Source organism: Lontra canadensis, unplaced genomic scaffold (genome assembly GCF_010015895.1).
Source record: "Lontra canadensis isolate GAN:19392208 unplaced genomic scaffold, GSC_riverotter_1.0 scaffold130, whole genome shotgun sequence".
NCBI classification, from domain to species: domain Eukaryota; kingdom Metazoa; phylum Chordata; class Mammalia; order Carnivora; family Mustelidae; genus Lontra; species Lontra canadensis.
In genome coordinates, this window is record NW_022631124.1 from 2703782 (window position 1) to 2770887 (window position 67106).

A 67106-nucleotide genomic window follows, 5' to 3' on the forward strand; every position below is an offset into this window, starting at 1 on the left:
TCTATGCTTCTATTGTGGAGAGAAATTAATGACCATTGCAGGTTTCCAAATGGTAAGTCAATACACCCCAACAGGTGTATTCATTGAAAAGAAACGAACAGATAAGGCAGCTGTGATCTGTTACTGGTTCTTTCCCCATGGACACCACAAGTCTGTAATAGCCTTAGCCAGAGTACATGTTCCCATAACTGTTGCCAAAACTTGTCCTCCAGAATGAGTCTATGAAGTGAATGCCTCTGTAGCATTACTCCAAGGCTGAACAAATTCCAATGATTATTTGACTGCAGAAGAGTTTCTGAGATGCTCTTGCTCTGGCTGCTCTTGCTCCTGTCCCCTAACAACCATTTTCCAAGAGCAGCCAGTGTGTTCCCTGTCTGGTGTAAATCTCAGCCCTGATTTTAAGCAAGGGACTCAAACCCTTCAACGGAACCATCTTAATTTAGAATTAAACCCACACTCACTTTCGGTCCAAAAGTCTGCTTTATCTAATCCCCATCTACATTTCTGAGCTAGCCCCTGGTCAGTACACTGGAGACTCTGGCCCTCTATTGGCTCAGGAGCAGTTAAGCCCTGAGTCTTGGTACTTGCAGTTCTGTCGACCTGGTATTCTCGGGTCAAGGCTATTTGCCAGCCTGGCCTCCTTCAAACCTGAATTCCACCATCTCCGAGAGCACTTCCATGAATCTCAGCTTCTTAGCCATGACCCCATTGCTCTCCCTCTCTAGCTTTCCTTATTTCTTCATAGCACAACATCTGCTACAATCTTATCACTTTGTTATCTGTCTCCCTGTACCAGGTGTGAAGCTTCATCCCACCACAACAACACTCAGGAGATGCCTGGGACATGGAAGGTACTCAGTGGAATAAAACCATTTTTCCACTTACAGTGGAATAAAATCCTAAGCAATGTAGCTATCCCTTTGTGAAATAAAAACAAGCAGATTTTTTTAAATGTGCAAGATAACCACTCAGTGTGTTCACAAGGACATTTTATGATGATGGAATTATGTGAGGCTCCCAGGTAGTTCAATTAAACAAGCAAAACAAAATAAAAATTCTTAGTTTGCAATTATCAATAAATAGAATTCTAAACAAAGAAAGTTGATTGCATTTTTAACCTTTAACTTATATTCTATCAGAGCCTTATGTACACTATAAGCCAGGGATGGCAAGCAGTTTTCATCTTTTAGCCAAATATTATCAACTGGAAGTGACTCTCTGGAAAAATTTTTAAGGAGGATTCTGAGGACACATCTGGGTTCATTGGACCCCAATCAATTATCAAAGTACACTTAGGTACTGTAGGGAAAGTGACACTGTGCACTAGTAATTCCAAATCTGCAATTCCAAAATAGTTTGCCAGCACCAGAAAATAGGTAGCCATAAAGCCGAAACAGTTTGAAATCAAAGGTCTGTCTGTGTCGTCAGTAAGATCTGCAGGAGATAATCACCCAGGCTTTCATTGGTTACTTCCTTCACCTCCTCTTTCCACTGTCAAGTGCTTATACGTAGCCTGATCCTTGACCTTCCTGAAGCAGGCCCTATATCAAGGGAACGAAGGGACAGGACCAATGTAAATCCTTCTCCACCGGCCCTCCTAATCTGTGGCACACGTCTGAGGCTTCAGGGACAAAATATTCTGGAGGAAAAGCCTAAAGGAAATAGAGTCATCAAGTGTCAACAAACAGAAAGAAAAGATCAAGGTCTCCCAAACCCACTCACCTGGAATCTTGTAAGTACTGCCTGAAAGTCCTTATATGGAATTACTAGATTTGTTCTCCTTCTAAGAGAAAAGAGAGAAAGGTCAGAAAGATGGGAGAAAAGTAGATCATTTTCTCCAGCTCATAAAGGAAAAACATGTTTTTCAAAGATCTAAAGGGGAAAAAAATACTTTTCTGCCCCCAGTCCCAAATTTCCCAAGGCCTCTGTCCATTGGTCCTATGGTGGCTTTATTAAATTAAAGTATAACTCTTTCCTCAGAGTTAAGTTAAATCCCCCCTGTGCACACTATTATCAGGTCCTTCCCCTCCCTGCAGGTGGGAAACATTGCCGGTCCACCTCCCTGGAGGAAAGTTCCCAATCTGTGTCTGTCAAATAATTTCAGCCGCCCTAAAACAGGGGTCAGACCAACCAAGGACAGTTGGATCCCAGGTTCTCTGCCAAGGGTGTCACTTGAGCCTGTTCACTGAAAGTTGTTTCGAAAAAATCAAAGGGCAAAGTGACAGCAGATTCAGAAGGCCAGGTAAAGCCTGCAGGGCTGACCACAGGCCTTCTTTCCTTTTCTGTGGCTGCAGAAAAAATTCCCTCCCCCAATTTACCATCTTCAGAAAAGATTCCAGCTAGGAAACCATAGACAATTTGCTCTGACCTTCTGGAATCACTGAAGTTCTGGCAAAGTTCCTTATCACGGGAGTGGGAGAGCAATGAGCAGAAGGAGGGTACCAGGTATCTTGGAGGCTCAGCCCAGGTAGTTGTGACATTCCAAAGCCACAGGAGAAACTTGAGTCTGAGGCTGAGGAGACCAAGGGAGTGTATAATCTACATCTTGCATAACCAGGCTCAAAGTTTCTGTAACAGCTCACACTTTAACTCAGTTGACCTATTACTAAAGCCTCCCACACCCACCCCAAGATGCCAGACTTGTGTGGTAGAGCAATCCCTGTGTGGCCATCATGATCAAGTCAGAAAACTGCCCTGTCACCTTCCAGAGCTGAATCCCTCCCCTCAAGTGTGCACTGCTAGTGTCCTGGAGGGACCTGCCCCTCAATAGCCTCCCAGTAACAGAAGGCTATTCTATAGGACAGTGTGGGTTCCTGGGCACTTCACCTTGTCTTGGAGCTCAACAAAGTTGTATGGAAATGTAATAAATAGATAGATGGGGAAGCAAGATATATCCCTGACCCAAAGGTACACATTCATATTCTACCAGGATGGGGGACCAGAATGAGGGGTCTATGGTGGGCACCCATGGGCTAAGTGTTCCGGGCAAGTCCTGTCTCACACATGCCTCCACTGGCTTAGCTGTGATTGAGGTTGTACCTGAAACTCCCCTGGGACCAGGATGAAACTTCCATCTCCACAGGGTACAGGAGAGCTGGCCACATGCCAATTCCATTTCCCCCCAAGGAAATCCACAGGCTAGGGCTTTGTCTATAAGTAATAGCAAGGATGACATATATTTGGGGTCAGGATTATGCAGAAGCAAGCTGTGATTCAAGAAGAAAAATATGTATCTTCCAATTTGGTGGGTGAATAAACAAGTTCAAATCCATTTAATGACAAAACAAAAATCAGGCTCCCACCCTGTGCCAGTCATCAGACCAGCACTAGAGGCACCAAGATGAATAGAACATTTTTCCAGTGACCAGGAAGCTGAAATGAGTTTGTTAACAGAGTTTCAGGGCAAAGTTTGCTTAAGTATCACTGTTTTCCTATGTCGTGGAAAATTTTCACCAAACTTAACATGTTTAGATGATCTTTTAATTTAAGAAATAATTTTGTTTTTAAATGAATGTTATTTACTTTTTGACTCAATGTAAGAAGCTTAAAAAGTTTAAACATGTACTCAGGGAGGTCTTTCTGCCAGTTTACAGAATAATGGTTTTTTTACTTAAACCAAAAATAATAGATTAAGGAACGTCCTGTTCCAATGACAGACAAGATTACTTGAAAATCCTGCCAATGCAAACACCAACAAATTCTGTTACATACAACAGACATTCTATTAAATGTGGAACTGAGCGCAGAGGAAGAACAGGACATTTTAAAGTACCTGGGGAAAAAGTTTGGTATAGCAGGACACTGGCTCTGGGTGTGGTGGGTAAAATGCCCATCTCCATCTTAAATCTTAGGAAGGTCAGGAATGGAGACCTCAGGGAACCTGAAATACAGCTCTTTTGTGAACTTGGATTCTTCAAAGTGCTCTGGAGAAAATCAGCCTCTGTACCAGGAGATAGTGAGGAAACTTAACTACTGTCATTCTGGGTTGTGGATGAAAAAGAAGTGTCCCCTTGGAATTTGTAAGCATGGGTCTGTGCTACATATCAAATTATACAGCACACTTGGCCCAATAACTTAATATAAAGATAAATCACAGATTAGTAATACTCCTGGGCCACCTAACAGGGGCACATCCAAAACCTGGACCAGACCGCAGAAGACTCTGACACGTGTCCCCACAGAAAATGAACTCACAGCCCAAAATTAAAAACTCATTAGAAAGGACCAGCAGAAAGGACAAACAGCATATGAACACTTCTTAGAACTTTAATATAGAAATATAAAAATAGAAAGCCATCAATACTTTAACATATAGATAAGACATAGCCAAAGGGAGAATTGTATGTTTAGAGAAGTAAATACCCAGAACAAGCCTATAGTGGCAGAACATCTTTTTAAAAAGCTAGACAAAATATTTTTCAAATATGTATTTTAAAGTGTATTGTTGAACCAGCAAAACTTTAGGGAAAATCCATAACCACGAAAGCTCCCCAGGAAGATAAAAGTAGGTTGGGGGGAAGGTGTCCGAAGTTGAGCTCTGATGCTGACACCAATAGGAGTGGGGAGCTAGGAAAGAAAGCCCAGCGTCACACAAGGTGGGGAGTCTGAGAAGAGGCAGAACTCCTGGAAGAGCCCACCCTGAAAAGAGGTGCAGCAAGAGAACTCCCTGGTCTTGTCTTGGGGATTGGGAAGGAGGAGGAGAAATCTCCCTGCTCATGAAAAACCACCTGCTGGCTATCACCTGTATTAGAAGCCCGTGCTCCTACGATCTAGGTGTCAGAAAAACAAATGAGACTTGTTTTTCTCTTATATTTTTCTGTATAAATTTTAAAACTACATAGGAATTTTTAAAATAGTTCAAAGAATACCTACAAACATTCACCCAGATTCAGCAACTAATAAGATTTTTCTGCAGCCGTTCCCCTCCATCTGCCCTCTACCTATATGTATGGGTACACACGCCCATATATACAAATAAATGTACACTATTTTAAGGAAACATCAGATGTAAGTTGAAGTCACTCTGACACTGCACCCCCTACATACTTCAGCTGATATTTCCTAAAAGTAAGGACATTCTCCTCTCTTATCATAACACTACCAAACATACAGTCTGGACAAATTTCCCCAACTGTCCCAATAATGTCCTTTAATGCTGGGGTTTTGTTGTTGTTGTTTTTTTGTGTTTTTTTTTTTTCCTATTCAGAATTCAGTTAAGTTCCTTGCATTGCATTTTGATATGTCTCTTTTGTCTCTTATAGTCTGGAAGAGTGCCCCTGGCCCTAACCATTTTGGTTTCTTTTGTTGTCTATTTCCCTAAGGGGGATGCCTTTGAAAAATTTGAGCCAATTGTCTCATAGAACATCTCTCATTGTGGTTGTATCCAATTGTTTCTTCATGATTAGATGAAGAATGAAAATAAATGAAGAATGAAAATAATGAAAAACACTGTTACCGGAAAATGCCCCAAGTCATGCTTCTGATATCTCACTGCATCACAGCTGGCAATAATACAGGTCATCCTGCTATCAGGGATGCTAATTTACACTTGGGCAAGGTGATCATTAGAAGGCACATTTCCGCCTCTGTAATCTGCTGTGAGTGGATATTTTGAAACTCTGTGGATATCGCACTTCTCTCAACATTGTATCCAAGGGTGTTTAGCATCTACTGGTGCCATCTTTATACCTATCATTCCTTTTACATTTATTAGCTGCATTCTTCCATGAAGAAGATCAGCTGAAATCCTTAAAAAGCAGCAACACACCCTAGCAGAGCAAGGAAAAATGTTTTCTGGAGGAGCCTACCTTCAAAACAGAGCGAAAGAATCCCACATATAAAGGGTTACTGATGGTGAATTGCGCTGAGAAGCCTGAGCAAGTGTGTTGAGCTCTGACTTGCTGAATAAGGAGGCACACACCACCCACGTAGGGGCAACAGGTATCTTCCTTGACATCTGAGCTCCCACTTCGAGGAAGTGAAAACTCTGGAGTCATTTTGATTTAAGATGCGGTTTCAGTACACCCACACAAAGGAAGTAAAGCCGCAGGATTCATTATTTAGAGATCCCAGAAGGGAGGTGTTGCAATGAGCTGGGGGAAGGGCATTCTTCTGGTCCCAAGTTACAAGCAAGTAGTAGATCAAGAGCAGGGTAGCAAGCACCTCTTACTTACAAGGATGGAGGTCAGTGACTTTTTGTGGGCTTAACTGTAAGTAGTTATTTTAGAAATGTCCTGGGGGGAAATGAAGCAGGAACTTATGGTGGGCACCCTAAACCCAGGTCCTCATCTGAATTGCAGACCCTGGGTGTGAACAGGGTTGTGACACTGTAAAATGCCTACGCACTACTCAAAATAGCTGTTTGCTCATCACAATTGACCCTGAGATGCCCAGGCATTAGTCTTTAGGGAAAATCATGGGCACTATCCAGGCAGCAGAGATATTAAAAGCTGCTAACAGGGACTGGTCACGCAGCATATGAAACATATGAGCAAAGCATAAATGCCAATCAATAATATCATTAAACAAACCACAGTTTGAAATCCTGACAAACCAGTCCCTTCATTTATTGAGTCCAGCCAAGAAAATACATCAAAGCCCTTGGATAACACGAAGGTAGGTGTTTGATAACTAGGATGAGATTGCAGAACACTTGCACCTGTTGGGTCATCTGAATTTGTCCAGAATCACTCACATGTATGCAGCAGGTGGTGGCCTTTACAGCACACACATGTCCTTGCTGGACCTGTTAAGTAATCTAAAGCTAAATGGTTATCTAAAACCATCTGCACTAAGAAATCACGAAGGAATGCACTGACAAGCAAGTCTATTAGAGGGATTATTAACAGGGAGATTATGGCGCCCAAAGTGGTGACTGTGGGGAAGGGTCCCATTGGGGTTAAGAAGGTAACCCTGCAGATTTGTTCCTGAAATAGAGGTGCCGTGGTGGTGGTGTCACTTGTAACAAGGGAGGGGTCCTCTCAACAGTAAATAAATTCACTAAGTCCTAGTAGGACACATAATGTGGACCAATCTAACAGATGTGCTGAGAGCAAACAACTGAGTGAAGTGTTTAAAGGGGCCCCACAAGGTTGTAAGACTGGACACATAATTTGGCTTTCCAAAGCTTCAAGTCACAGCAGAAATCAGCCTGCCTCACAGTCCAGCAACAAGCAGGTGGGCCTAGGGTAAACACGGCAACTGCAGGCAAGTGATTATGTGGTTTCAGCAACTTTCTAGCGTTGCCCGCTGGGGTTTATTATTACTTTTAATTATTTATTTTCAGAGAGAGAGAGCATGCACAAGCAGGGAGAGGAGGAAAGGGAGAGAGAATCTCAAGTAGACTCCATTCTGAGCTAAACCACCCAGATGCCCCATGATTGGCATTTTAAATAGGTAAGAGGACTCAAAAGTATTGGGAAACTTGTAAAGAATGTCCTCCCATAAGATGAAGGCAACAGATTCCCTTCTGATAATAATCAGGCAGCATAGCCAGGCGAGTCCAATTGGTGTAAGGAGAATGGTGGTCAGGTGACCAAGACTTTAAAGTGTCACTGCAGCAGGGAAGTCCATTTAGGAGTCCATGTACTGCCCTGCAACTTAAGGAGCAAGTATTTTAAAAGACCACCAAGGCATTCAGTAATGCCAGAGGTCTGTGGTGGAACGGGAGGTAAAAATTCCATTGGATGTCCCACAGGAGAGCCCCGGGCCATGTTATATGGGCAAAAAGATGAGATCCTTGATCTGAATGAATGGTGTCAGGAAGGCTAAATGGGGGCAGGACATATTTAGAAAAGCAAGATTAACTGCTCTGCAGAGATGTTCCTTGTGGGTATAGGAAGCAGTAGGCTGGTAAAAGCATCCATACACGTAATAATGAAGCTGGTGGTGCCACTTACAGAAGCAGTGGTCCAATGAAATCAAATTACCAGTGGCTGAACTCCCTGAACAGAAGCATGGCCAGACAGTTTCTAGTGTTTGGTTTAGGAGTATAATTTGCAATTCAAAACAATGCATTTTGCAAGCACTGTCATAAGTATAGTGCCCCGCAGTGAGCCCAGACCAGTGTGGCAACAGCCCCCACATGACCTGCAGAGACATGAGAGCAATACAGAGCATGGAAGTGGTGACTATGAGAGTCCAGAATGGTGGAGCTGAGGAGCCCCGGACTGGTGGGCCGGGGTGGGGGTCATAAGCTGTAGTTTTGTGGTGAAGGGTGGAGCCTGCAGAGTTGTTGGGCAAGTCAGAAGTTGAGAGCCCCCCACAGCCAGTGACCTGGACTAAAGGAAAGGTATGTGCCTTGTGGTTAAGTACAGCCTCTGGTGTGGTCATTTGCATGTGCTGAAATGTGGATAACCTTCATTGTGACTGGTTTCTGGACAATCTCCCTCCAAATTAAGACACCCCAAATAGGATGGCCTTGAATGTGAAAATCATCCAGCTGCCATTAGCTTAACCAAACTGGAGACCATTAAGAGCCGCCCATGAGTCAGAAAAACCCTAGAGAAGAGGCCTGTCATGGGCAAACCACTCTGCATAACCCTTTGTATCACTACAAACCCAGCAAACCATCTTTGATAACTGTTGTGCTGCGGGCAGGATGGCACACTGCTGCTCCCCCGCTGAAAAGGGAATTCATCAAATGAAAGGCAGGGCTAGAGAAATCACAGTCCTGTGATTTCACAGCCCTGTGATTTCACAATTTCATCAGCTGGGCTCACCTGGTTCACCTATTTCCACAATAGACTGGAGCCAGGGAAACAAAGCAAAGGAAACTGTGAAGGAGAGACCAAGAGAGATGAAGACAGAATCAGCAGGTCAGACACAAAGCCAGTTAGTTCCACGAGGTAAGAGCAAAGAGAGTGGGAGAAAGACAATATATGAAGAGCTGAAAATGTTCCAAAATCTATGAAATTTACAAATCCTTGATATCAGAAATTACAAGCTCCAGGAAAGATAAATAAGAATAAATATAAGCGTAGATATTGTTCCACCAGACAATATCTTTATCTGAGAACACCAGATAAAACACTATTTTACAAAGTAGGGAAGAAAGACATGTTAGAAAAAATATACATATTTAAGACAGTGGATTTCATGGTAGCAGAAAGAAACCAGAAAACAATAAAATGAGTAAGATTGAAATTAAAATATATATACCTGGAAAATACTACTAAAGAGTAGCTACTATTGTGGCCATTGGTATCAGACACAGAAAACTTTAAGAAAAAAGCAATATCAGAGATAAAGGTGGCATTTCATAATAATAAAAAGAAAAATTGATTCAGAAGGTTAAACGTTTGAACTAGTGTGCACTCATTAGCAGATTCAAAGTATAAAGAGTAAAAACTGAGAGAAATACAAGAAGAAATTAGCAAATTTTATACTCTTAGTGGCTGTTCTAGTCCATAAATGTTGAATCAGACAAAGAAGAGTAAAGCCCTATTAAAGCCATCCTGCCATACTCATAACCTATTAATTTTGTTTTTAAATAACACCACAAATGCTGCAGAAAATATGTGCAGTGGGCCAAGGTGTGCCTGAAACAGACTACATTCCTCTGAAGGATCAAGTTTACTTGAACATTCTGGGTGGAGAGGAATTATTTTTATATGCTTCCCCACCCAAGATTGAGTTCTGGCTCAAGATAGCATTGTAGAAAGATCATGAACCCACCTCCTCTCATGAACTCAATGAGTCCACTGCTACAAATGGAACAATTTCCTCTATAAAAACCTAAAGTCTAAATAAATAAATAAATAAAATAAAAAAATAAAAAACCTAAAATCTGGCTGAGTGACCATGACACATCAGGCAAATGAGAAGACCACATCGAAGTGGGAGACAGGCTGGGACACAATCTGACCATAAAACCTATCTTTGGCACCATAACCCATAACTGGAAGGGAACTCAAAACCCAGAGCTTCTCCCTGAGGAGAAAACTGTTCACACACTACATTGGGCCACCCAACTTTTAAGGCATACACCTGGGCGATGGGTCTCCAAAACATCTAACTTTGCAAACCAAGGAAGCTCGTGTCCCAAGACCCACAAGACTATATAGCAAACTGAGAAACAGCTCTTAAGTGGCTCATGTGCTCAGACTCCTGACCCTGGGTCCCAGCACAGAGACAGCAGATCAGGCCCAGACCTAAAGTGAAGGAGGCTCACCTGCTTATAACAGTAACAAACAGCAAGCGATAGCGAGGATATGGAGGAAAGAGAGCCTGCAACTGCTGATGGGAAGGCGATTTGGTGCAGCCATTGTGGAAAACAGTGTGGAAATTTCTCAAAATATTAAAAATTGATCTAGCATATGATCCAGCAATTCCGTTTTCCGTATTTAATGAAGAAAATGAAAACACTAATTCGAAAAAATATATGCATCCCCATGTTCACTTCAGCATTATTTACAATACCCAAGATATGGAAACAACTTAAACCTCAATGAATAAACAGATAAGGGATTTATCATATATATCTGTGTGTATATACATATGCATATGTATATACATATAGTGTGTATGTACACACACACACAATGGAATAATTTTCAGCCATAAAATAAGAATGAGGGGCATCTGGCTGGCTCAGTCTATAAAGCATGTGACTCTTTATCTCAGGTTGTGAGTTCTAGCCCCACACTGGGTGTAGAGATTACAAAAAAAAAAAAAAAAAGAATGAAATCTTGCCATTTGTAACAACATGGATGGACTTCAAGGGCATTATGCTAACTGAAATAAATTTGACAGAGAAAGAAAAATACTATATGTTTTCTCTTATATGTGGAATATAGAAAAAAATGTATTTTTAAAACTAGGCTCATAGATACAGAGAACAGACTGGTGGTTGTCACAGGTGACAAGAAGGTGTTAGAGAAATGGATGAACTATTCTGGTTACATAAAATAAAATTTTTAAAAATCCCCCCCCACACAAATATCTTCAAAAAGATAAGGTATAAGCATGATAGAAGAGGTATGTAAGATAGAAAAAAACCCAGGGGCACCTGGGTGGCTCAGAGGGTTAAGCCTCCACCTTTGGCTCAGGTCATGGTCTCAGGGTCCTGGCATCAAGCCCTGCTCAGCAGAGAGCCTGCTTCCCTCTCTCTCTCTGCCTGCCTCTCTGCCTACTTGTGATCTCTCTCTCTCTATCAAATAAATAAATAAAATCTTAAAAAAAAGAAAAAGAAAAAAGACCCAATTAAACTCCTAGAAATTAAAAAAAGAAGCAATGTCAAATATGAACAACACTCTGAATAGGATAAACAACAGACTGGACACTGTTGAAGAAAAAATTAGTAAACTTGGAGAGGTAACAATAGAAATTATTCAAAATGAAGCAGGTACAAAAAGCAAAATCCTCCTGTAAAGGGAGTGGTCACTATTTTGTTTGACTTTCAGCTAAGGAATATGTATAACTAGATATACAGTTACGCCAGAGGCAACTTAGAGTTACAAACTGAGCCGCCCCCTCCCCCATTCTACAGAGAGGAAAGCAAAACTCAGAATTCAGATTAAAACCAGAGTCTTGCACCCTACAGCAGATCACAGAGTATCAGGGGCATACGGGTAAATGTTTTCCACTTACAAAGGCTTATTCAATCTAGTTAATAAAATTCCCTAAATATTTTCAATTGCATTTACTCTCTTTAAGGACCGCAGTTGTCTGAGAATAACAAAAAGAGGAAGAAATTCTAATTACTTCACTAAACTTCACAAATCTTGTAAAATTAAGTTTATGAATTGATTCTTAAATTCTCTTAAACATTTGTAAGCTAAGTAAAATTATCTTAACTTTCAACCTAAAATCCTGAGTCTATATATTAAAATACTCAATAATACATTGACTTCTAATTACAAGCTCGTCTGTTGGATATTTCAATATGTTAACATTGCTCCTACATAAAAAGTACTTATTAAATGTGCCAAGATTACTCTTAAAACTAGTAATGCTGTAGTTGGCTTTAGTGTGCTACATTTCTATAATAAAGAAACGGAAACAAAGCTATCTGTGAAGGGAACCAATATGGCATGCCATGCCAGTGGGCGTTGCTTCCCCAAGCAAATTGGGGTCACCTCCTCAGCTAGCATATGTTGTTCTTCAGCCAGAGATCTGGGCAGAGTGACACCTGGAGCTATTGATGCACAGAGAGATTTTCATGTACTCCAGATCGGCCCCACTGAAATCTTTTGATGGCCATCATGTGGAAAGGGAACCCTAATGTGAGTTTATTTCTGCCCCACCTGCTCTGTGACTTGTGCCAGCTCTAGAGCTGTCTAGATCAGATGTGGATTTCACCAACCCACCCACAGCCTGCTTCGATGTTGATCTGTAGACGGCCAGCCTAAGTGCTGATTACATTTTGACCTTCTCCTACTGCTCAAACTTGACAAGGGCCTGTGAGCTTATCGGTCTTCTGACCGGGTATCTTCCTGTCACTCAGGCCTCAGGCCATCTCTAACAAGCCCATCAAAACCCATCTGGTCTAGCACATTTCCCAATGTGCTTTCCTCTGAAATATGTTCGTGTCTTTACCATCCTGTTACACTGAAACGAAGCTATTGAAAATGCTGCTGGCTCCCCCTCTTTTGAGTTCTTGCACCTAAATTAATATTAATAAGCATAGTCATGAATGCCCATGATACCTCTCCTTTTTCAGAGAATATTTTTCTTGATAGGAATGACTGTTTTGAGCTTTAACACAACCATTCTTTTTTTTTAAGCATCTGTTAAGATGTCCCTGGATGAAATGAAAGAGCTCCAGCTGGTGGGAAAATACATACAACCAGAAACCAGGGAAGTGGATGGAGTCCTTATGACCAAGATAATGAGTGATAACTGGGACAAAATCTGGAATTTCCAAGCAAAACCTGATGATCTCCTCATTGCATCCTATGTAAAGTCAGGTAGGTTTGGGAAACTGGCAGTGGGGAAGTCAGCTATAGAGGACTAGGAATGCCTGGAGGGGCCCCCCTATTTTAAAAATGCAGGTTTTCCCCAGGGCTGGCCCCCAGGAGAAATGAAACCAGACTTGCTTCTGAGCACCAATCCCCCAGGATCCAAGGTCCTCCTGTTTACTTGGATAGAATCTCAGATCCTGAAGGACCAAATTAATCACATGATTATTTTAAAACAGAGTCTGAGAAATTATACAGAAGTTCTCACAGTCATCTTGCCAACCCAGCCACTCCTTGTTCCCATCAGCTAAGCAATCTGGGAAGTGACACATTCCTTGCCCGTAAGAAGCATCTCTTAGTGGGATGACACCAATGTGAGAATGAAGGCTTTCACCCCAATATGAAATGTTCTAATAGCTTTGGGTCCAACACCCATGCAAGTACAGTGGGAAGGATCTGGGAATGGGGAGGTGACACTTAACCAGGATCTTATAAAATGAAGAGGAGGCTATGACAAAAGTGAGGGACTGCAAAGGCAAGGGGTTGCAAGGCTTATGCAGGAACATAAGGAACATCTGTTCCTTCTCTGGAGGAACAGAGAACATCTTAACCGGGAAGGCCAATAAAATGACAGTCCCCCTGCACTGCCTGCATTTGTAACATCAAGCCATGCAACCAAGTGAGGTGATGAACTTGAAGCTGTAACCAGTTTGAGAAGATCTCTCAGTGGCCATTTAACTCCACAAGAGGAACTCTCAGTATACATAACCAGAAAGATTTCAGAAAAGAGTCCATTCACCATAGTTCTTCAAAACCTCCTCAGACTGTTTCTGTTCTCTGTGGCTGGGAAGTCCCTCCTTAGCCTCACTCTGTTCTCATGACTCACATTACTTAAAACTAGGGCAGGGGCTTCCTGTCAGCAGGGCTCAATTCCTCAAGAATCTCTGTTTCTGTCTGGTTTGCACTGGACACTTATGCCCAGAACCGAACTTGAATTTGCATTATACCTCAGAGCCAGAGCTTTTTTTCAGCTCACCCTTGAAATTATGCAGTCAATCCCAAGGCCCTCTGGACAGTCCCCACATCTCCAGTCATTCCCTCACCTCCCGCACTACCTCTTACCCTCTGTGAGCCCACTTACACTACCCATTTTGGAAATGTGACTGTCTATCCTGGTTCCTGAGACCCCCCCAATGCCCGCACCGCCCCACCCCCCACCCCAGAAGCCTGGAATGTCCTGACTTCTTAATGAAGATGAACATTCCAGTCATGCTTTGACTCTTCACTCCAAAGCTACCATCTGAGCTGAGCCTCACTGACCCTCTTCACAGCAAGTTGGCCTCCTCCTCCAAACTCCTGCAACCCTTTGCACATCCTTTTTGGCTCTTACTGTATACTGTTCATCTTCTAGTTATCTGTGTATTTATCTGTGTATCTGTGTAGTCATATGTATACGTGAACAGCAGGTTTGGCTAAGAGTCAGAGAGACACAAAATAGTTTCGGTGGAAAAAGGACAATGGATATCCAGTGGGCAGTGAGCACAGTCTAGCTCTTTGCTGACCTGTATGCCTAGTTGCACTCCTCTTCTGTGTCCATTAGGATTCAATTTGGCTACAAGTGTCAGAAAACCCAAAAGGAAAAGCAGTCTGGAGATTAGTAGTCAGGGCTGAAATGGTGCCTGTATTGATATCCAAGACGCTGGGTCTTTCTAACTTTCTGCACACATTCCAAAAAGCAGCAAGAAGGTAGGAAGGGAGGAATAAGATCATGTTCCTTCCCTTGGGGGAAAAAAAAAAAAAAACTTCCCAAAATGGCATGGCCACATCATGCAAGAAAGACTGGGAAAATATTGCCTTTGAGGCAAGTAGCTGTACGCCCAGCTAAAAATTAAGGATCTATTAATTTGAGAAAGAAGGGAAGACTGGATATAAGCTAGGCAAGAGGTAATCTCTGTCCTAACTTACCTCTTCCAAAAAGATCATAAACTTGTTAGGACACAGACAGCAGTTAATTCATCTTTGTATCTCCCTACATTCATTTGATTCGAGACTCACTCATTCAGACTACATTTACTACGTGCAAAGCCCTATGCGAGGCATTAGGGATTAAAGAGGAAGTGATAAGTGAGGTGATTTCACTTAACATTCAGCATATGTGAATTTTACTGAATACATAAATAATCAAGGAAATGAATTAAATTGTTCAGTGAGTGGATGGAATTGACAATAACTGATGCTCTAGGCACAACCTGGACACAAGAAATTGTGGACATGATCCAAAATGATGGAGATGTGCAGAAGTGCCAGAGGGCCAACACCTTTGACCGTCATCCTTTCATTGAGTGGACTTTACCTCCGCCCCTCAACTCAGGTAAGTTTGCCCAAATAAAACCCATGAGGCTGTAATGAAGACCCACAACCACTGTGCTAGGTCAATTTGCAACTGAAAAGAGAATTGTTTCTACAATCAGTCTTCTGAAAAATATTTCCAAAGGACACTGGGAAAGCGGTAAAGGTCTATGTACTCACTTCAACTTGGAAATAAGACTTTTAAACCTCTCTTATAAAACAAATGATTGGATAGCATGAGATAGCAGATTCCCTACTGATGATGGGGAATTCCAGAGTGATGATGAATGTGTAACATAGAGAAGGCAGGGTGAGCACTCCTAGCATCCGGTGATTATGAACCATATTCCTCAAATGTCCATCAACAGATGAATGAATAAAGAAGATATGTGTATATATATATATATACATATATATATATATACACACACATATATGTATATGTGTGTATGTACACACACGCACGCATACACACACACACAATGGAATACTATGCAGCCATCAAAAGAAATGAAATCTTGCCATTTGCAACGATGTGGATAGAACTAGAGGCTATTATGCTGAGCGAAATAAGTCAATCAGAGAAAGACAACTATCATGTGATCTCCCTGATATGAGGAATTTGAGAGGCAGGGCAGGGGGATTATGGGGGTGGGGAGGGAAAAAATGAAACGGGATGGGATCAGGAGGGAGACAAACCATGAGAGACTCTTAATCTCACTAAACAAACTGAGGGTTGCTGGGCGGGTGGGAGGGATAGAGAGAGGGTGGTTGGGTTAAGGACATTGGAGGGTATGTGCTATGGTGAGTGCTATGAAATGTATAAGCCCGATGATTCACAGACCTGTACACCTGAAGCAAATAATACATTATATGTTAATAAATAATTAAAAGAAGAAGAACCACATCCCTCCGTCATTGCGCTCCCTTCCCATAGAGGATTGTCTTCAAATATATTTCATCTATAACCTGTCTACCACAGAATCAAACTAAATTATATATATCATTATCGTCAATAATTATCATTCACACCAAAGATACTAAGAAACATAAAATGCAGCACCCTTAAAGAACTTGAAGCCAATTAAGAATAGAGGACATGTTTTTATAAAGTAAATAGTGGCAAACAGTAGCTTTTGTAATAGGAGACAACCTCGTGGTGAAAGTCCCAGACTTTGGAATGAAACAATTCAGTTTCAAATATTTTATCTAGGTAGCATTACACTTGATCTAGCCAAAAGGCCGAGAAGCAATTGAGCACATTATTAACTCTCAAAATCTCAAGTTTTATTCATTTGTAAAGTAACACCTATTGAAAACCCATTATTGATTGGGTCATCTATTTCTAGCACCTTTAGTTGAAAAAAATTATCGTTTTCCCATTGAATAACTTTGGCTCCTTTTCTAAAATCAATGAATTACATATGTATGGGTATATTCTGGACTTTCTATTCTGTTCCTTTCCATTGTGTGTCTGTCTTTATGCCAACACCACACCTTTGGATTACTGTAGGTTTGTAAGTTTTGAAATTATGTAGTATAAATGCTTCATTTTTTTTTCTTTTTCAAATTTGTTTTATCTATTTTAGGATCTTTGTAAGCTCTAGGATCAAGCTGTAAGTTTCCACAGGAAAAAAAAAAAAATCTTCTGCTATTTGGCTGGGATTGCACTGAATCGATTGATCTATTTGGGGAGGACTATTACCCTAACAAAATCAGGTTTTCTGATCTCTGAATGTGGTTTATCTCTTCAACTACTTAGGCCTTCTTTAGTTTCCCTCACCAGTGATTTATATCTTCCATTACTTATGTCTGGCACAGTGTCAATTAAAATTAACTATAAATATTTTTATTTTATACTATTATAAATCATATTTTTATATTTTAATTTTTAATTATTTGTGGCTGGTATACTGAAATATGATTGATACTTGTATATGACCTTGAGCCCTGTAGCCTAACTTATTGATTCTAGTAAGATTTTTGTACATTCTCTTGGGTTTTCTACATGAACCATCATATATTCTGTGAATAAAGAAAATTTTACTTCTTCCTTTCTAGTCTGGATATTTGTTATTTCTTTTTCTTGCTGTATTGTACCTCCTGGGACCTCCAAAGCAATGTTGAACAGAAATCATGAGAGCAGACATCCTAGTCTTGTTCCTGGTCCTAAGGGAAAAGTATTCAGCATCAAATATGATGCTAGCTGCAGTTTTGTTTTTGTTTTTTGGGTTTTTTGTTTTGCTTTGCTTTGTTTTTGGTAGATGCTCATTCCCTTCTAATCCTTATTTTCTCGGAGTTTTTAATCATAAATCAATGTTGAATTTTGTCAATGTTATTTGAGCTGGGGATTTCATCCATTCATTTTCAGTCATTTTCTGTTTATGGCTATATATTTTTCTCTAACTGCTATTTTAAATGTTCTTGGTTTTGATATGTAGTGTTTTCTTAACATTTCATTTCACCACATTTTTCAGAATTTCTGTAATTTTACACCAGGGATATTTAGTGAATGTTTTAAATTTCCAGATGGGATTTATTTTATTTTATTTATTTATTTGTCAGAGGGAGAGAGCACAACCAGGGGGAGCAGCAGGCAGAGGGAGAAGCAGGCTCCTTGCTGAGCAAGAAGCCTACTCTGGGGCTCAATCTCAGGACCCTGGGAGCAACACCTGAGCCGAAAGCAGATGTTTAACTGACTGAGCCATACAGGCATCCCTTTTTTATTTTTTTTTTTTGACTTTGTGTTTAACTTCTAGTTTTATTTTACTTATGATGAAAGAGTATTGTTTGTATATTCCACGTTTTTGAAAACTACTCTTATTTATGACATATTATCAACTTTTATGAATTTTTCATGTGCTCTTGAATATATTCTCTATTATCTAAAGAATATATCCTCTATTATCTAAAAGATCTAATACATTCTTTATTTTGTTTAAATCTTTTATCTTTTTTCTTTTTGTCCACTTGTATTATCCTGAGAATTAATTTTTAGTGTGTTTCTATTCTCCTTATATCTACTGTGGTTTCTGTTCTATAAAAGTAGTTATTCTGTTATTTGGCACATACATATTCATGATTTTTGTATTTTATTGAAATAATGGAGTCTTTAACAATATAAAGTTTCTTCTTTATCTTATATAATACTTTGGGATCTGAATCCTACTTTGTCTGATAGCATCATGATCTATACTTTTTTATAGTTTCCAATTGCATTTTATATCACTATCCACCACCTTACTTTTACTCCTTCTGTGTTTTAGGTGTGTCTTCTATGCTGCATATGGTTGGGATTTCCCTTATGAGCCAGTTTGCACAATTTTTTAAAATTCATTTAAGTCATCTCTATACCCAATGTGGAGCTCAGACTCACAAACCTGAGATCAAGAGTAACATGCTCTTCCTACTGAGCCATCCAGGTGCCCCTTGAACAATTTTAGCAGTTGACTTAATCCCACTCACATTTATTGATATGATTGTTATGTTTGGTTACAATTATATCAAATTGAAACTAAACTAACATGAGTTTACTCCTTAGTAATTCACAGATAGAAATTATACCAGGTGGAGTTGTCACACAAAGAAAACTTTATTTGCAGCAAGTAAGGAGATCGTGGGGAATAATTTCCAAAGCCATGACTCTTGCAACAAGAGTAAATGGGTTTATTTTATTTAGGGTTAGGATGAATGTTTAGAAAGAGAGTTTTGTCATTTATGTAAAGCAGGAGGCAAAAGGGAAAAAGGGGACCCCTCCTACATTGTTGGTGGGAATGCAAGCTGGTACAGCCACTCTGGAAAACAGTATGGAGGGTCCCAAAAAAGTTAAAAATAGAGCTACCCTACAATCCAGCAATTGCACTACTGGATATTTACCCTAAAGATACGAATTTAGTGATCTGAAGGGGCACATGCACCAAAATGTTTATAGCAGCAATGTCCACAATAGCCAAACTATGGAAAGAGCCTAGATGTCCATCAACAGATGAATGGATAAAAAAGAAGTGGGGGATATATATATAATGGAATAAATAGTATGCAGCCATAAAAAAATGAAATCTTGCCATTTGCAATGACGTGGATGGAACTAGAGGATATTACACTAAGCAAAATAAGTCAATCGGAGAAAGACAATTATCATATGATCTCTCAGATATGAAGAATTTGAGAGGCTGGGTGGGGGGTTGTGGGGGGAAGGGAGGGGAAAAAAGAAACAGGATGGGACCAGGGAGGGAGACAAGCCATAAGAGATTCTTAATCTCAGGAAACAAACTGAGGGATGCTGGAGGAGAGGTGGGGTGGAAGGGATGGGGTAGCCGCATGATGGAAATTGGGATGGTATGTGTTATGGTGAGGAAAAAAAGGGGGGTAGGTGTTGGGTCACACATGTGCCTTAAGGAAGCATGCTTATACATACATTGCATATTATGTTAATGTGGCCTGTGCTTCTCCTTGGATTGAGGTTTTAATATTATGATAAAATAAAAGTAACTTGTTGGTCAACCCATGAGTCACTGCATGATCCACCTGCACAGATGTGAGTTGGGGTTTAGCTCACACTGGTCAGGGTGTTTTGGGACAGCTGGAGCTCACCAACAGGATAATCATTACTGCTTGAGGGGTAGTTTTGTTTTCCATCACAGGATGCTATGCCCACTAGGTCTTTTGTATGAGTCAAGAGATAAGCTGAAAAGATGAGTTTAAAGAAAAATGTGGGATAGTTTGGTGGGTACAAGTGGGCATGGTCACGTCCTTGAGTCTAGCTGGTGAAAATATTATCATGTGCAGTAAGTAATATTTACTGTGTTTCTTTCCCTATTTAGCATTTCCTTTTTGTTTATCTTTTTTAACAAAAAAAAAGTGTGGGTGTTTTGGGTTTTCTTAAGTTTTTTAATTCCAATATAGTTCACATACAGTGTTATATTAGTTTCAGGTATATAATATAGTGATTCAACAATTCTGTGTGTTACTCTGTACTCATTATGGTGTCATCTTAATCCCCTTTACCTATTTAACCCAGCCTGTCATCCACCTCCCCTCTGGTAAACACAAGTTTATTCTGTATAGTTAAGTCTGTTTCTCAATTTGTCTCTCTCTCTCTCTTTTTATTTTTCCTTTGTTCATTTGCTTTTTTTCTTAAGTTCCACATATTAGTGAGAGGGTATGGTGCTCGTCTTTCTCTGACTAACTGACTTCACTTAGCATAATACTCTTTAGCTCCATCCATGTCATTACAAATGGCAAGATTTCTTTCTTTTCTGTGGCCAAGTAATGTTCCATTGTATATATATATACCACAAGTTCTTTATCCATTCATCTATTGGTAGATACTTGGGCTGCTTCCATACTTTGGCTTTGTAAATAATGCTTCAAAAAATATAGGAGTGCATCTATCCTTTCAAATTAGTGTTCTTGTGTTCTTTGGGTAAACAGTAGTATGATTACAGGATTGCAGGGCAGTTCTTTTCTTAATATTTTGAGCAACCTCCATACTGTTTCCCACAGTGGCTGTAACAGTTTGCATTCCCACCAGCAGTGCAAGAGGGTTCCTTTCTCCCCACAACCCTGCCAATTCCTGTTGTTTCTTATGCTGCTGATTTTAGCCATTCTTACGGGTATGAGGTGATATTTCATTATAGTTTTGATTTGCATTTCCCTGATGATCAGTGATATTGACCATCTTTTCATGTGTCTGTTGGCCATCTGTATGTCTTCTTTGGAGAAATATCTGTTCATGTCTTCTGCCAATTTTAATCAGATTTTTTTTTGAAGTGTTCAGTTTCATATCTTCTTTATATGTTTTGCATGCTAACCTTTTGTTGGAAACATCATTTGTAAATATCTTCTCCCATACTGTAGGATGTCTTTTAGTTTTGCTGTTGTTTCCTAGGCTGTGCAGAAGCTTTTTATTTTTATACAGTCCTGATAGTTTATATTTGCTTTTTTTCCCCCTTGCCTCAGGAGACATATCTAGAAAAATGTTGATATGGCTGATGTCAGAGAGATTACTGCCTGTGCTCTCTTCTAGGATTTTTATGGTTTTAGGTCTCACATATGGGTTCCTAATCCATTTTGAATTTATTTTTGTGTGCGGTATAAGAAGTGGTCCAGTTTCATTCTTTTGCATATAGCTATCCAGTTTTCCCATCACCATTTCTTGAAAAGACAGTCCTTTTCCCATTAGATATTTTTTCCTGCTTTGTTGAAGATTAATTGATCATATAATTGTGGGTTTGTTTCTGGGCTTTCCATGTTGTTCCATTGATTTATGTGTCTATTTTTGTGCCAGTACCATACTGTTTTGATCACTACAGCTTTGTAGCATAACATGAAATCTAGAATTGTGATACCTCCAAGTTTGTTTTTCTTTTTCAAAATTGCTTTGGCTATTCTGGGTCTTTTGCGGTTCCATACAAATTTTAGGATTATTTGTTTTATTTCTGAGAAAAATGCAGTTGATATTTTGATAGAGCTTACATTAAATCTGTAGATTTGGGGGGATAGTATGGACACTTTAACAATATTTGTTCTTCTAATCCATGAGCCTGGAATAACTGTCTTTTGTGTGTGTGCTGTCTTAAATTTCTTTCATCAATTTTTTACAGTTTTAAAAGTACAGATCTTTCACTCCTTGGTTAAGTTTATTCCTAGGTATTTTACTATTTTTGGTGCAACTGCAAATCAGATTGCTTTCTTAAGTTCTCTTTCTATTGCTTCATTATTAGTGTATAGAAATGTAACAGATTTCTGTTTGTTGATTTTGCATCCTGTGACACTACCAAATTCATTTATCAGTTCAAGTAGTTTCTTGGTGGAATCTTTACGGTTTTCTGTACACGATATCATGTCATCTCCAAATTGTGAAAGTTTTATTTCTTCCTTACCAATTTGAATGCCTTTGTGTGGACTTTTTTGTTTTTATTTTGAGCTTTTGTTTTGTTTTTAAGAAATTTTTAATTTTTTTCTTAGTGGTTGTTTGCCTGTGTATTATTTCACCTTTTGTAAGTATTTAATCCTCTTTTCTCTTTAACTTTTACTACTTGATCTGCCAGTTTCAAAGGAAATTTTTTTATTCTCCCTGATAATATACAACCATCATAAATCTTACCCTAAATTTTAAATTGCATTCTTTCTGCTTTGTTGGAAACTTCAAGGTTTACGTGTTCTTCCACTAATCCCTTCACCCTTTCAAATTTTACTTCTAGCATTAAATATTGGGAAATGCTCATCATCAAGCTTTGTAATAATGATTTCCTAGTAATCTCTTGGTAGAATCAAACTCACCCTGATAAACTGCTCAGGAACATACATATATATAGTATTCTGTGAGTTCTTGCATGTTTTAAGCTTTTTTTTTTAAATCTTGATACTTGAAACACAGCTTGCCTGGGTATCTTATCTTTTATTCCCACTTTCTTTCCTTAAGTTTCTTAAAAATGTTGCTCTGCTCTTTCCTTGCTTCGTATGCTATTTTTAGAGAAGCCTGATGCCAGTTTAATTCTCTTGACTATATGAATCATTTCCTCTTTTACCTGGAGGCACTAAAGATTTTTTTTTCTTTATCTTAAAGTACAATAATACATACTTTGGTATGTTTCAAAGTTGATCAACAGGAATCAACTTTTTCTGATAAGCATGGTAAAGAAGGTGTTGTGAGTCACCCCTGCTTGTGCCTCTCCCTCTCTCTTTTATTAATTTGGGAGAGAGGGAGAGAGAGCATGCATGCGTGCACACACACGTGAGTAGGGGGGCAGAAGGAGACAGCAGAAGCAGACTCCCAGCTGAGCATGGAGCCTGAGTTGGACCTTGATCCCAGGAACCCAGGATCATGACCTAAGCAAAAGGAGGGCACTTAACTGACTGAGCCACCTAGGTGTTCCAAATAAATAAAATCTTCTTAAAAAATTAAATTTAATTTTAAAAAGAAGGTATTGTGAGGAAGTGACATAATATGGCTAAAATGGTTTAGAATACATTGTTTGGCTTCCCATAAAGGTGAAATGATGTCTAGTGCTACCAGGCAGTCAGCAGCGGACTCAGTCATGGTTTTACAATTGTTTTAATGGAGGCAAATTTCTCCAGGTATTCTGTACCTGGAGTTCCATAAAGTGGAACTCTATGAGGTCCTCAGGTTCTATCAACTGGAGGTATTTTTGCAACTCGGCCTCTATGGTGACAGTCACCCCAGTCATTTCCTTCCTGGTGTGAGGGCGATCTAGAGGTAGGAATCCCAAGGTCAAGTGAGGTTGAGGGACATTGTCTCCCTCATCTTTTCCTTGGGGTAGCATTGCTGTTTGTAGGGCAGTCACTTCCAATGGTGGCAAGAGCTCTGGGGCTGGGGCAGTGTTGTCTGAAGCGTTGGTATGCTTGGGGTTGGTAGGGTCCAGGAAAGGGTGGTTTCCCCAGTAGAGATTCATGAAAAGTAGGAGTGGCTGCTGGTGTTAAATTCCAAGTATGTATATTAGAGGACTGGCTCTGGATAAGACTACTAGTGTGTGCTCTCCTACATGGTGGGCAGACCTCAGTGAGCTCCATCAGATTATCAGGGGTTGCAACTCGCAAAGGAGCACACAATCTGTGACAAAGTTTGCGAGGACCCCATCCACAATACATATAGGTTCTGGACACATTGACAGGCACATTGTAAGGACATTTTGTGGATGGCAGCTATACAATCCAGAGATAGTTCCATTAAAACTATGGTAGGATGGTTAGAGCACAAACCTGCCAGCCAGATGGGTCTGGTTAGGTTACACCAAATAAGGCCATTCAGCCTAGGATATAATTTGAGGTATGGTGTAATAATGGAATGATTCTTTTAAGCATCACTTCCATAGGCACCATATAATATAGAGGGAGATGAGCTCTGGGCCAGAATCCATAGCTGGTGGCATGCTAAAAGAAGCCCTTCTAATAGGACCTGCAGCCCCTGGTGCTCAGCCATCCTTTGGTGCAACCGTGTGCCTGGCTGATTTTTTTCCAGCACATTTCCTGAGATATGGCTAGTCTGGAGTGATCTACCAACAACCCTATTATCCAGGCTAGCCACAATAAAGGAGAACATTTGCATTTGACTAGCCTGTGGGGTGTCCTTCAAGACAAGCAATCTGGATACCGACCAAAGCAAGAGTACAGTTGGCTTGCAGCAAGAGCTCATATACCTCTTCCATCTGTGGCAGGGTAGGGATCTGGCCTGTGTCCACTGAGAGTGACCACTGGATTCTGGGACTCCTTTGTGGACTTCATTTCCTAATGAGATTGGCATCCACCAGGCAGAACACCTCTTTTCCTCTCTCTGAGATCCACAGTTCTACTAGTTAACCCTGAAGCTATAATTCCAATCTCCTACAAAACTTTTTACAAATTTGGTTTAATGAAATAGACTTTATAACCAGAATAATTAGCAAAGCCAGTGGCCTTAGCTTTGTGGCTGGTACTAGACCATGATCTGAGTCATGATCTCTAAGCAATTTGGTAAAGTTTGTCCCATTGGGCTATTAGAAGAGAGTCATATTGCACAATCCACCCTTGAACAGGTTGCTAGCATGCGTAAGGTGAGCACTGTCACTTCCCTGTGACCTGATGTGAGATGGGCTCATAGCCGCACAGCATCTCTGGAGAAATAGCTGTATGGGGGCTGGGTCTGATATTCTGGGAGGTGGCTCCACGCAAGGCTTTGGAACAAGAATGTAATTTGGAAAAGGAGTCTGCAACGTTATTATAATGTGCTTCTGGCATTTGTTGGCATGTGTGTACAGACATGAGTGACCGTAATTGGCTTATCACTCTCCAAATGGAGGCACACAGAGAGGCTTTTCCTGAATCATGAAAGTATCCTTTTGCCATTATCCTGACCAGACTGCAAACCCACTGGCTAACAGCCAAGAAGTCAGTAAAACATATGCCCTTGGGGGTCTCCCTTTTGTAGCCTGTTGTAGAGCCAGGCACACTGCCACCAAATATGCCATTTGGGCCAAGCCAGGAGAGCCTTCCTCAACTAGGGATATGCTGCTAGCAAGATAATTTGCTGCAGCCAGCCAACGGGCTGCACTGTGCAGAGAGGTGGCACTGCCGTTTATGAAGAACACTGTGTCCCTTTCCATGTCAGACAGTCAGTCCCTGGGAGTTTCTCAAACTGCAAGACAGGCCAACAGTGGGGGTGCCACGAGATGCACCGCCATTATCAGTGGGCAAGAAACTGAATTTGGGGAAGCCACATCCTTCTGTCATCTGGAAAGGCCCTTAACATCAGATTGTGCCCTTTTTTGAAGGTGCCATTTTCATTTTAACAGTGAGGCCTCAGGGGCCATGCTAAGCCTCCATGGGATCTAATTCCCCACCCAATGCCACATGGGGACTTGCTGCAAAACAGTGTGGGCTGTGAATGCCTCTGTCTCTAAAAGGGCCTAGAGGGCTGCCAAAATTTGTTGCTCATTTGGTATGTACTGCCATTGGGGGCAGATTTTTGGTCCAAACCCCTTGGGCAGCCACATAAAGCTGTGCTCAGTCCAGAGACTCCAGAACGCCTAATCTGATGTCTCCACTGATTCAAATCAGAAGTCTGAGCCCAGGGAGACTAAGAACAGAGCTTGCTGTATGCTTGCTGGACCAGTTACAAGACAGTTTGGTAAGGTTCTCCCAAATGGAAAGAAACTGGTTTGCATCTAACAACACAAATTTCAGTAAAATGGTAAGTATAGAACATGTTGCCCCCAAAAGGTGAAGATACATAATGTGTGTTATGCCTGCCATAATGTAATAAGAGGCTTAATTATAAGGAATTGGTGTTTTGTATGAGAGGGATTTCACACTCCTCAGCTGTCACTTGACGCCAAGAAACTTAAAGGAAGTGGCTGGTCCTTGGATTATATACAGGGTAACAGCCCATCCTCTCTGCTATAAATGTGTTACTAGGTGTAAGTCTTCTGGATAGCATCATCAAAGGGCTTCGGTGGGAGAATGCCACTTAAATAATACCAAAGATGGCAGTGGGTTGGTTTGAATGAATTTGAATCTTGTCTGCATAGGTTATATGCAATAGCAGGGGTGCTTAAATAACCCATGGCAGCTAACTAAAGGTTCAAGGTGCACTTGAAACCGGAAGCAAGTTGAAGTTCTCAGTCTTCCATTGTCAGGACCAAGTGAAACACATTGGCTAAACCTAGGAGAGCAAAGTAAGGACCCTAAGCTTTTTGGATGTCATCTATCATCCCTATAATATTGGGAATGGGAGTCTTAATGGCAGAAACTTGAACATTCAAGATTCATTAGTCAATCGTTAATCTCCATTCATTGGTGGGCAGTTTTCACACTGGCCAGATTAGGCTATCAAAGTGAGACGTGGTGGGCTGAATGACCCCAGTGTCAAGCATATCTCTAATGACAGACCAAAGGCCCTGTGTACCTTGCCTGAGTCAATACTGTGGTATATTTAGTGTTTATCCCAGTAGGGACAATTGAAAGGTTCTCCTTTAGCAGGCCCTATAAGAAATCCAGAATTTATCTTTATTCCACCAGGCATGTCATGAGGTAAGGGCATCCATACCTATAATAGAAAAAAAGAGCCAGGAAGGCCACCACAAGTGGCAACTGTTTTGAAAATATGGTGCCAATAGGCATATCCAACTTTATTTGTACTATCTTTGTGGTTTTACCTGTTCTGACTCTAGGCTGTAGGAGGATCTTTGGGGAATTTAGAAGGACTTCCTGGAATTACTATGACTTGGTCTCTGATGTTTAAGAGAGCCAAGGATATCTGGTTACTGCCTTTGTTCCTGTGGAATACCAGAGTCATGAATAGGCAGTTGTCCCCAAGCGATTACAAGCTCAACAGTTGTTCAGTTCTAGGATAATGCACTGGGAGGTTATTGGGCCTGCAGACCAGTGATGTTGTTTGGGGCAGAAAGAGCTTTGGGACCCCCTGCAAGGGTCTGGGCCATTGAAATCGGGTTCTGTTCCAAGATGATCACTAGTTTTTGAGAGGAACTTGTGCCAGAACTGTCCAAATATGAGATCACTGGGGACCCCAAGCTGGCAGTGCTGCCAAGATAAATCCCTGTGCTATTTAGGACCATTCCGAGTGTTGCTGCCTGTTGGGATTGGAATGGGGGCTACAGGAAGGTGGTGAGAAAGGTGTTGGCACCCGCAGGCTGGCCTTGAGGTTGTGGGCATGTCTATTTTGGGGGGAAGGCATGTTTTATGTGCTGTAAAAGTTCAGAAATTGGGAGATGGACTCCATCATGAGGAGCTGTCGTGTCTATTCCCAACATGGCTCCTGAATATCATGGGAGGTTCTCATAAAATGAAGTTCGGCCCCGTCATTCGGTGAGGGGAGGCAATCCTCCGTGGAAAAAGAACTCTCTGGATTCAGGGTCAACTGGGCTTCCTCATGATTGGAAATGAAATCCAGAATGGGTTGCTATATCCAAAGAAGTGATAGACCCACTAGACTGTATCAGTCATGTGGGGAAGAAGCTGGGCCTCCTCTAACTTCTTCCACTGGCTTTGAGCTTTTGTATTAACAACTATGGGGACAGAAGGGAAGACTCTCTGCCAAGCCATAAAAATCCAAGTAAGCAGAAGGTAGGATTGTCCCTCTATATCTTTAGGGCTTGTGTCTTTGGGTTTGGATTCTCCCTTGTGATTAGAAATCCCAGTTATGACACTGAGATCATCCACGGCTGCAAGCCTTTGCTTTAACTCCGGATGAATTAGTCCTGCAACAGTCCCTCATGGGTTGGAGGTTGGGTCACATGTGTCTCTCCAGAGTTTGACCTTCAGGCTTCCGGGGTTATTTATTTATTTATTTATTTAATAACTGCTAAACTTTTCCTTTTTGAGTTTTTTTAACTTTTTTTTTATTATTATGTTCAGCTAGCCATCATAGAGTAAGTACATCATTAGTTTTTGATGTAGCGTTCAATGATTCATTAGTTCCGTGTAACATCCAGTGCTCACTGAGGGTCTTTTAAAAGGTTAAGCATGTGGGGTTCTTGTAAATACTGGCTAGTTGACTCAAATCCATGGGCTGAATAGCTCAGAGCCAGTATTAAACACTCTCAACAGCCAGTCATCCCCTTTCCTTCCTCCTGCCTACAGTCTTTTAAAATATATTTAATCTTAAGGCATGTAAAGTTTCAAATTTCAGTTTCTAATTTTTTATTACTCCCCACAAATTTGACCCTGTGAATTGTTACTGTGGCAGCTGCTTCCCTCTCCAGGGTGTCCCAATCCACCCCATTGGGTTTGGGATTATCCTCCACTAGCCCAGTGGTGGCAGGATCATTAAGGCTCACCCCTAGAACCCAAGACTATATAGAACCAGCTCCTTGGCGTGTTGGTACACTTCGACACTGATCTGTGCCACATTTATGAGTGTTTTACATTTAGTGGGGAGCTTGCTAATTTCCTTGGACATTTTAGTTGGTGCAGGCAGCAGGTATTCAGGTCATTTGTATTAGCCATTAGATTTTGTGCCACTACACACCAGGAGTGGGACCCATGATACCCCACAGGGTCAGGGGACAAGCTGCCACAGCGGCAAGGTATCCAGTGACAGAAGGACCACAGGCCTCAGTCACTCTTGCCTTTTCGAGGGACTGTGACTTCCCCAGTGAGGGCATCCCTATCATCCAAGTTAAAACTCAGAATCCTAGTGCCTCCCGCAAGCAAAACCAGTCAGGTCAGGAGAGTCTCCCTCTCCTGGTAGGGGCAATGCACCTTTATCTTATCCCACACTTGGGCAAGATTTGCAACTCACATGTTCACCTCTGTTAACTAAGGGCAATAGAACCTTGCCAAAATCTTAGCCAGCTGTCCCTAACAGTCAGCCTCTAGATCTGTACTAAGAGTTGAGATCACACTCAAAGTCTAACACCCAGTGCGGGTACCCCCTGGGCATTATTAATAGATGGGAAACACATCTATAGCCTCTCAAATTAGTTCCAGTTAGCAATACTCTTGAGGTCTTGAGGTTTGAGAGAACTCTGGTTGGTTTGGGTTTTGTTTTTTTGGTTTTTTGGTTTTTTGGAGCTTCACTTTTGGGTTAGGAACTTGAGGCAGCCCTTTGAACAGAGAGCATGCAACAGCACAAGCAGTGCGACTAAATTCCAGCAGGCAATGGACTCCTCCCCAGTGGACTACTTACCTGAGAAAGCTAGTCAGTAAACCCTTTGCAGCTAAAATGCATTCTTCATTGTCAAAGGCAAACTAACTTAATCCATCCTACTTGTGAAGCCAACTGTGACTTTGTTATGTGAACATTTGTTAAGCCCACCAGGTGGGCTGGTGAGCCCCAGCTTAAGAAAAGAGCAAAGAGAAATGAAATAGGTTTACTGCTCCCACATCTTGGAAGAAGTACAGTGCATGCCTCTAGGGGCCAAACAGGAAGGTTGAGACAGAGTGCCGGCAGAGAGACAGGACATGAGGCACATGCCCTTATTAGTGTCCCTAGGTGGAAAATTTGGGGGTTTCTGGGCTAAGTCCATATTGGTTAATTCAAACCAAAAGGAGCAGTTTTTGGTAAGCTCTGCAGAGGTCTTTTCCAAGGAAGTGCTCCAAGGGAAGTGTTTGGGAGGCAGAGGAGACTGTTGATTCCAGGGCCATGGAGGTGTCTCTGCAGGCTATCGCACAGCTGGTGCTGGTGCATGAACTGCAGGAGGGACAGAGTCAGTTCAACGCCCCGGCAGGCTGCTTGACCACACAGAACAGATGACAACATTGTGGAGTAGTTTAGCTAAAATCTCAATAGAGGCAAATTAAAGTCTTCTTTTCCAGAAAGTTTGCTCAGATTGCAGATTTAAATACTAGTTCTATTTCACTGTTTTTATTTTCTTCTCAAGAACTGCAGTATATGTTCACATTAGAGCCACTGTGCCTGTCTTCCAGCTCAGACACCTTCTCTCTGACCCTTTTTTTTTTCCCTTTATTTCCTCACTGCCTGTTGCTTGGTTATCTCTTGCTTTTCTTCAACTCCTTTTTTATTAAATTTTCTTTCAAACCTATCCTTCATTGTCAACCTTATGATTTAATCTTCACTTCTTATGTTATTGTGTCTTCTTCTATTTCTCTCCTGAGTTCCATCAAGTCTTTTTTCATTTGTCACCTTTCCTCTTTTTTGGGGGAGGGGGGGTGGCTGGGGGTTCTATTTTGGTTCCTAATTTTTCTGAGTTAGTTGTTCATATTTCCAAATGTTTGTTTTGGATATTTAATTAAGTTTAGAATATCGTGTTACAATTTTGTTTAGGTTTACAGTTGAGTTTGGGGGTAGAATGTTTATCAGGTTAAAGCCTTGATTTGCCTTTTCTGGTTTTTATAGCAGTTTTGTACTCATGAGACCTGCTTTTTTCTGTTTGTATTCATTTCATAGCCATAGTTCCTAGTTTGAAAGCATCTTTTTCTGTCCAATCTGTTCTCTGTTGTGCCATTTTATTTATTGGTGGTTGCGGGGAGGGGTGGGGAATTAGTGGCTATGTCTTCTGTTTCTGCAGGATTTTTAATTTTTTTCCTCTTACTTTCTTCTTTCTTATCACCTCTGGGTCTCCAGGGTTGTCTCCCCTTCTCTATATATCTAATTCTCCACCAAAAGCTGTGCTTCTCCAACCAAGGCTGCCAGTTTGCCTCATTTGCAAGCCACTTCCCCTGAGTTTGGTGCTGCGTGTGGCCAAATCCCAGTCTGTATGTATTATTTCTATGAAATAAATTTTATTTATTTGAGAGAGAGAGAGAGCGCACAAGCAGGGGAGGCACAAGGGCAGAGGGAGAAGGAGAAGCAGACACCCCACTGAGCAAGGAGATCGACTTGGGGCTTGATTCCAGGACCCTGGGATCATGAGCTGAGCCAAAGGCAGACACTTAACTGATTGAGCCACCCATGTTTGCCTGTATTTGGTATTTTAACACTCAGCATTGGATATTCTGTTTCCAAGGAGGATTTTATCTGTGATTTACCTAGTTGTTCCTTGCCTCTCTGCCGCTTTCAACAAAGTTTCTTAGGCCTCCCCCTCTATGGCTTTCCACACCCACAGATGAATGGATTTCCAGTCCTAGCTGTCACATTTACTAACTTGGAGAAATTACTTGACCACTGTAAGGCTCAATTTTTCATCTGAAAATACATCCCAGCATTAGAGCACAGTGCTGGTGTTTGGCAGCTGTTGCAGTTCTTGGCCTGGAAACTAAAGGCTAAAAGAAAGCCTGAAGCTACTTACATGGAACTGCTGGCCTTGTAGAGCTGACCAATAACCCACCTCTCTTAAGGAAGCCAGCTCTTCTCCAGCTGCCTTAACCTACTTCCCATTGTAGTAATAGAAAACCCCAATGGACAAAATATCCAAGTGCTTGTTGGGGTCATAGTTGCACCAAACTCATACCTCCCAAAACATCTTCATCTTCCCACACAAGTATAACCAATACCCAGCAAATAAGGAGAGTGCTGTAGTCTCAATGGTTTCCAGTATCTCATTAGTGCTTTCCTCTACCTGTGGATGGTAAAGTTGTGATTAGGAGGTAAGCATTTAGACATGTAAAACCATAATTTTAGGCAGAGCCAGCTATTTCATAAACCTCATTTCAGATATTTGACAAAACAATAATATTGAATTTGTGGAGCTGATAAAAAGTGTTCGGCTAAATGGTGTGGCCTTCTTTCCCAGGTCTGGATCTGGCCAGCAAAATGCCTTCTCCTAGAACTTTGAAGACTCACCTGCCTGCTCAGTTGCTGCCACCTTCCTTCTGGAAAGAAAATTCAAAGGTAGGAAAAGCCAACTTTTCAAACCCAGTTTGAGTCAGTAAGGACAGAGAATATCTCCATCTAAATAGAAACAATCAAAGACATTGAAAGATAAATAACCAGTGGAGGTATAGGGCAGATGGTGGGATTACTCCCACATTCCTACATACTCCATGTTGGATCCAGCTTTCCTTCAAAATATTATTTCTGGGTACATACTAGGAAGTTTTCAGACAAAATCATTCTGGTTAGCTGCTGATTAAGCTAAAGCCAAAGAGAGCAAGAGGTGAAACAAAGCACATATTTCCTGAAGAAGGATATTATCTTAGTTCAAATCATCTATGAAGCAGAAGTCAAGTCCAAGGTAGACATAAAAGGGACTTATTTAGGGAAAACCTGTGGAGAGAAAGGTAGAGCAAGACAAAGGAAGATAGTACCACACTGGCCACTCTTAGAGAAAATCTCATGGAGCAAAGCTCCCAGGAACCGTTATACCACTGTGTCCTCCATTTTCAAAAATTTTCATTTATTTTGACACTTTCAAATTCAGGTTTGATGTGCAATGTACATCAAATATACTAGTGTTTCTTTTTAATCTGCTTCATCAGGGACTCTTAAAGTCAATGATATATGGAATATAAGTCAAATATTGACTTATAAATTTGCCATGAAAAGTGTAGCCATCCAGCAGAATCAAATGCTTATATCAACTAAACCAGCATGTCTTCTCCTTGTGAACAAGCTACTTTAGAAACCCAGATTGAAACCTTACCAAGGAAACCATAGGGGTCAAGTCTGTGAGCCAAAACACTCTCTCCTCCATGCAGTGTTACGATACACAGTGCAAGTGATTATTTTTTACTCTTTTTTTTTCTGGGATTCTCTGAATCACCAGCTCTTCATCCTGCCCATCTCCAATCAAGGTACAATACAATTGAATGGGATTTCATATATCGAAGTGTTATCCCATTCCTGATCTGCTTCCCTGGGATTACACCCAGGTCACCTTGACTTGTGAAAACTTTCTGCTTTATACCCACAGATAGATAATTTCACTCATATGTGACTGTTGCTGCTCAAGAAGCAATATTGTTTCCAAATGATAGTGCAGCCTCAATGTCAGAAGACAAAATAACATCTTGTTAGTCATCATACTAGCATCTTCTTTTTGTAAAATTAGGCCTTCTAAAAATGTAAAAATCTCAATGACACCACCTCCCTTTATCTTCTCAGAGTTGTGAATTATTTGAGTAGGAAGTTACCTTAGAGAGCTTAGCCCAAGATTTTCATTTTATGATACAGTGGTAAGCTAAATATCCATCCCCTAAAGATATCCATGTCCTAATCACCAGAAACTAATGTGACCTTATATGATATAATGGGCTTGCAGATGTGATTAAGTTTGGAATCTTGAGAAGGAAGGTTATATCCTGGGTTATCTAGGTGGACCTAAATATCATCACAAGGATCCTTATAAGAGGGACACAAGAAGATCAGAGAAAGAAGTTAGAGATGTGACAAGTGAAGCCAGGGATTGGGTCAAGAGCCAAGAAATGTAGGTTGCCTCCAGAAGCTAGCAACAGCAAGGGAAGGGATTCTCCCCTAATATCACCAAAGGGACCAGCCCTGCCAACAGCTTGACCTGAGCCTCCAGAACCATAAGAAAATAAATTTCTTATTGTTTTAAGCCACTATATCTTTGGGAATTTGTTACTGCAGCCAGAGGGGACTCACACAGATGGATCAGCAAAAAATGTATTGGACATTATGTCATACCCAGTCATCCAACTCCTACCACAAGCACAATGAATATGTTCCCTGTCTAGCCCACACTGCCCCTTTGCAATTACTCAGGCTTACAAAAAGGCAATAACCGACACAAGCATTAAGAAGTACATTTACAGGGGCACCTGGGTGGCTCAGTTGGTTAAGCATTGGCCTTCAGGCCAGGTCATGATCTCAGGGTCCTGGGACCAAGCTCCACATCCAGCTCCCTGCTCAGCAGGGAGTCTGTTTCTCCCTCTGCCTCTTCCTTCCCCTGCTTCTACTCTCTCTCTCTCTCTCTCAAATAAATAAAAGAATAAAAGAAAAAGAAAGAAAGACATTTAAATTATGGCAAGATGGTACAGCTGTGTCACTTTTGGGTTCCCTACATGCTCTCATAAATATCAGAGAAAATTGAGCAGTAGGAAAAGAGGCAGAGAAACAGACCTGGTCCATGTTCCTATACAGCAGCAGTCTATGGAAAGGCAGTAGGGAAAGCAAGAGCTTGGGACAATTGCCTAAAAGGGAAATGTCCGTGGGTGAGTGGTTCTGTTGGACACAGAAATTCTGCTCAGTAAGTGAGACATGTGGAAATGCTTGAGAAACCATTAATGTGCAGCACCATCCCACCTCTGCTGAGAATGCACACAGCAACAAAGGTGGGCAGGGAACAGCAGGACAAGAAGCCAAGAGGTCAGCTCTCCCCAGCCATACCGCAACCCTGCTTTTCCAATGAGAAGAATGATCACAAGCAGTTCCAAAAGCAGACTTAGCACTGCCTTCAAAGATCCTACAATCTTACCACAAATGAAAAGTATGAATGATCATTCATCTATAAGGCTGAAGTTCATCATGTATGGGGAGACTAGACTAGACAGCTGACTGCTTTAGCTAACCCCTGTGCAATAACCGAATTAGAGTCCTTGCTTAGTACGAGCCAAGGAAATCCTACTTTTCAAATACTGGAAAATACAACAGTGGCCTAGTTAGCCTTCAGAAATATCATAATTAGGGCAACTATAGTATATATCCTTCAAATCAGGATACTTTTGAGAGGGGGGAGGCATGCTCCTAATCATTATCTAAGATAACAGATATACATTGGAACACTGTCTATGCAAACTGGAAGATGTGGTCATCCTGCTCACAGAAAATGCATGCAAGTTCAGTTACTCAAATAGGATAATCTAAGATTCTTCTAATGCCATGGTCCTCTGCATTAAGCAATAATTTTCTCTATTTTGTTTGCTGTCTGTCTCAATCGCCTTGCTGGTTGATTTCAGATTATCTATGTGGCTAGAAATCCAAAGGACTGTCTGGTGTCCTACTACCATTTCTCAAGAATGACCAAAATGATGCCTGATCCTGGTACATGGGAGGAGTATATTGAGTCATTCAAAACTGGAAAAGGTGAGTTAAAGGAAATTATGGGCTCATGTGTGCTCACTCATTTTTCACATTTCCTTGTTCACTGCTGACATCAGAAAGGAAGGGTTTTCACTGAATGACTGTGGTCATCAAGGTCATGGGAGGATGTCAATGACACATACAAACTGGATCATTTGGGGAGAATTTAGCTAAGAGACTATTTAGAAAGCTATAGGCAGAGTTTAAAGAAACCAACAGGTTTTGAGGTGAACACCAGCAGGGAGCCATTGCCCCCTGGAGAGAGGACAAGACCCTTAATAGGAGATGAGGCCTCCAGTAGGGGAAAGAGTCCACCACAGTGAGCCAAAAGGAAGGGCATCAGGGAAATAAACACATCCTTCTCACTCTCCTCCTGCCTCCAAAAGCCTTTCAGTGCCATTTGATGGCAAATCCCAGGTGGAAGCTTGAGCACAGAGGAGCCTACTGATACAGTCCTTCGAGGTCAACCTTACAGAGTGGAGGAGGGTGCAGAATGGATTTGGCAGGGCCAACAAAAGACATCCAGTGCACCCCTCTTCCTCCAAGTCACCATTACAGAGAGTAAATGTGCCCAAATATCTAGTAAGTATAGATTTTTCAGAATGAAATTCAGCCCGCTAGGAGACAGTATTTACTATGTACACTAATCTAGGCACCATGCAGTGATGACCCAGGGGAAAGAAAGATTATGATATCTGGCCACTACACAGTATCTCACGTGGCAGTAAATTCAAGAGCCAAAATATAAACCAAGGAATTCAGAATACTTGTCATTACCTCCCTAAATATTAAAAAGTCCCTGTCTTCTGCAAATAAGAATTCTGGCCAGGGTCTTTGTCTTCTGCCTTTGTCCCTTTTATTTGAGATATCCATGCTCATTTTGTAAGTTTCAAGTAAATATTGATGCCCCACCTTCTCTCTTTTTTCCTCCAGTGCTGTGGGGCTCCTGGTATAACCATGTGAAGTGTTGGTGGGATGCGAAAGACAAGCATCGCATTCTCTACCTCTTCTATGAGGACATGAAGGAGGTGAGGGGCAGTGCAATCTCCATCAGACCCACCGTGTTCTCCAGTGCAGCAAACCACATTTGGGACCCTGGCATGTGGGCTTGTCATGGAAGAGCCTTCAGTGCAAGTCCTTTCTCTCCATGACACTCTTCCCAACTCAATTTTATCCTCAAAAGTTCTAGCTACTTTTCTGCTCTTCTCAATTTTCCTTGCTTCAGTTCACAGTTTCCAGAAGATCCTTCTCCCTCAGGAAGTATCACATGTCTTTATAGTTGAATTAATCCTGACACTCATGAATCATGAGTCTTCAGCTACAAATGGGTATCATCTCATTTTGATCTTATGAAATTATTATAAGGATTTATGAGATTACATTTGTAAAGTGCCTAGTTGTGTTCAGTGAATGCTCAGGGAGAGTTTACTTCTCCCTGTCCCACTCCCCAGACCCACATCAGAAATGAAGTTTAGTCCATATAAACATTGGCAGGATTGGTCCCACATATTGTGGCAGAGGACAGATTTCTGCTTTTCAAGTCACTGTGTATGAGAAGCATGACAAATTCACTCTCATTTTTCTGAGGGTTAGTATCCTAGAATTACAAACTACTTATCATGCCAGTGTTGAGAAATACAATTAAAGACTATAGCTCCCTGGGGCATCTAAGTGGCTCAGTCGGTTGAGTGTCTGACTCTTGGTTTCAGCTCAGGTTGTGATCTCATGGGTCATGGGAATGATCCCTGTGTCCAGCTCCATGCTCAGTGGGTCATATGCTTGAGGATTCACCCCCTTTGCCCTTCCCCCTGCCCTCTCGCTATCAAGTGAATAAATAAATCTTTTTTTTTTAAGTGTTATAGCTCCTTTTCTGCAACTCTTTGATCAGAAAGAACCAGTGCACAATAATTTGCATTTCTGGGTCAACTTGAGATCTCTTGTATCTATCCCCTTACTGAGCTTCTGTTAAACTTAAAGATACTTTTGCCATCTTTTATAGCTCAAATACAAGAGTATATCATACTGGCTTCACCTGCAACTTTTTCCCTCCTTTATACAACCTTTCCTGATCTCTGCCAGGACACACAATTACTCCCTTCAACAAATCTCATGACACTCTCTGTGTGCAAGCAGCCTGTTTTCTGGGTGAGGTTTTGCAGTTAGTTATGTCTTCATTCATCCCTCTATTGCAGGGTGAACTCCTGAGGGCAGGAACAGCTCTCATCTTTGTGTCATGGCAGCACCTGAGATGGTACAGTGCCTTGCACATAGTTATCACCTAAGGGGTAGTTGTTGAATATATTTGAATGGATCCCTTAACTTATTCCTTCCAAATATTGTTTGTCCAAACAGAATGTCATCTGTAAAAGAAAACCCAAATTTATTTGATTTGTATAACTGCTCTACATCTAGGACCCAAAGAGGGAAATTCAGAAGATATTGAAGTTCCTAGAGAAAGAAATGCCAGAAGAAGTCCTGAATAAAATCCTCTATCACACCTCCTTCGATGTAATGAAGCAAAACCCAATGGCCAACTACACCACTTTGCCCACCATCCTCATGGACCAATCTATCTCCCCTTTTATGAGGAAAGGTATGTAAGATTTATATTCTCAAATGCCAGATTGGACTCTGTGATATCCATCATCTGCATAGATTCTCCAGTAATGTTTCATGCCCCATTATTCATTCCTGTCAATGACACTACTGCATAATTTTTCAGAGGCAAACTTCCTTTTTTCCCCCATTCTTGTGCTGGTTCCAAGGATGCATATTCCCTCCTCCCTGTACTCCTATGGAAACCTCTGAGATTTTGCCTTATTTCAGGGATGCCTGGGGATTGGAAGAACTATTTCACTGTGGCCCAGAATGAAGAATTTGACAAGGACTACCAGAAGAAGATGGCAGGGAGCACCCTGACCTTCCGCACAGAGATCTGAGGGCAAGAGGATAATCCGTCAGTCAGGATCTCCTTCCTAGATTTTAGACATTTGAGCCTCATAATCAAGGATACTTAAAACTACCACACACCCATCCTCTAATCTGGACCTTTCCTACACTACCCATAGATTCTATGCCACTATGATATACTTCATCCCAATATAATCAAATCCTGGGTAGAAGTTTGATGAAATAAAGTCTTGAGTAGAAGTTTAAAATTAAATAACATGATCATTGACATAGACAATTATCTTTTGTGTAACACTAATCTAGGCACCATGCAGTGATGCAGGGGAAAGAAAGATTATGATTCCTGGCCACTACACAATATTTCATGTGGCCGTAAATTCAAGAGCCGAAATATAAACCAAGGAATTCAGAATACTTTTTATTCTCTCCCTAAATATTAAAAAGTCCTGTCTTCTGCAAATAAGAATTCTGGCCAGGGTCTTTGTCTTCTGCCTTTGTCCCTTTTATTTGAGATATCCATGCTCATTCTGTAAGTTTCAAGTAGATATTGATGCCCCCCCCTTCTCTCTTTTTCCCTCCAGTGCTGTGGGGCTCCTGGTATGACCATGTGAAGGGATGGTGGGATGCAAAAGATACATGGCATAACCCCATCACTAGCTCACAACAGCCTGGCTGCCCAGATGCAGAATTCATGAAAGCAGAGAAATAAATAATAGTAGAACTTCAACACAAGAGAAAGTGAAAGAGAAGCAGAAGAGAAGTGAATGCTATGGAGAATGCATAAGGGGAACCAGGGTTTATCCTTAACCAATAAGAATGAAACACAAAAGATGGTCCAGCTCTTTGAGGTATTAGGTTATGAGACACAGATAGTGCTAGTTAAGCTGTGCCTGATTCAGGCGGTCTCAAGCTGGATATGGTCTCAAGACCAAAGAAAAGGGCCAGAGTGGGAATGACTGATGAGCAGCACATGATAAACAAGAAACAGTTCACTTCTGAGGCCAACACAAAACTGGAAGGCAGAAAATATTTATATTTCAGATGGGCTAGAAAGGGGGGGAAATCATTAAATTAGTCTTCCCTCCCCCAAATAAAATAAAATACCAGCACCACATGCACTTCAAGAAAATCTTGACTATCAAGATCACATTTCATGCTTCTTAAAAAGAGGCTCTTAGGAGGCGCCTGGGTGACCCAGTGGGTTAAAGCCTCTGCCTTCGCCTCAGGTGATGATCCCAGCGTCCTGGAATCAAGCCCCGCATCACATCGAGCCCTGCACCCGCATCACATCGAGCCCTGCACCAAGCTCCGCATCAGGCGCTCTGCTCAGCAGGGAGCCTGCTTCCCTTCCTCTCTCTCTGCCTGCTTCTATGCGTACTTGTGATTTCTGTCAAATAAATAAATAAAACAATCTTTAAAAAAAAAAAAGGCTCTTAGCAAAATTATCAGGATTGCCAAATTATTCAACTACACATGTAATCATGTTCTGCCTTTATTTTTTTCCAATAAAACCTGTCTCAAGAAAGTGGCAGCATTATTTACACAAGTAGTGCAAAGATCAGTGTATTATTTTTAAAGAATGCCAGGAAGGTGCAGCCTGTGGAAGTGGTGCTTTCCTATGACACTAAATCTTAAGATACAGGAAAATAACAACCCCACCCAGGAACAAAAGCCCTGTTTGCATTCTATCATGTTCTCCTTTCTAAAGTAAGTATGAAAATCATTAACCTCAGTGACAAATAGTCCGATACAGGATTTCTACAGACTGCTGAGCTGCTCTGAGGAAAGACGTGATGAAGTGAACCCCATGGGTACATTTTAAATAACTTTTATTCTAATCATATGTTACACATTTACACACACACACACACACACACACACACACTCCACTATATACTACAGGCATCCAAGATCACATTGTAAATGTCCATGGTTAAGGGTATTTGAAGGCAAGCTTTCAGAAGGAGAGAAGTACAAAGCAGTGGGAAATGGCACTGACCTTAGAATCCTGAAACTTCAGAATGAGAATTTGGAGAATCAGGTCACACCATCCAGTGACCTCACTTGGGATGAGACTAAGAATCCACAGGCTGGTACCAGCAGAGCTGAGGACTCGGGTCCCCACCCCAGGAAGCCCCTTCATGGAACCCTGCCCATGGCCCACACCTCCCCCTGGGCTCCACTGGGCCCTTATGCTGTTCCTCTGGACACACATGTTGGTGTCATCACAACCTGGGATTCAAGGAATCCTGTCGGATTTTTTTAACAAATCTCAAAATCTTCCTAACTGCCACGTTTAGAAAAAGAAAAATAACAAGGCGTGGTGGAAATATGCTTTAGAAAGGCAGTTCGTCCCTGGGAGGGCCCTGGATTAGAGTGTCATTGTCATGGAAAAGTCTGTGAGCAGGAGGTAACCCTGGGCAGAAACTGACCCTTTCCAAATTTGAGTATAGCCTGCCAGGCCCATGCGCCCTTCAGAGCCACCTGTTGTCCTGCGCTCCTGGGCCCTTCTTTTGCTCCTAGGTATTCTACAGTTTCCCTAACTCAATGCGCACAAGCCCATTGCCTGCCCTCAGGAGAGAGGACTTCATTCCCTACTCTGCATCTATGTACTCTCTGTCTTCTCCCATCTCATTCATAATAAGCAGGTGTGGGGTTTGCTGGTAATGGAACTTCAAAACATCTGTGGCAAATTTAGTCTGTCTCAGCTGGAATATTCTGAATTCAAATATGTTAAATGCTAATGACAAATGATGGAGAAAGGAACTAAAGTCATAGGAATAAAAACTCAAATCTTTCTAGGTACCTACCCTTTTTTTTTTCCTTTAGCTTGGAGGAATTCAAGTTTATACTAGTAAAATCTAATGACCAGCTTTCTTACGAGAGGTTTACTCTTAAGTGGACAAGCACCCATCCCCTCTTTGTCAGTGCCTTCCCCTCTCTCTTCCTTCTCAGTTGTCAGTATAGGGTCATGGAGGGGTTGGAAAACTATAGTCCCTGAGCCAAACTGATATTCATTTGGTATGCACAGGAGCTAAGAGGGTTTTCCTATTTTAAAAAGATTGCAAAAACATCAACAAAGAAGAAGGGATCCACAAAGCCTGAAATATCATCTACTATCCAGTCTCTAAGCTGAGTTTCTGGGCCTGCTTTAGATGGGCCAGGACTGTATGTGAATGAGTCTGGAGGCACCCTGAAGATCCATATTTGTGAAGACTCAGGCTTCCACATTTGGAACCTGAGAGCTGAGGTCCTGAGTGGGATCACACTGAAGCCCCAGAAATCTAGATATTACCAGAGCTTCTGCCTTTGCTGCCCAAAGATCAGCGAGTGGCACCTCCATCAATAGGTGTGTGTGCATTTGGGGTGGAAGGCCACCTCCACCTGAGACTTGTGAAGGTAGTACTTCCATCCATATAGGCCCAGGGAGGGCCCAGGTCAGCAGGGATGTCCAGGTCCTGAGGGGCGTCTGCTCTGCCAACCTCATCTGAATGTACCTCCAAGAAGCAGTACACATGTTGCAGATTCTAGGAGTAAGCCAGTGGGCATAGCCGGGACCCATGGTGGATGTGGACCAGGCTAGGAGGGATTCTAAAGCAAGTACAGGGAACAGATTTCAGGCAGTAGGGGGAGCAGGGTCCCTAACCACAAGAAGTCAAGGATCAGGAAGGGCTGCAAGTTGCTAATGGATAGCTCTCCATGTATTAGTTCACCCCAGTGAACCCCTGCATTGCCAGGGTCTTAGGGGCAACCAGTCCCCCAGGAGCAGTCATTGTTGGGGTCAGGCTCGGGTCCAAAATTTGGTAGGAAAAGATGGACTGACTGGCTAGGGCTTGGTCCACACTGTGCTTAAAACTTCACAATCCATCATAGCCTCAACCAGAAGGTCACTGGCTCCTCCCTGACCATCACCAAGATCAGCAATGTGGAGCAGGGAAGAGAGGAGGTGTGCAGAAAGGTGGGCTGGATAAGTTTCCCACATGAAGCTCTGTGCACAGGATTGGCTGTGACACCCAAATAGAAGTTCAAGTGTCCTCCCCAGCACCCCGTGCTCTGAGCCAAGGATGCTAGCACAAAACATGTCCCAGCACTGCCCCTTCAGGTCCCAAGGAGATAGGATTTGGTGGAATGTCAGGTTACCACCCTGCTTCCAGAAGAAGTAGGAAGCTGCAGTTTCCTGCTGGAATTGACCACAGGCTGCCTTGCAAAGCAGGACATTCTTGGGGCTCTCCTGAATCCCATGGCATCCTCTCTTTATGGTTGGTTTCCAGAAGCAGACCCTGGATGGGGATTCCTATGCAAGCAACATTTCAAAAGTGTTTCCAGAAGAAACCATTAGAGAGGGAAGAAGGAAGGTGGAGAGGTATTCTGCACAGTTCCAGCCTCAGCCTCATTCTCAGGGGCTCCTGGGAGAGTCCCTCCTAGAGGCAGGGCAGGGAGCTGGGCTTTCATTTCCTGCGCTCATCCCATCCCGGGGTTATGTCAACTCCCAGACTCCTGTGCTCCCAGATCCTCTGGGCAAAGCTGCCCCCAGTGGCCAAAGGCAGACTTCCTTCTGTGAAAGAAGCAGGCCCAGGCCTGTAGGAAGGAAGCATACAACTGTAACATGAGGCAGAGGCTGGTGGGGCCAATCTAAAGGAGTCTGGGCATGGCACCAGAATCACTACTCCATTTCCAGAGAACTTTAGTGAGAAGGAACCCACCTCTGAGTCCCAAATGAAAAACACACGTGGGGTATCACCAAGAACCTTGAGCTCTACATCACTGGAATGCTTCATTCTGAAGCTGAGAACTGGGTAGTCGGGTGAACACAGTCTAGGATGGGCGTTCAGTGTGAGGAATGGCAGTAGGGGCACACAAGGGATTGGTCTGCCAGTTCAGCATCATGAGCCCCGCCTTGGCCTTTGCCACCCAAGCTGGAAGGGTTTCAGCTGCAGGTGCAAGTCCCCATTCTTTCCCACCACACCCTTCTCCTTAACACCTGGGGTGTGGCCACTCTGGTGGAAACCACCTGGAACCTTAGACACACACTCTAATCCCCTTCCATGGTGCAGAGGGTAAGGGGTCCCACCCAGTGGGGGTCCCTGGAAAACATGGCCTACTATACAAGTTCTACTGTGATCAAGAGAACAGAGTCAAGAGTTAAGTCTGAAATGAGGGACTGAAACAAGATGTCCAGAGAAGATGGCCTGGAGAGGGCCCCAGTGTGGGTCACTACTGAGACACAAAGCTGATGGAGCACAGAGACAGGGAAAGAGGACAGAAGGGCTGGGGAAAGAGAGCATCAGGAAGGATTTGGGGGGGAAATCCCAGAACCTGAAGGTACAATGATGGCAAAATTCCCAAAGAGATGAACACCACTTAAACTAAAGGGACAAAATGCTGTTTTATTTTCTGGATATATTAAATACCTCTTTAATGCCTAACTTCTGAGAGAAAGCTAAAAATTTTCTTTTTTGCTTGAGGAAAGAGCTAGAGGCAACAACTTATTCTTCACCTTAGAAGGAATTCTCAACATGCCCTGCACCACTGGGCCCTTAGAAATTTCATGGCTGTAGAAAGCCACTGAACCTCACTGAATTTTCATTGGTTTATTTCCTACCATCTGACATGCAAATGTTTTACCAGTATGTCTAGAGGGGTTGCTATTTTTGTTCAATAGTTCCAATCAGCATAATATCAACAACATAATTGATCAATGTGTTATCTTGTGGAAGAGAAAGGTGATCAAAGTCCCTAAGGACTAAATTATGACATAGAGCCAGAGAACTGTTATACCCCAGAAGTAGGACAGTGCAGGTGTATTGACAGCCTTCCCAGCTGAAAGCAAATGTTCTGGTGGTTTTTATGAAGATAAAGGATGGAGATAAAAGCATTTGCATGGTCATTAGCCATATATCAGGTACCAAGCAATGTGTTAATTTGCTCAAGCAAGGAGACCACAACTGGTACTGCAGTTGCAATTAGAATTAGTACCTGGTTGAACTTATAGAAATCCACTGGCATGCTCCAAGCTCAGCTGTCTTCAGCATAGGCGAAATAGGACAGTTTAATGGGGATGTGGTGGGAATCTCACCCCTGCATCCTTCCATTCCTTAATGATAGCATTAATTTCTGCAATGTCTCCAACAATGTAATAATGCTTTAGGTTTACTATTTTCATGAGTGGAGGCAGTTCTAGTGGCTTCCACTTGGCCTTTCCCACCACACTAGCCCTCACTCCACAGATCAGGGAATGAATATGAGGATAAATTCTTCCAGCTGCTGATTATGCCCATTGAACCTTATGCCTATTGTCCAGAGTTTAGGAAAATAACCACAGGATGGGTATGAGGACCCAGGGAACTGATATAAGACAGACTCCATCACACACCTGATCTCCATAAGCCCCTACTCTGACTGGGGGGACCATGGTGATATTCAGGGTCTCTTGGGGTCAGTGTCAGTTCAGGGACAGTGTCCAATATTCCCTGAAAGTTCTGATTATTTCCTTTTTCCAGATGCATGGTTACCCTGATAAATAAATGGCTGTAGGTCCCTTTGGGGAAGGCTAGGAGAAAGATTAATGATATATTTTTGATAGTTTACCAGAGTCCCTCCTCAAGGGGACGTGGCCTTCCTTCATTCCATGGGATTCTAGGTCTGCAAACAGATGCACATCTCAGAATTGACTGAGAAACCTTGACTTTCTGTTCTGACAAATGAGGTTAGACTTTGTTCACTTGACCTAGAACTTTTCTGCTTATAAAGATCAACTGAGAATTTAGTAGGCTTCTTATGTGTTTCACTTCTAGGGATACTGCAATCAACTAGCCAATGCCATTAAGTCTTTACACGTCAGAGTATTCTGAGTGCTGCTTTGACTCAGCTGTCTTTTGTGGTAACTATGTCAATGAGTCCTCTTGCTCAATAAGAGCCCCCAACAGCTACAAGTGGAAAGAGAGAAGACCACTTAACTCATCTGTAACTGAAACCCATTGTGTTTATTTCTTTTCACACTTTCTTCAGACATGGACAAAAGCAAATGTTTTGCAATGACCAAACCAGAGAAGCCCTGATAGAAACAGAATGCCTAGAAGACCACATCTAACATGTCCCCTTCCCTGCCCATGATCATGTGTTGAACACATACCAACTCCCACTGGTGATCATGCATTCTCTGCATGATCTCTAGGTGTCCATCCTGCTGCTAGAGACATTGGTTGTTCAGGTTTGAGCCTGCCACCTCCCCCAACTGCTGGCACCCAAAATAAATTTCTCCCTTTCTCTTTTCCAAACTCTTATCTCCTGAGTTATTGGCTTCTCTTGGTTCGAGCTTATCTGAGTTTGTTCAGCAACACTGTTGGCAAACCCAGCCAGGCGCTCTGCTTTCCATTTCTCCAGCCCCCTCAGGATACCCCAGGTCAGAGCAGTTGGCCGCAGCAGTGCACCAGGGCTCACCCATTTGTTTCCTGAGTTAGTGACTGTGATAGTTTGATTGGTGACAACCACACCCACTTTGTCTCTGGTGGTTGAGTGCCACCACTTGGTCCCACTACCCCAGAATCCAACTATTCCCCAATGCAAGTCCAGTATTTCCCATTCTTTCAGAGTGGGCCATGCCTTGGGCCATGCTTCAGGCAAACACTGAAATAGCTGCAGCCCTCCCTAACCCCTGGAGTTGCATCAGTAAATCCAGAATATCTGCTTAGTGGGTCCTCATGCATGAATTTGGCTTAATTAAACTTTATGTTCCTTCCACCATTACTCCTCACCCTTACATCCATCCCTACAGATATTCCCCATACTTCTGTTCTTATAAGTTAAAAAATTCCAGTACTTCTTTGAGAATGTAATCAACTCCTCATGGGTCACACTATACCTCCCCTTAAAGGCCCTGCTGAGACTTGAATCTAATTATAGCTCTAGAAGCACAGAGGGAGCTAGAGTGGGTCCCGAGAAGAAACAGCAGTATCTTGCAGGATGACTGCCTCAGGAGAAGCCAGTGCAGTTTCCTTAAGCAATGCATGTCTATATCCCCTCAAATGGATATAGAGAGACCATTCAGCTGGGAAAGATGTTTCATCAGAATTTAGGGATTCAATGTCTCCGGCTCCACCAGGGTCTCCCCACACATCCTCTTCCCAACTTTCAGAGTCCCATTCCTTCCCATCAATACCCTCACTTTAACAATAGATACTCTATGAAGCTGGGTGTTCAATTTGTATTGTAATAATTACATTGGGTTGCATTGTAATCCACCAATGTTCTGGATGAGATTCTGGGTCTGGTTTTCAGCATCTTAGCCCTGCACGTAAAGGAGATGAAAGTCTCCTTAAAGGAAGACATAGAAGCTTTCAGGTCAAGTATGCAGCACTTGAGCTGGAAATTCAAGCTCCTAAGATTTTCATTTTCATTCCCCACTTCATCCAGCAACATCTTTGTCCAGTGACATTGCAACAACCAAGCAACCAGCCAGTCTCATTATACTCACCAGTTTATAATGACAACTGTTTGAGCATATCACATGCATGATTGCTCAGATCTTTGTTCCTTCCAAGTGTTTGATTAGGTGTGTCCAATGGTGATATTTTGTGTATCTCTACAGCTAAATATTGCAATGGGCTGTCAATCTTCTCTTTACTACTTTAAACAGAATCATTATTGTCTTTAAATCTTATCAAATTAGAAAGCCAATTCCAGAAACTCCCAGAGCCAATTTGGAAAATTCATTGTTAAGATTCTATTCCTCCATGAGCACATGGGTGGCTCAGTTGGTTAAGCATCTGCCTTTGGCTCAGGTCATGATCCCAGGCTCCTGGTATAGAGCCCCATGTCAGGCTTTCTGATCAGCAGGGAGTCTGCTTCTCCCTCTCTCTCTGAACTTCCCTCTGCTCATGCTCTCTCTCTCCCTCACTCACTCTCTCAAATAAATAAATAAATAAATTTTTAAAAATTTTTTATTCCTCCAGAACTATTCTTTGTACCAAAATCTTATTAGTCAGAATTCTCCGGAGAAACAGAACCAGTATATCTATTAAAGATTTGGCACGTATAATTACAGAACCTTGCAGAGCCAGTGTCCCAGTTCAAATCCCATCAGGCAGGAGAATTCTTTCTTAATCAGCGGAAGTCAGCCTTTATTCCATTCAGGCCTTGAACTGATTGGATGAGGCCCACTCACATGATGGAAGGCAATTTACTTTACTCAGTTTATCAACTTAAATGTTAATCTCATCCAAAAACACCCTACAGAATCACTCAGAATATTTGACCAAATGTCTGGGCACTTTATGGTTCAATCCAATTGACACATAAAATTAACCATCATAAGCATTTGAAGTCGTGCATTCTTCATATCTCACTCTAACAATCCCCATGTTAGTCACATGCTGGGTCCAGTAATGTCCACCTCTACTGGTTTTCTCTTTCCCACTCTCATTCTTGCTTTAGTAGCACGTAACCTCTTGCCTGGACTCCTAGAGCAGCCTTATAATTCCAACCTTTACTCTGGTTTCTCCAACTCATTTTATAGTCTATTTCTTATTACTCTTAAAAACAATCTCCAAATATGTTGTTCTCCTATTAAAACCCTTCAGCAGTAACCCACTGACCACCAAACTAATCACACACTCTGTCATGAAAAACTAAAAAAGCCACAGTAGCATATTTCCATTTCTCTACCCACTTTCTCTACACCCATGGTTCCCACATTTTCTGATTTCAGGACCCCTACAAGCTCTTAAAAATTATTAAGAACCCCATTCCAGGTGGGCAGGAGTTACAATGGTGGAGGAGGAGGGGGACCCTAAGTTTGTCTCATCCCTCGAATACAACTAGATAGTTATCAAATCATTCTGAACACCTGGGAAATCAACTGGAGTTCTGAGAAAACAAATACTGCAAGTCTACAAGTAGAAAAGCAACCACCTTTTGGGAGGTAAGAGGTGTGGAGACTTGAATTCAGGGTGATATATCTGAGGATATGACAGAGGGGAGGGAACCTGCTTAAGGAGGCTACCACAAAGTATTATAAGCAGTGGAGTGCAAAACTGGATCTTTTAGAAATCTGCTAGAGTGGAAGAAGTGCCTAGATTAAAGGTGCTCAGATGGTGAAGTGGGGGTGGAATCCCAGGTGTGACAGCAGGAGGATCCACAGAGTCACAAGAAGAACAGGTGATGCCTAAGTGCGGCATTGTTCCCAGGCACAGAAGCAGGGAAGGTGGCTGAAAACAGTATGTCTAGGTGCTGGCTTTCTGCTCTCTGTTGCCATATACTGCGAATTGCTGCATGGTCCTGCCACCCCTTTCCTGGGAGGGGTCCAGCAAAAGGCAGAGGCATGGCCAGATGCCTCCCCTCCCCCAGGAGGAGCAGAATGGGTCTGCACCACAGGAGTCCTAAAAATTTGGAGTTTTGAGATTTAGTCTTGTACCTGAGATGAAAAAGCTCAGACAATCAGAGTGAATACAGAATTCTGACAGAAACCAGGGTGATAAGAGTGGTTGATTGTTCTTCTGTTAGAGCTCACTGAAGATTAGGGAGGGGAGGACAAATTTTCAGCTCCAGGGCTAGAGAACTGGGCATTGCCATATTCATCCCTTCAATTCAATGCTGAAACCATTCAGGGAGCAAAACAGTATCACCTACTGGAATCCGGAGCCATATACACTGAGCCCTACCTCTGCACCCTGGAGGCCCATTTCCATGAGGGTAAGTCCACCTGAGAATCAGCCCAACAGGCCCCTCCCCCAGAAGACCAGCACAAACAACTCACTCTCACCAAGTTTACTGATCATAGAGGGCTGCAAAACTTCAGCTCTGCGGGAAAACAGTAATAGCATTCTCTGTACTTTTAATCTTCATTTTTTATTATTATTGCTCAGTTATGTTCTTTTTTTATCCTTTTTTATTCTTTTTTAATTTTTATTTTTATATATAATTGCATATTTTATTTTTTGTTTCCTTTCATTATATTTTATTTTATTTACATGTATATCTTTCTTTCTTATTTTGAGATCTAGTTTCTCTTAACAAGCAGACCAAAACATACCCAGGATCTAGTTTTTGTTCTTGTTGCTTTTCTTTTTCTTTCTTCTTTTCTTTTCTGGACAAAATGATGAGATGGGAAGAATCACCCCAAAAGAAAGAACAGGAAGTAGTACTCACAACCAGCGATTTAATCAATACAGATATAAGTAAGATGTCTGAAATAGAATTTAAAACAGCAGTTATAAGGATACTAGTTGGGCTTGAAGAAAGCATAAAGGACAATAGAGAATCCCTTACTGTAGATATAAAACAACTAAAATCTAGTCAGGGCAAAATTTAAAATGTTATAACCAAGATGTAGTCCCAAGTTAGGCCATAAAAACGTGGATGAATTAAGCAGAAGAGTGAATCAGTGATACAGAAGATAAAATTATGGAAAATAATGAAGCTGAAAGAAGAAGGAAAGAAAACCACTAGATCACAAACTAGACTTAGTGAACTCAGCAATTCCCATAAAGCAAAATAATATCAGTGTTATAGAAGTACCAGAAGAAGAAGAGTGGGAAAAGGAGGCCAAAGTTTTATTTGAACAAATTATACCTGAGAATTTCCCTAATCTGGAGAAGGAAACAGGCACTCAAATCTGAGATGTACAGAGAACTCCCAACAAAGTCAACAAAAAATAGAAGCACCTGGGTGGCTCAGTCAGTTAAGTGTCAGCCTTCAGCTCAGATCATGATCCCAGGATCCCAGGATAGACCACTACATCAGGCTCTCTGCTCATTGGGGAGCACGCTTCTCCCTCTGCTCCTCCTCCCCTCCCCACTTGTGCTCTCTTGCATATGTGTGTGCCCTCTCTGTCAAAATAAATAAATAATATTTTTTAAAACAATCAAAAAATAGGTCATCACCATGACATATTATAGTGAAACTTGAAAATTACAAAGATAAACAGAAAATTCTAAAGCAGCTCTGGAGAAGAGGTCCTTAGCCCACAAATGTAGATACATAAGGCTGGCAGCAGACCTGTCCGCAGAGACCTGGAAAGCCAGAAAGGACTGGCATGATATATTCAATATACTAACTGGGAAAAATATGCAGCCAAGAACACTTTACCCAACAAGGCTGTCATTAGAATAGTAGGAGAGATAAAGAGTTTCCAAGACAAAATCTAAAGGAATTCATGAACACTAAACCAGCCCTGCAAGAAAATATTGAAGGGGACTCTGAGTGGAAAGAGAGACCAAAACTAACAAAGACTACAAAGGAACAAAGACAACCTACAAGAACAGTGACTTTATATGTAACACAATGACACTAAATTCATATCTTTCAATAATTACTCTGAATGTAAAAGGGCTGAATTCTCCAATCAAAAGACATAGGGTATCAGAATGGATTTAAAAAAAAAAAAAAAGACTTCTCAATATGCTGCTTACAAGAAACTCATTTTAGACTCAAGGACACCTCCAGATTGAAAATGAGGGGGGTGGAAAACCATTTATCATGCCAATGGAAGTCAAAATAAAGCTGGAGTAGTCATCCTTATATCAGACAAACTAGATTTTAAACCAGAGACTATAATAAGAGATGAAGAAGAACACCATATCATAATAAAGGGGTCTATCCAAGAAGTTCTAAGAGTTGTAAATATTTATGTCCCTTATTTGGTAGCAAATATATAAATCAATTAATAATAAACTTAAAGAAACTCATTAATAATAACACTATAATGCTAGGGGACTTTAACACCCCATTCATAGCAATAGACAGATCATCTAAGCAGAAGATCAACAAGGAAACAAGGGCTTTGAATGACACACTGGTCCATCCGGTGGGCTTAACAAATATATTCAGAGCGTTTCATCCTAAAGAAGTAGAATATACCTTCTTTTCAAGTGCACATGGAACATTATCCAGAATAGATCACATACTGGGCCACAAATCATCATTCAACTGGTACAAAAGGATTGAGATTATACTGTGCACATTTTCAGACCACAGTGCTATAAAATTTGAAGTCAACAACAAGAAAAAACTTGGAAGGACACAAACACATGAAGGTTAAAGAACATCTTACTAAAGAATGAATGGGTCAACCAGGAAATTAAAGAAGAATTTTAAAAATACAAGGAAGCAAATGAAAATGAAAACACCACAGTTCAAAACATTTGGGATGCAGCAAAGGTGGTCCTAAGAGGGAAGTATATAGCAATACAGGCCTTCCTCAAGAAGCAAGAAAAGTATCCCCTTATTTAAAAAGCCACCACAGCGTATTTCCATTTCTCTACCCATTTGGTCTATACCAGTGGTTCCCACATTACATCTAACCTTATACCAAAGGAGCTGAGCATTACCTTGACTCCAAAACCAAAGACCCCACTAAAAGGGAGAATCACAAACCAATATTCTTGATGAATACAAACCAATATTCCTTATGAAAATGGATACAAAAATTCTCAACAAGATACTGGCTAATTGGATCCAATAGTATGTTAAAAGGACTATATTCAACATGACCAAATGGGATTTATTCCTGCACTGCAGGGTGGTTCGCATCCACAATCAAATCAATCAACATCACATTAATAAAAGAATGTATAAGAACCATATGACCCTCTCAATAGATGCAGAAAAAGCATTTGACAAAATACAGCATCCCTTCTGGATAAAAACCCTTCACAATATAGGGATAGAGGGAACATACCTCAACATCATAAAGGCCATATATGAAAGACCCACAACGAATATCATCTTCAATGGCGAAAAACTGAGAGCTTACCCCCTAAGGTCAGGAACATGACCCCTCTCACCACTTTTTTCAACATGGTACTGTAAGTCCTAGCCTCAGCAATTATACAAGAAGAAGATATAAAAGGCATCCATATTGGCAAAGAAGAAGTGAAACTTTCACTCTTCACAAATGACATGACACTGTATGTAGAAAACCCAAGACTCCATACAAAAATTGCTAGAACTGATACAGGAATTCAGCAATGTCATAGGCTATAAAATGAATGCATAAAAACCAGTTGCATTTCAAAATACTAACAATGATGCAGAAGAAAGAGAAATCAAGGAATCGACCCCATTTACAACTGCACCAAAATAAACCTAACCAAAGAGGTAATAGATCTGTGCTCTGAAAACTACGGAACACTTATGAAAGAAATTGAGGTGGGGTGCCTGGGTGGCTTAGACAGTTAAGTGTTTGTCTTCAACTCAGGTCATGAACCCAGTGTCCTGGGATCGAGGTCGACATCCAACAGGGAGCTTGCTTCTCCCTTTCCCTCCACCCCTCCCCCTGCTTGTGCACTCAAATAAATAGTAAGGAAGAAATTGAGGAAGACACAAAGAAATGGAAAACGATTCCATGTTCATGGATTGGAAGAAAAAATATTGTTAAAATATCTATACTACCTAAGGCAATCTACACATTCAGTGCAATCCCTATCAAAATAACAACAGGATTTTTCACAGAGCTGGAACAAACAATTCTGAAGTTTTTATGGACCAGAAAATGACCCTAAAAAGGTAAAGTAATGTTGAAAAAGAAAACCAAAACTAGAGACATCTCAATTCTGGACTTCAAGCTGTATTACAAGCCTGTAATCCTCAACACAGTATGATTCTGGCACAAAAACAGACATAATGGATCAGAACAGAGAACCCAGAAATGGATTCTTAACTCTATGGCCAACTAATCTCTGACAAAGCAAGAAAGAATGTCCAATGGGAAAAAAGCAGTCTCTTCAACAAATGGTTCTGGGAAAACTGGACGGCCACATGCAGAATGAAACCGGACCACTTTCTTACACTATACACAAAAATAAATTCAAAATGGGTGAAAGATCTAAACATGAGACAGAAATCCACAGTATCTTAAAGGATAACACAGGCAGCAACCTCTTTCCTCTTGATCACAACAACTTCTTGCTAGACACGTCTCCAGAGGCAAGGAAATCAAAAGCAAAAATGAGAGATTGGGACTTCAGCAGGATAAAAAGCTTTTGCGCAGCAAAGGAAGCAATCAACAAACTAAAAGTCAACCTACAGAATGGGAGAAGATATTTACAAATGGCATAGCAGATAAAAGGCTAGTATCCAAAATCTATAAAGAACTTATAAAAACTTATCAGAACTTATCAACACCCCCCAAAAAAAAAACCAAAAAAAAATCTAATCAAGAAATGGACAGAGGACAGGAACAGACATTTCTCCAAAAAAGATAAACAAATGGCCAACAGGCACATGAAGAAATGCACATACTGAGCATCAGGGAAATACAAATCAAAACCACCTCACAACTCACAACAAATTAACAACTCGGAAAACAACAGATGTTAGTGAGGATATGGAGAAAAGGGAACACTCTTACACTATTGGTGGGAGTCCAAACTGATAGAGCCACTGTGAAAAACAGTATGAAATTTTCTCATAAAGTTAAAAATAGAACTACCCTAGGACCCAGCAATTGCACTACTAAGTGCTTATCCAAAACATACAAACATAGTGATTTGAAGGGGCACATGCACCCCAATGTTTATAGCAGCAATGTCCACAATAGCCAAAATATGGAAAGAGCCCAGATGTCCATGGACAGATATGAATGGATAAAGAAGAGGTGATTAGATATAGATATAGATATAGATAGAGAGATAGATAGATGATTGATAGATAGATAGATAGATAGATAGATACAGATATATGGATATAGATAGATATATACACACATACACATACAATGTGATATTAGTCACTAAAAAGAATGAAATCTTGCCATTTACAATGACATGGATGGAACTAGAGGGTATTATGCTATGCAAAATAAGTCAGTCAGAGAAAGACAAATATCATACGATTTCACTCATACCTGGAATTTAACTAACAAAACATGAACATAGGGGAAAAGAAGGGAAAATAAAATAAAATAAAATAAAATAAAATAAAAGCAGAGAAGGAGGCAAACCATAAGAACCTCTTAAGAATAGGGAAAAAACTGAGGTTTGGTGGAGGGGCAGTGGGTAGGGGATAGGTAATTTGCTGATGAGCATTAAAGAGGGCACTTGATGTAATAAGCACTGGGTGTTATATGTAACTGATGAATCACTAAATTCTACCTGTGAAACTAATAATACACAATGTGTTAACTAAATTGAATTTAAATTTTAAAAAATTATTGAAAACCCTAAATAGATTTCATTTATGTGGGCTATATCTAGCAACATTTTTCATATTAGAAACTAAAACAGAAATAAAATAAAAATAAAATAAAACCAAGAAATGTACAATCTGAGGGTTTTGAAGGGTTTTGAAGGTGGGAGGTTGGGGGAACCAGGTGGTGGGTATTAGAGAGGGCACAGATTGCATGGATCACTGGGTCTGGTGCAAAAACAATGAATACTGTTATACTGAAAAGAAATAAAAAATTTTAAAAATAAAATAAAACACAGGAATACCTAATATTCATTCCATCATCCCATTTGTCATCAAAATAATGGCATCGTCACAGATAATATAGCTCCAGAAAACCACACTCTACACTCCTAAAGAGAATGAATACATAAAATGCAAACATCATTTATTATTATAAAAACAGTTTTGATCTCACACACCACCTAAAGAGTCTCAGGGATCACCAGGGATTCCCAGAGCATATGTTGGGAAATTGCTGCTCACCGTTAAAGTCAAAGAGGATTAGTCTCTGCTTCCCCAAACAGACCGCACATCTCCCAAGCTCCTCCTCTTTAATGAGGCTGTTTCCTTAGCCCGAGTCCTATTTGCCTCACTACGTCTAATCCACAGCACAACACTTCTTTGTCTCCTTTGAAAGAGGAAATTATATGTTATCTTCTTTGTGCAGTTTTTCATGATGGACCACCACCGTGTGTGTGTGTGTGTGTGTGTGTGTGTGTCCTTCTTCAGACTCTTCAAAGTATTTTATTTATATAATTTCCATGGTACTTGTAACATGTTCCCTTCCATTAATGCTGCTTATGTATTTATCTTATTCCTTCCTTGCACACACCTGTTGTTTTCATCATTCCAAAACTAATTCCCCCTTCTACTATTACTGGCTTTGACAAACTGCTCCTCCCCCAAGTGTATACAATTTCATGGGATTAACCGTCAAAGAACCCCACCTTTCTCTATACAAAGGGTAAAAATATGAGCCAAACTAGGCCAGCCAGATACTCAGGACCAGAATTTTAAGTGTGAGCAGACACTGAATTCATTTGATGCTCACTCAACTTGAGAGAAGTACCTTGAGGAGAAATTTTTCTTTAGGTATTCTACCTAGATTCCTAGAGCTGCTTCACTCTCTGCCCTAGTTCTTCCTCTTTTCTTTCGGTTTTGTGAGCTAACTTATATCCTTCAAATAAAACATTTTTGTGTCTAACTTAAGCGTGGTCAGCTGCTGTTGCTTACAAACAAGCTCCTCTTCAGATTGCCCCGAGTTCTTCCCTCATCACACCACCCCTGGTACAGGCTTCTGCACCAGTAGCTAGACCTACCCCAGCATGTAAGACTGTCCTAGCCATCCAATCCACAAATTGAAATCCAGAGGCTGTATCCACTCACCACCTCCCCCTCTGCCTCCCCCTGGCATTTGACCGTCTTCACCCGTCATGGTTGGAGCTCTTGCTCATCTTCCCTCTAGGGTATATCCAATGTCACCTCCCTCTGCCTCAAGTCCCTATGTTCCTTTAATGCCTCCCCACCCTGCCACTGCAACTTACACCTGCTTCTGAGTCAAAGTGTCACTGATTAATCATACCCATAACCTGTAACACTAAGAATATAATTCTGGAAGCAATACAAAAGGTATCCAGCATGCAAAGTAAAAGAGCAGTGGGAACCATGAGCTAGACATAAACACACTGAAAATCATGTTACCACTATCCTATCCTGCTATACTGCTATGAAATACAGTGATTCAGAAGAAGATTCAGAATTTGATGGAGTAGACTACTTGGAGTAAGAAAAATGCATTGATAAATATTACAGAACAAAATGCAAGCATCATTTGTGGTGCTAGTTCTTTGAAAATTCTTGATCATTCTAATGTTTTGCCTTTTCCTTGTGATGAACTCTTCGTGATAAACCCTTCCCTTGTGATAAACCCTGTCCCTTTCCCTTTCCCTTGTGATAAACCCTTTCCTTCATAAACGTTTATTTCTAAAAAAATATTAAAATACATTTCAAACTAAATGTTTTACATTCGCTTACCTTTTTTTCCCCCCTGAAAAGACCTAATTTGGTCAAATAAGCCACTAAATACTAAGCACAGAAACCTCTTGCTAGAGTAACAGATTTAGTTTTGTGGTATACCTTAATTATGCACTTGTGAGTTTTAATTTAAAGAAAACCAATGAGATTGAAATCTTAAGGGCAACTGCCTCTACTTATAAGCCTTAGTGCATTTCCTGATATTTTAAAAAAAGAAACACTGCCTTGATGATATGAACAACTCAGAAATTACACTCAGTTTGTGGTGTTGAATTCTCTTAAGGAAATACTTGAAATTTTAAAAATTATTATTTTGTTGCTTTTACATACTTATCTTATTTGAATGTTTAGCATTATCCTTCCCCACTAATATGCATTTATGTAAACACCCAAAAGAAACGAAAAGGATCTGTTCACACAAGAACTTGCACATGAATGTTCATAGGACCGTTATTTCTAAGACTCAAAAATTGAAAACTACCCAAGTGTCCATCAACTGCTGGATGGATAAAGAAAATGTAGTATATACATAAAGTAAAATAATATTCAGCCATGAAAAGAAATAAAGTTCCCACACATGCTATAGCCTGGACAAGCCTTGAAAAGATGACAAAATTGAAATCAGAAGGTTAAGAATATTATGAGAAGTCAGTCATGAAAGCCCACATATTGTATGATTCCATTTGTATGAAATGTCCACAATAGACAAATTTTCAGAGACATAAAAGAGATTAGTGGTCACGTATGACTGGGGTGGGTGGGAGGACTGGAAGAGGTATCTAAATGGGAAAGGAAAATGCTCTAAAATTGATTGTGGCACAAATGCGTGGTCACTAAAGCCCCTAAGTTGTACATTTTAAGTAGATGAATTTGTAGTATTGCATTACATCCAAATAAAACTGTTATATAAAGGAACCAAAAAGAACAAAGGTATCACCTTGAAGGTGATGGTGGCCCAGTGTATAGTGAGGAAGAAGGGCAACAAAAAACCTAGAGCTACAGGTAGGAGGAAGTTTATCAAAAGTAGCTTTAATTTTAAGTTCAAGAATTTTCTTTATTCTAGATACCAGAGTGAGCAAACTATGGTTTACCATCTGTTTTTGTAAACAAAATTTTATTGGAACAACCATGGCCTGTTAAGTGTTGTCTATAATTGTTTTTACATTGCAACGGCAGAGCTGAGTGGTTGCAATTGTCACCATATGATCAGCCAATCCTAAAATGTGCACTACTTTACAGAAAAAGTTTCTGTAAGGTAACTTTACTTTACAGTGAAATCCAGGGGCTGTCTCCACCCACCACCTCCTCCTCTGCCTCCTTTACGGAAAGTTTGCTAACCCCTGATGAAGGTTTTTGAGATGATAACTCTGCTTGCTGCTCAGAGGGTAGATTTGATAAGGGAGAAACAAGCAGAGTGTACTTGTCCTGGACACAAACCCCCAGAATTCTGTGTAGCATCTCTCCCACCAGCGGTCACCGTCTGCTTGAACCTCTGCTCATCCCTGCTCAGGGTTATACAATGGAAAGTATGACCCAACATCACTTCCACCTGTTCTAAGACTAAGGGCACAGGCCCCTTCTTGTGGTTGGTTAGTTAGTTGTTTTAATTGAGACATAATTGACATACAACATTGTATTAGTAATAGGTGTACTTTACAGAAGTACAACATAATGATTCCATACACATATCTATTGTGAAATCATCACCATAATAAATCTAGTTAATATCCATTACCACACATAATTATATGCAGTACAGTATTAGTAACTATAGTCACTATGCTATACATTACATTCCAGGACTTACTAATTTTATATTTAGAAGTTTGTGACTTTTAACCACTTTCACCTTCACTCACTTTCCCCAACCCACATGCCCCAACTCTGGCAACCACTAGTTTGTTCTCTGTATCTGTGAGTTCAGTTTGTTGAATTGTCTTTTTTTTTTTTTAAGATTCCACATAGAAGGGAGATACAGTATTTGTATTTCTCTGTTTTATTTCACATAGTATAATAGTCCCATGGTCAATCCATGTTGTCACAAATGGCAGTATTTCCCTTTTCTATGGCTGAATAATATTCTAGTGTGTATGTGTGTGTCACATTTTCTGTATCCATTTATCCACCAATGAACATTTAGGTTGTTTCCGTATCTTGGCTATTTTAAATAATGCTGCAATGAACATGAACTTGCTCTTTGTGTTAGTGTTTTGTTTCCTTTGGATAAATACCCAGTAGGAGAATTGCCAGATCATATGGAGATTTAAGTTTGAGAAAGCGCTCTGTCCTCTCACTGTGACCTGATTATTATGGAAGGGTGTTCATTCAGTCATTTCCTCCCATAGTTGGGAATGAATTCACCTTGTGTTGCACTCCAAACAGAAACCCAACCCTGACCCTGTACTTAGGCGCAGTCAATGCTATCAAAAGTAAACTGTTCAGTTAGGGCCCTAATAGAGTGATAGCAGAAAGTAAATTATTGGACAAGAAAGCTATAGCAACATACAGGCTACAGCATTGCCAAGAATGTGGCCACATCTCTCTATGGTGGGACTAATGGTGATTGGACCTCAATGCTTCCAGTTTACCCTGGGTTAAGGTGTTCAAACAGCCTGAAGACGAAGACTGGTAAAAGTCTCTAAGGGAAATCTAGATCTGATCTTGACTTCCTTGCCTGAAGATACACTGCTTGCCTTTAAACACCAACAGTAAGTAATCATAAAAACAGTGGGAGAATGTATTTGTAGCTCTTCCTTTAGTTAGTCCTTTAAATGAAATGGATTGACACATTGAAAATGAAATGTTATTAATTTTAAAAGGGGGTAGGATTGTTAGCAACTTAAAAAACAAGAATAAAGTTCAGGTGGACTTGCTTACTGAGAGAAATGGGTTTTTTAACTTTTTATATTTTATTATTTTCCACCTTTATTGACATGTAATTGACATATTACATTGTGTAAGTGCATATAGCATGTTGATTTGATACATTTATATGTTTCAAAATGATTACCACCATAACATTGGCTACCACCTCCATTATGTGATATAACTACTTTTTGGAGGAGAAAACATTTAAGGCATACTCTCTTAACTATTTTCAAATTTATAATATGTTATTGTTAACTATAATCACAATGCTATACATTAGATTCCCAGAAACCATTCATCTTATATTTGGAAGTTTATACCCTTTGACATTTTGTTTACCCTGTAGCCCCTGGTAACCACCATTCCACTCTGGTTCTAGGAGTTCAGCTTTTTTAAACTTCGCATATATGTAAGATCAGGTGGTAGATTTATTTATCTGACTTATTTCACTTAGCACAGTGCCTTCAAGGTCAATCCATGTTGTCACAAATGGCAGCATTTCCTTCTTTTCTCATGAGTGAATAAAATTCCAGTGTGCATGTGTGTGTGCATGTGTGCATGCGTGTGTGCGTGTGCATGCCCGCATGCATCTCCCATCCTCTTTATCCGCTCATCTGTGAATGGACACTTAGGTCATTTCCATGTCACAGCTATTGTGAATAATGCTACAAAAAACATGGAGTACAGATATCATTTCGATTTTCTTTTTGCATTTTCTTTGAATATATGTCCAGAAGTTGAATTACTAAATCATAGGGTAGTTCTATCTTTAATGTTTTGAGGAAACTCCATACTGTCTTCCACAGTGTCTGCACCAATTTACATTCCCACCAACAGTGCACAAAAGTTCTTCATTTTTACATCCTTGCCAACTTGCTATTTCTTGTCTGTTTGATAATACCCATTCTAATAGGTATGAGGTAATACCTCACTGTGGTTTTGATTTGCATTTTCCTGGTAATTAGTGATGTTGAGAATCTTTTCATGTACCTACTGGCCATTTGTGGGTCTTATTTAGAAAAATGTTTCTTGGAGAGCCTGGGTAGCTCAGCGGGTTAAAGCCTCTGCCGTCGTCTCAGGTCATGATCCCAGGGTCCTGGGATTGAGTCCCGCATCAGTCTCTCTGCTCAGCAAGGAGCCTCCTTCCTCCTCTCTCTCTCTCTGCCTACTTGTGGTCTCTGTCTGTCAGATGAATAAATAAAATCTTTAAAAAAAAAAAGAAAGAAAGAAAGAAAGGAAAATGCTTCTTCAGTTCCTCTGGGAAAGAAATGTTTTTAAAAAGTGATATTGCTCCACACTCTGAACTATCAAAGTATTCTTTACACTTAACATATAAGACCCAAAAGATGAGCAAACAATTCCTTTGGAGGATAAGAGGAACTGTAAGTTATTTAAAGATGTGTCCCAAAGAACATATGGGGAAGGGAGTCAGGAATAGCCTGTTCTGTGAGAAAGTATCTGAGATCCTTTGTGTCCAAAATTTGAGCCTGGAGCTCTGACCTCAAAAAAAAAGATCCAACCTTCAATATTCCTCATGTTGTATCAGTGCTGCTACTCTACATTCACCAGGAAACTAAGCTATAGAAGATGGACTTAAAACATGGTGTAGTGTGTTTAAAAGCCTTCACTTGGGATGCAGCCTGCTAGGGTTCAAACTGTGCCCCTGCTGCTGTGATCAGAGTGGGGTACTTAACTTCTCAAGTGCCTCAGTGTCATATGCCATGACAGAACAGTAGCAGCCACCCCACATTAATTTAAAGATCTAAATTAAATAGTCTGCCTTAGGCTCTGGTCATGATCCTGGAGTCTCAGGATCAAGCCCTACATTGGGCCCCCTGCTCAGCAGGGAGTCTGCTCCTACCTCTGACCCTCATTGCTCTTGTGCTCTCTCTCTCTCTCTCTCTCATTCTCTCTCCTTCTTAAATAAATAAAAATCTTTTTTAGATTTGAAGGGGCAAGATGGCGGAGAAGTAGGAAACCCTATTTCGCCCAGTTCCCTAAAGTAAGCTAATTATATACCAGAACCAGAACACTCCGAACACCCATGAAATCAGCATGAGATGTAGGATTTTACACTTCCGGATCTCCATGGGAGCAGAAGACACCAGTGGAGAGGTAAAGCATACTGGGGATGATTGACTGATATCGGAGGAAAAACAGAAGCGAAAGGGAAGCCACCAGAAATGACCCACTGGAAAATAATACCCCAATATGAAATTGCCCTGTGATTGGGGACCAGCATTAACTTGGAGTCTGGTTAAAAGCACACAAAAAGAGCAAAAGATCTTAAGGGGCAACTGGTGGAATCGGGTGGTCACAGGCATGGGCCTAAGTCCACGGACCCAGGATGGCCACCGCTGGTGACCACGCATGCCAGAGAGAGTGCAGTGGAGCCCTCAGGGTTGTAGGTTTGCATCATGGCTGGGTACACTCCCGCCCCCACATGAGGGAGTCTGGTGATGGCGCCAGCCTGCGCTCCCTAGAACTTTTGCACACTGCACAACTGGGGTCTGACCTACTCTCCACCCACACCTGAGAAAATCTGTGCAGGCACTAGCCAGGGGTCTCTAGGACCAGCAGAGTAGCGATCCCATGGTGACAACCTGAGGTCTGGACCCTGGGCAGCAGTCCTGGCAAAGGCAGCCATAGGAAGCAGGCTCCCCAGACCAATATTGCTCCCAGTTTTCGTGGCACGGGGGTGCAGAGACAAGCGGGCGCTTCTGGCCACTCCTGAGACGGTGGTTGGGGATGTGCTCTGCCTGTGGGAGTTTGCACAGTTCCGTGGAGTTTACAGAGGGGAGTCTGTGTTTTCTGGACCACCCAGAAGGGAGTGGACTGAGGCTTCTCTCTGAGACAGAGGTCTGGGTGGAGTTTGCTTTCCACTAAACCTCCAAAAAGCTGCAAAAAGCCTCCAAAGAAAAAAAACCTCCAGAGAACAAAAGCCTGAAAAACAGGTTTCCACAGAGCCCAGCCCCTTGATAGGGGGCAGGAGGACTCAACCCAAGCAAGACTCCCTGAAAAAAACAACACAGCAGACCCATCCCCCAGAAAGCCAGCCAAAAGAATGAGAGGACAACCACCACAGGTTCCCCATAAAACTGTAAAACCCCAATATCAGGGGGAAACAAGATATTAAGCTCCCAGTACTGCCCTAAAACCTGTATATTTCATAGAAACAAAAATTTTTTAAAGATTTTATTTCTTTATTGGACAGAGAGAGAGATCACAAGCAGGCAAAGAGGCAGGCAGAGAGTGGGAAGCAGGCTCCCTGCTAAGCAGAGAGCCTGATGTGGGGCTCGATCCCAGAACCCTGGGATCATGACCTGAGCTGAAGGCAGAGGTTCAACCCACTGAGCCACCCAGGTGCCCCACAACTTTTATTTTTAAGTCATTCTCACTATTCTTTTTCTTTTTAATTTTTTGACCTACTTACCATTACAACTAGAAGTTTAATACAACATATTCTAAAATACCCTTTTAACTTGAACTTTTTTCATAGATATACCTGCGTTTTTCTTTTGCTTTTCTATTTTTTAATATGCATATAGATATGTTTCAAGGTAATCCTCTTTCCCTAATCAATACTACCCCTCTATATAAACAAGGTTTAATCTCCCTTTATCTCCAGAAAGTTGAGTCCTTTAACAAAGATATCAAGATACACCCAGGAAGAATCAAAATAATCTTCTTCAAAAAAAAATAATAATAATAATCTTCTTCACCCACATTGAGGATTTATAATCACCCTCCCATCTATTTCTTCTGTCAGTGTTTTTGTGTATTTGTTTTTGTTCTGGTATATAAATATTATCCTTGGGGTCCATTTTGAATCCGAGTACTTAGAAGCTAAAGACCACCCTGCTTAATAATGTTTGGATCAGCCAGGAAATCAAAGAACTTAAACAATTCATGGAAACCAATGAGAATGAAGACACTTCTGTCCAAAACCCAGGATACTGCAAAGGTGGTCCGAAGTGGGAAATACATAGCCATACAAACCTCCCTCAAAAAAATTGAAAAACCCAGAATACATCTGCTCTCTTTACACCTTAAAGAACTGGAGGATCAATAATAAATTAAGCCAACCCCACACACAAGAAGGGAAATAATCAAGATTAGAGCAGAGATCAATAAGATAGAAACTAGAGATAAAGTAGAATGCATCAATAAAACTAGAAACTGGTTTTTTGACAGAATCAATAAGATCAATAAACCACCGGCAAAACTAACCAAAAGAAAAGAGAGAGGACTCAAATTAATAAAATTATAAATCAAAAGGCAGAGATCACAACTAACAGCAAGGAAATAGAAACAATAATTAGAAATTATTATCAACAGTTATATGCCAATAAGTTAAGCAACCTAGATGAAATGGATGCATTCCTGGAAACCTATAAACTTCCAAAACTGAATCAAGAGGAAATTGACAACCTTGAATAGACCAATATCTAGTAACGAGATTGAAGCAGTGATCAAAAATCTTCCAAAAAACCAGAGCCCAGGACCTGATGGATTCCCTGGAGTTCTACCATACATTCAAATAAGAAAAAAATACCTATTCTCCTGAAGCTGTTTCAAAAAATTGGAACAAAAGGAAAACTTCCAGACTCTTTCTATGAAGCCAGCATTACTCTGATCCCCAAACCAGGCAAAGACCCCACCAAAAAGGAGAATTTCAGACCAATATCCCTGATGAATATGGAAGCCAAGATTCTCAACAAGAGCCTAGCTAATAGGATCCAACAGTGCATTGAAAAGATTATCCACCATGACCAGGTGGGATTCATCCCTGGGATCGAGAGTGGTTCAACATTCATATATCAATCAATGTGATAGAACAAGTCAATAAGAGAAGAGAGAAGAACCACATGGTCCTCTCAATTGATGCAGAAAAAGCATTTGACAAGATACAGCATCTCTTCCTGATTAAAATGATTCAAAGTATACGGATAGAGGGAATATTCCTCAACTTCATAAAATCTATCTATGAAAAACCCACAGCGAATATCATCCTCAATAGGGAAAAGCTGACAGCCTTTCCTTTGAGATCAGGAACACGACAAGGATGTCCACTCTTGCCATTATTGTTCAACATAGTACTAGAAGTCCTAGCAATAGCAATCAGACAACAAAAAGAAAAAAAAGGTATTCAAACTGGCAATGAAGAAGTCAAACTCTCTCTCTTCACAGATGACATGATACTTTATATGGAAAACCCAAAAGACTCCACCCCCAAACTACTAGGACTCATACAGCAATTCAGTAATGTGGCAGGATACAAAATCAATGTACAGAAATCAGTTGCTTTCTTATACACTGACAATGAAAATACAGAAAGGGAAATTAGAGAATCGATTCCATTTACTATAGCATCAAGAACCATAAGATATCTGGGAATAAACCTAACCAAAGAGATAAAGGATCTGTACTCAAGAAACTACAGAACACTCATGAAAGAAATTGAAGAAGACACAAAAAGATGGAATGATTCCATGCTCATGGATTGGAAGAATAAACATTGTTAAAATGTCTAAACTGCCTAGAGCAATCTATACTTTCAGTGCCATCCGAATCAAAATTCCACCGGCATTTTTCAAAGAGCTGGAGCAAACAACCCTAAAATTTATATGGAATAAGAAGAGCCCCCAAATTGCTAAGGAAATGTTGAAAAAGAAAAATAAAACTGGGGACATCACATTGCCTGATTTCAAGCTTTTCTACAAAGCAGTGATCACCAAGACAGCATGGTACTGGCACAAAAACAGACACATCAATCAGTGGAACAGAATAGAGAGCCTATATATGGACCCTCAACTCTATGGTCAAATAATCTTTGACAAAGCAGGAAAAAATATACAGTGGAAAAAAGTCTCTTCAATAAATGGTGCTGGGAAAATTGGACAGCTATATGTAGAAGAATGAAACTCGATCATTCTCTTACACCATACACAAAGATAAACTCGAAATGGATAAAAGACCTCAATGTGAGGCAGGAATCTATCAGAATCCTAGAGGAGAACATAGGCAGTAACCTCTTCAACATCAGCCACAGCAACTTCTTTTAAGATAGGTCTCCAAAGGCAAAGGAAACAAAAATGAAAATGAACTTCTGGGACTTCATCAAGATCAAAAGCTTCTGCACAGCAAAGGAAAGAGTCAACAAAACAAAGAGGCAACCCACAGAATGGGAGAAGATATTCATAAATGACACTACAGACAGACAGCTGATATCCAAGATCTATAAAGACTTCCTCAAGCTCAACACACACAAATCAGATAATCACATCAAAAAATGGGCAGAAGACATGAACAGACACTTCTCCAACAAAGACATACAAACGGCTAACAAACACATGAAAAAATGTTCATCACCATTAGCCGTCAGGGAGATTCAAATCAAAACCACATTGAGATAAGTAACCTTACACCAATTAGAATGTCCAAAATTTACAAGACGGTAAACAACACATGTTGGGGGGCACCTGGGTGGCTCAGTGGGTTAAAGCCTCTGCCTTTTGCTCAGGTCATGATCCCAGAGTCCTGGGATCGAGCCCCGCATTGGGCTCTCTGCTCAGCAGGGAGCATGCTTCCCTTCCTCTCTGCCTGCCTCTCTGCCTACTTGTGATCTCTGTCAAGTAAATAAATAAAACCTTAAAAAAAAAAAAAAAACCATGTTGGAGAAAGGGGAACCCTCTTACACTGTTGGTGGGAATGCAAGTTGGTGCAGCCACTTTGGAAAATAGTGTGGAGATTCCTTAAGAAAGTAAAAATAGAGCTTCCCTATGACCCTGCAATTGCACTACTGGGTATTTACCCCAAAAATACAGATGTAGTGAAAAGAAGTGCCATTCATACCCCAATGTTCATAGCAACAATGGCCACAGTCGTCAAACTGGAAAGAGCCAAGAGGCCCTTCAACGGATGAATGGATAAAGAAGATATGGTCCATATATACTATGGAGTATTATGCCTCCATCAGAAAGAATGAATACCCAACTTTTGTATCAACATGGACGGGACTCAAAGAGATTATGCTGAGTGAAATAAGTCAAACAGAGAGAGTCAATTATCATATGGTTTCACTTACTTGTGCAGCATTAAGAATAACATGGAGGACATGGGGAGATGGAAAGGAGAAGTGAGGGTGGGGAAATCGGAGGGGGAGACAAACCATGAGAGACTGTGGACTCTGAGAAACAAACTGAGGGTTTTGAAGGGGTGGGGGGTGGGGGTTGGGTGAGCCTGGTGGTGGGTATTATGGAGGGCACGTATTGCATGGAGCACTGGGTGTGGTGCATAGACAACTAATTTTGGAACACTGAAAATAAAATAAAATAAAAATCTTTTTTAAAAATTTATTAATTAAATAGTAAATAAATGTGAAATTCTCAAACAGTGTCATTTATATGGTAAGTCTTATTATGCCATCATCACTTAATGTAATAAAAAGATTTTAATTTAAAGAAAGGAAACTGCTTAACAATGAACTAAAGTACTTTTTCAAGTTTCTTCACCAGAACACAAACACCTTGAAGAACTATAACTATATTGCAAAACAAAACAAAAAACAAAAAAAAACAACTCACATTGGCTGACATCAACATCATGGAGTTGTACATAGAGATAAAATACCAGTCCAGGCAAGTCTGCTGTGTCCTTGAAACACCCAATAACTATAACAGTTTCTGGAGTGAAGTATATCAGAGTAGGAAGTTCTAGAAGAACTGAGGCCAGAGAATCAGGCAGTGACCAAGACCCTGTCACCAACACCATAAACTGTAAGACTAAGAGGGACAATGACCCACCACCATGGGAGCCATCCACATTCTACTTGTTGTAAGGCACCAACTCAAAACATGTTCCCAAAGTTCTTCCTTCAGAAGGCAAAAATTCTACTCTTCAGTTACCCTCCATGACCTGTTTCTATGAAATAACCCCATGTACTCTGAGGAACCAAGGTAAACCCACCCTATTTATTTACA

The 67106-nt window shown here is 41.0% G+C and overlaps 1 protein-coding gene across 1 annotated transcript; it reads left to right on the forward strand.

Moving 5' to 3' along the window:
• The first annotated feature begins 1606 nt into the window (after positions 1-1606).
• Positions 1607-38752, forward strand: LOC116857948 (sulfotransferase 1C1). The gene is made up of 8 exons (XM_032842428.1): positions 1607-1732; positions 12726-12908; positions 15142-15270; positions 31901-31998; positions 35025-35151; positions 36082-36176; positions 37561-37741; positions 37975-38752. Exons 2-8 carry the CDS (start codon positions 12737-12739, stop codon positions 38085-38087), a joined length of 915 nt encoding a protein of 304 aa, XP_032698319.1. The 5' UTR covers positions 1607-1732; positions 12726-12736; the 3' UTR covers positions 38088-38752.
• Positions 38753-67106: the final 28354 nt, after the last annotated feature.

Coding starts and splice junctions, on each gene's coding strand:
- LOC116857948 (XM_032842428.1), top strand. CDS start 12,737: ATGTCCCTGGATGAAATGAAAGAGCTCCAGCTGGTGGGAAAATACATA. Junction 12,909..15,141: donor TGCATCCTATGTAAAGTCAG/GTAGGTTTGGGA, acceptor CTGATGCTCTAG/GCACAACCTGGACACAAGAA. Junction 15,271..31,900: donor ACCTCCGCCCCTCAACTCAG/GTAAGTTTGCCC, acceptor CTTCTTTCCCAG/GTCTGGATCTGGCCAGCAAA.